General features: G+C 34.2%; 10 protein-coding genes, 1 non-coding gene and 2 pseudogenes across 11 annotated transcripts; 5 read left to right on the plus strand and 8 right to left on the minus strand.

Moving 5' to 3' along the window:
- Positions 1-468: 468 nt before the first annotated feature.
- LOC146942283 (S-adenosyl-L-methionine-dependent methyltransferases superfamily protein) lies at positions 469-6,151 on the plus strand. Its single transcript, XM_085756247.1, has 13 exons — positions 469-777; positions 859-917; positions 1,013-1,063; positions 1,279-1,414; positions 1,682-1,767; positions 1,930-2,028; positions 2,184-2,237; positions 3,790-3,934; positions 4,149-4,210; positions 4,785-4,872; positions 5,144-5,218; positions 5,423-5,584; positions 5,678-6,151. Exons 1-13 carry the CDS (start codon positions 522-524, stop codon positions 5,947-5,949), a joined length of 1,545 nt encoding a protein of 514 aa, XP_085612373.1. The 5' UTR covers positions 469-521; the 3' UTR covers positions 5,950-6,151.
- Positions 6,152-7,609: 1,458 nt separating this feature from the next.
- LOC146942284 (uncharacterized) lies at positions 7,610-10,042 on the minus strand. The gene is made up of 6 exons (XM_085756248.1): positions 9,845-10,042; positions 9,493-9,729; positions 9,182-9,376; positions 8,670-8,881; positions 8,275-8,539; positions 7,610-7,908 (listed from the first exon to the last, which is right to left on the minus strand). The coding sequence occupies exons 1-6, from the start codon at positions 9,929-9,931 to the stop codon at positions 7,615-7,617; spliced, it is 1,290 nt and encodes a 429-aa protein (XP_085612374.1). The 5' UTR covers positions 9,932-10,042; the 3' UTR covers positions 7,610-7,614.
- Positions 10,043-11,077: 1,035 nt separating this feature from the next.
- On the minus strand, positions 11,078-11,955 carry LOC146942285 (17.1 kDa class II heat shock protein). The gene has a single exon (XM_085756250.1). The coding sequence runs from the start codon at positions 11,710-11,712 to the stop codon at positions 11,236-11,238; it is 477 nt and encodes a 158-aa protein (XP_085612376.1). The 5' UTR covers positions 11,713-11,955; the 3' UTR covers positions 11,078-11,235.
- An 803-nt stretch (positions 11,956-12,758) lies between these two features.
- LOC146942286 (17.9 kDa class II heat shock protein-like) lies at positions 12,759-13,367 on the minus strand (annotated as a pseudogene).
- A 3,986-nt stretch (positions 13,368-17,353) lies between these two features.
- LOC146942287 (Mitochondrial substrate carrier family protein) lies at positions 17,354-19,358 on the minus strand. The gene has a single exon (XM_085756249.1). It carries the CDS (start codon positions 18,756-18,758, stop codon positions 17,709-17,711), a length of 1,050 nt encoding a protein of 349 aa, XP_085612375.1. The 5' UTR covers positions 18,759-19,358; the 3' UTR covers positions 17,354-17,708.
- A 2,797-nt stretch (positions 19,359-22,155) lies between these two features.
- On the plus strand, positions 22,156-26,720 carry LOC146942288 (uncharacterized). The gene is made up of 8 exons (XM_085750024.1): positions 22,156-23,590; positions 23,683-23,910; positions 24,184-24,443; positions 24,795-25,073; positions 25,162-25,404; positions 25,689-25,875; positions 25,966-26,091; positions 26,184-26,720. Exons 1-8 carry the CDS (start codon positions 22,544-22,546, stop codon positions 26,718-26,720), a joined length of 2,907 nt encoding a protein of 968 aa, XP_085606150.1. The 5' UTR covers positions 22,156-22,543.
- A 2,165-nt stretch (positions 26,721-28,885) lies between these two features.
- On the minus strand, positions 28,886-31,090 carry LOC146942289 (protein FAR-RED IMPAIRED RESPONSE 1-like). The gene is made up of 2 exons (XM_085758038.1): positions 30,841-31,090; positions 28,886-30,405 (listed from the first exon to the last, which is right to left on the minus strand). Exons 1-2 carry the CDS (start codon positions 31,073-31,075, stop codon positions 28,886-28,888), a joined length of 1,755 nt encoding a protein of 584 aa, XP_085614164.1. The 5' UTR covers positions 31,076-31,090.
- Positions 31,091-36,494: 5,404 nt separating this feature from the next.
- On the minus strand, positions 36,495-38,810 carry LOC146942290 (uncharacterized). Its single transcript, XM_085756251.1, has 4 exons — positions 38,227-38,810; positions 37,353-37,615; positions 37,067-37,228; positions 36,495-36,983 (listed from the first exon to the last, which is right to left on the minus strand). The coding sequence occupies exons 1-4, from the start codon at positions 38,603-38,605 to the stop codon at positions 36,642-36,644; spliced, it is 1,146 nt and encodes a 381-aa protein (XP_085612377.1). The 5' UTR covers positions 38,606-38,810; the 3' UTR covers positions 36,495-36,641.
- Positions 38,811-39,638: 828 nt separating this feature from the next.
- On the minus strand, positions 39,639-42,108 carry LOC146942291 (uncharacterized). Its single transcript, XM_085756252.1, has 6 exons — positions 41,177-42,108; positions 40,974-41,082; positions 40,680-40,858; positions 40,470-40,531; positions 40,202-40,357; positions 39,639-40,110 (listed from the first exon to the last, which is right to left on the minus strand). Exons 1-6 carry the CDS (start codon positions 41,970-41,972, stop codon positions 39,934-39,936), a joined length of 1,479 nt encoding a protein of 492 aa, XP_085612378.1. The 5' UTR covers positions 41,973-42,108; the 3' UTR covers positions 39,639-39,933.
- A 1,264-nt stretch (positions 42,109-43,372) lies between these two features.
- Positions 43,373-43,471, plus strand: LOC146942292 (U6 spliceosomal RNA). Its single transcript, XR_015033893.1, has one exon. It is a non-coding gene; the product is annotated as a U6 spliceosomal RNA (small nuclear RNA).
- Positions 43,472-43,819: 348 nt separating this feature from the next.
- On the minus strand, positions 43,820-45,875 carry LOC146942293 (glycosyltransferase BC10-like). Its single transcript, XM_085756258.1, has 2 exons — positions 45,212-45,875; positions 43,820-44,549 (listed from the first exon to the last, which is right to left on the minus strand). Exons 1-2 carry the CDS (start codon positions 45,812-45,814, stop codon positions 43,962-43,964), a joined length of 1,191 nt encoding a protein of 396 aa, XP_085612384.1. The 5' UTR covers positions 45,815-45,875; the 3' UTR covers positions 43,820-43,961.
- Positions 45,876-49,502: 3,627 nt separating this feature from the next.
- LOC146942294 (Nitrilase/cyanide hydratase and apolipoprotein N-acyltransferase family protein) lies at positions 49,503-54,821 on the plus strand. Its single transcript, XM_085756259.1, has 10 exons — positions 49,503-49,743; positions 49,893-50,009; positions 50,092-50,316; positions 50,662-50,755; positions 51,321-51,395; positions 51,887-51,965; positions 53,568-53,583; positions 54,142-54,222; positions 54,389-54,471; positions 54,574-54,821. Exons 1-10 carry the CDS (start codon positions 49,513-49,515, stop codon positions 54,650-54,652), a joined length of 1,080 nt encoding a protein of 359 aa, XP_085612385.1. The 5' UTR covers positions 49,503-49,512; the 3' UTR covers positions 54,653-54,821.
- An 8,400-nt stretch (positions 54,822-63,221) lies between these two features.
- On the plus strand, positions 63,222-65,799 carry LOC146942295 (uncharacterized; annotated as a pseudogene).
- The last annotated feature ends 4,097 nt before the right edge of the window (positions 65,800-69,896 follow it).

The raw sequence follows: 69,896 nt of genomic DNA on the forward strand, positions 1-69,896 counted from the left end.
GTTTGGTGAGTATGAATTCTCTATTTTAAGGAGAATAAGTGGGGCGTCTGAAGTTCGAATTTCGGTCCCTACATATATTTTTCAATGTCCTTATCAACTGAGTTAAACTCACGAAGACTAAACACTTTTTAATTAACACTCTATTGACATTTATATCAAAACTATTTTTCAAAAAAGCAAAACTAACACCATTGGTATTTGCTAAAGTACCTAGAATCTTTAAAATTGAATATTTTCAAAGAAATTTTGCAATTGAAAAAACAACCTTATAGACAATTTTGTTGTTGAAAACTGCAGGGTGTTAGCAAATACTGAGGGGGTGTTAATTAACCCTAATTTTGATCTGAAATGAAACCGAGAAGGACAAAACAAGAATTAAACGAAAGCCAAAGACACGGAAACATAACACGAATGTCACGAAACATAACAACAACATTCAACATACACAGTACAGCACCCGTGTCGTGTGAGTGTTCTTTCAGCTGAGCAAAAACAAAACCCCTAAACCCTGCTCTGCTACGATGCGAACGAAAAGTACGAGGAAGAAGAAGAAGGGTGGTGATGCTGATAAAGAAAATGAAGCAAAATCGTCGAAGATGTTGAAAGGAGCAGACAGATCAGCGTATTTCGCAAGAAGAGAAGCAGCGAAAGTATTGAAAACTGTTCTCGAAGGAGATGCTAAGCGCCGTGCACTTGCTTCTATCAAAACCCTCGTTTATCATCCTTCTGTTAGAAACAAGAAAGCTACTTTTGCTCTCATTTGTCAAACCCTCAAACGTAACTAATTACCAATCTCACTCTTTCTCTTTCTTTTCTCTATAATATTCATCATTCTTCATTTTGTTTATACTTTCTCAGATCTTCCTATTATCAATGATGTCTTGCAAGCTGCTAAAATCCTTAATACCAAGTGGAAGGTAATAAATAACTGCATTAACTTTTACTTTCTTCACATAATGTTACTGTTTTTTAACACAAAATTAACAATTTCCATCTACTGTTGTTTTTGCAGAGGCAACAAGAATTGGTTTATATCATTGTCTATGATATACTTTTCGGTCAGGTCAGTGAATTGAATTTATGTTGTAGTTTTGTAGCTGCTATAATTTTGTTATGCAATTTTGCATTTTTCAATTGTACTGCTATTTGACAAAATGTTGTACTAAATAGCATATAGAATATCGATTTGTTTAAATTTCTCTACGCTGTAAGTCTATGGCTGCTATTTAACAACATTATGGAGTGGTTATATAACTCAACTAGATTGAAATTTTGTAGGAAGTTCCGTTAGTTGGTGATGCAGAGAAGTACCTCATGCGCCACAAGGAAGCCCTACATTTACATCTGAAAAAGATTTTGTCACAGAAAAATGTGAAGACTGTTAAAGAGTTGTTTGCTCTACATGAGGTTCCTGGTCAGTCTTCACATCCCAAACCCCACCAAAAAAATGCCTCTTTTATATTTCTTTTTGTATTATACTATTGTTTTGTGGATTATGCACTCTTTACTGTTGATGCATTGCTATGTTGTGATTTCATGGCATATAATTTATAAATGACCATTTTTCAAATTTGTCAATGGATGATTTTTTCAAAGTTATTATTCTTTAACCGTGTGTGTTACTGGCCTACTGCTCTACTGTCATAATGACTTGGAAGTTGTTCAAAATTTTCTTGTGCAGATGTTTCTGTACCTCGAAATGTTCGTGTGAATACACTTAAACTGGGTGTTGATTCTGCCTTAGTTGAACTTCGGAAAAAATACTCGGTATTTTTGTCAAACTATTTCTTATTATCATTACCCTCAATTACATTTTCATTTTTCGCAATGGAAATGAATTTGTAGAAGCCTCTCAGAGTGTACATCTTTGATTCAAATAAGTGATCTATGTTTTGGTTCATGAGATTATATTTTTGGTGTGCCAAATAGGTTCAAAAGGATGATTTACTGCATGACTTACTGATACTCCCTCCAGGAACTGATTTACATGATCATCCTCTTGTCAAAGACGGAAGCATATTTCTGCAAGTAGGAATCAACCCTCCTTTTTTCTTTTGTCTATATATCGATTCAGTGGATAAAAAAGTGAATTTTGTGCTATTTAGGAAATATAATGACAGGGCAGTTCTTGCTGCTTCTTATTCATTCTAGGTAATCTTTCACTAACATTGAGACAAACTTAGGGTAAGGCGAGCTCGATGGTGGCACCGGCCCTTAGCCCTGAACCAGGATGGGAGGTGAGTTATTGCTGCATTATTACATATGATGGTATATAGAGATCTCGTTTAAGATATAAATCTATTTCATAGGCGTTCTCAACTTTAGCCCCTAGTTACCCTTGTAAACATCATCTTTTGCTGTCTCATTTCTGATTTCTTTATTCTTCCGGGTTTAGAGCCTGACATTGTGGCCTGCTCCATGTTCCTTTTCTTTTTCATTTTTTTTTTTAAAAAGATACTTAAAAAAGTTTGCCTTATTTTGCTTTGGGCAGTATATTGTTAATTGATACCTTGTGGATTCATTTCTTGATGTCTTTCTTGTTTTCTCAAAGTCGTTTGGTAAATCAAATAAGCAATATGGCAAACAAGTAGAAAGAAAACTAAGATTGGTATGGTCAGAGCACTTACCCTTTGAGACCAAAATAATGGTGAAACAAGCATATTTTATTCATTGTTGAATGTGTTGTTCTTTTATATGGATAGGTTCCTTCTGAGATTACTAATCATATGATAATGGTGAAACAAGCATGCATACTATTGGGAATTTAGGATATTATATAATTTATATTGCCTCTAAGCCATTTTTTTGTAAGGGACTAAAGGTGAAGCACTGACATAGACCCTGTATACGACACCGATACAGAGACACTCATAATAATTTGAGAAAATGAAAGTGATTGTATGTTAAGATCCAATATGAGAGGGTGTTTTAAGCAATTAGTAGGTGGTTAGTTAGGCTTAAGTAGATTATTAGTAAGTGTCCCATTAGGATTAAATAATGAGAACCCACTTGGGTTGGCTTGGTGGTGTTGGCTTGGAACCTTGGAGTATGCTCCTCTCAAGGTCTCAGGTTCGATTCTCCCCGGTGTCAACATGGGCTAGTTTGACTTCTTTAAAATAAAAAGGATTAAATAATGAGGTCCATTAGGGTTAAATAATATAATGTTCTCTTTATTTTTATATAAAGAGAAATTCTTAGGAGTTATAGAGTAGGACGGAATAAGTTTTCTGTATAGGGCCAGAGTAGGATTCCTCTATGAGTTAGGACGGAATAAATTTTCTCTATTCCATTGTCAATAAAATGTTATTATTTATCCATTGTTTTCTCTAATTCTCGTTATCGTTCCTTACTTGATTTTGAGGATCCTGTCAATGACGCGAACTCGGATGATCCTACGAGTTGGATCGCGAGTTTGTCTACCTTGCCTGTCATTGTATGTAACCACATGTGTCATGTCCGATACCTTCAATTTGAAGTGTCGATGCTACATAATATTGTTTTTAATTAATACGTTACCCTGGTATATTTTTTTTCTAGCTTTGAACGACTGCAAAAAATGATTAATAGTTACATATGTACTTTAATTGTTACTAGCCGATGCCTGATTTATTAAATTTTTTTTGTTTGTCAAAATGCCTGATTTATTTTATTTGTGAGCCGACGTGCTATGAATTCTCGATTTATAAATTAAATTATAAAATGTCATTGTTGGAAGTTGAATGGATATAATGAGATTGTGTTTTACTTCTCATTTCTTACTAATTTTTTTCACTTCGAATGTATTTCAAGGTTCTTGATGCATGCGCTGCACCCGGCAACAAAACTGTCCACCTTGCTGCCCTTATGAAGAGAAAGGGTAGGATTATCGCATGTGAGCTGAAAAAGGAAAGGATTAAGCGCTTGAATGATACTATAAAGCTATCCGGGGCTACCAGTATCCATCATCGTGTTTATAATATCAAGATGCTTTTCAACCAATTGTAAATTCAGTATTGCAATAATCGTAAACTTGGATTTTTATATAGTCATACATGCAAGTAGTTGTTCATATCTCCTTTCTGCGTACTGTACCATGGTGCCTCTGCAGCAGAGGAGCACATCGTAGATTTTGATACCATCTCTTTGGTCAAACTTAACCCCAAGTTCAGACATACAGGTTCTCAATGAGGATTTCTTGAACATAAATCCCAAAGACCCTTCTTATTCTAAGGTAAAGTATATTTCTTTATCTCTTGCTGTATATTTTAATTTTTCCTGGGGCTTTTACTGGAGGGGCTAGTTAACAGTTTGGCTGATTGTAGGCTGTAGTTATCAGACTTTAAGATTAAATACATCAATTGATTTTTTTTTTTGTTGTTGTTGCAATTACCATTTTTTAAACCACTTTCTTGCTTAAGCCTCTTAATAAACACGTATTCTTGCAATATTGGATCATATGGGGGCTGGTGGATTCGGGCGTTTTTTATTGGTTCCTGTATCTTGCAATCTGCTGAATGCTTTTGGGTGTTGAATATTTTGCAATAATGGTTATATGGTGACTTGGTTTCTCTTGAAAGTTGTTTGCACAGTTTTAGAAAGAAATATCGTTTTCCATTCACGTTTTCTCTAGTTTGAGTAATTAGCCCTTTTACTGAATGACAGAACCCCGCTGTTATAAGAACCCATGTCGATTTTTATTTCTTAAATATGGCATATCTGGTGGCTATTTGTGGCTTTGTCTTTCGGATTGTAATGTTACTTTGTTCATTTTGTGTGTGTAATTGTTAGATGATTTATCATTGCAGGTAAAAGCTATTCTTTTGGATCCTTCCTGTTCTGGTTCTGGTACTGCCGCTTCTAGACTAGACCATTTGCTCCCATCTAAAGCAGCAGGTTATATTTTAATCTGCCTTGTACATTGTATATTTATCAATCTGGCCAGCAACTTCTGCGCATAGGAACAGCGTCTAAATGAGTTGAAATTTACTGTAGTATTTAAAAAATGATTAGTGTATAGTATCTTGAAAATCACAGTGGGACATTATAGCACACAAATCGAATTCAAATAAATATCGTAACACAGATCAAACTTGGACAATCCTTTTCAATTTTAATGGAAATTAAACATGATCATATTTTTCATTGTCACCTTTTTGTTGTGTAGGTCATGATGCGGATATGGAAAGATTGAACAAGCTTGCAGCTTTTCAGAGAAAAGCTCTTCAGCATGCCTTCCTTTGTGAGTTTATTTGTTTCTCATGGTTAATTCTAGTTTACTTTGTTTCTAGATTTTCTCTTAATTTATTAAGTGGCATCTAAGAACCTTGTTTTTTTCTTTCCTCATCACTATGAAATTATGAAAATAGGTCTTGACATTTTTGTATCCGTTTTAGATGTTCCCATACAGTACTTAAATTATAAAAAGAATTGTTAATTTTTGCAGTTCCAGCTTTGGAGCGAGTTGTGTACAGTACATGTTCAATAAACCAAATCGAGAATGAAGATGTTGTGAAATCTGTTTTGCCCATAGCTGAGTCATATGGATTTCAACTTGTAAAACCCTTCCCTGGGTGGCTGTGTCGAGGTCTTCCGGTATTTGAAGGCTGTAAGTATATTATTATTATTCTCATATAGCTGGTTTATTACTACCATATTATTTTTGGCAGATTTGAATGCTTTTTCTTTTCTTACCTTACAGCTGAACACCTGGTTCGAACAGATCCGGCCAAGCACGGTGAGGGTTTCTTCATTGCATTGTTTGCGAAGAAAGATGATGTTAACCTCTCGGCGAGGTCAATAAAAAATGACAATAGGACGATCCACAGTTCTACCAGTACTAGAAACGTGCGAAGGAAGCAACCAATTCACACTAATATGTTCAAAAGGTGGTTATCTGGTCAACTGTACTGGCGTCACATACTAGACAATTCCTACGGTGGTCGAAATTTGAGGGATGAAAGAGCTGTCTAAGATAATTATTTTTTCTTGTAAGTGGAAAAACAAAGCCCAATCATAAAATAGATTAAATCAGTTTTGTTTGCAGCATTTTTACAGTTTTCCTTCCCACATTTTAGAAATGAAAGGGATAAAATCATAGTTTTCTATTTTTCTTAAACTCTGTACTAATGAAAGAAATTATGAAGACCGAGCCTCTCTTTACGATTGCACTGAATATTTCTTGTTCACAAAGACCGCCCCCCCAACCTGCTTTGAAGACACGAGCTTCTGATTCAGAACTTACTTCTTACAAGTTACACATCTGTTGGTCTAACTGCCAATGAAAAGTTTTAATTCCAAATGCAAGAGCTTCCCACATGCTCTTAGATCTCTCAACCATATAAAAAATATTCTTCTGTCATTAAACCTCTATGAAACAGACAAGAAGGTTGCATTCCATGACGCTGAAATAACTTATAAGTAGGGAAAAACTTTGACATTCTATGGCTTTAGATATTCCAAATCCAAGCGTAGGAGGATATATCCAGGCCATCCACATTATCTTTCAATACATGATAGCGGGTTAATATCCTTACTTAGGAAAGGTTCAAGCTTTGATATAGTTTCAAATAACATAACACGTACTCTTTTCCCCTGCTAAACTCACTTGTGCTAGAACATGGACCCAAAATTTATTTGCAGGTTATTGCATGTCCCAAACTAGGTTGCCAAGAAACACTATGTTTACCACTCGATTAGCTCTGTTACTAAATTATAAGACTTTTTTTTTTTCTTTCTCTCTTCCAAATATGCCTCTTAGTTGAATATCTATACACAAAAGAGTATTTTAATAACATTAATACCCAATTAGGTCTATTGGTATGTCTGCCTATAACTCTATCATAAAACCAAAGTTGGCCTTAACCTATCTGCCTTTCAAGGTACAAACAAAATCCGGAATATTCATCTATCAATTTTCTATACTGTCATCCTGTTTGCTCTAATATTTTTAATCAACAATTTTCAGCAGGAATAATAATAAATTAGTTCAACTGCAAATTTATCAAACACTACAATCCACTAGCTTATCCGATGTAAACTATTTGCTATTTTTTTTTACCAAACAGAGCCTTCCCAGGCCACATGATGTTGTCTAACGATTAAACGTAGCGAATGATAGTTTTGATTGACAGTATTACAATTTTAAGACAATTATTTTGATGTGTCTTCTACAACAGCTATCACAAGCCATAAAACTTCATACAGCCATGATACAGAGTTTCAACTCTTGAAATCCATTTGGTAATTAACTTTGTTGTCTTAGATAGTAATTAATGGCATGAAAGGCTTTAATGTTTATCACAAGGTACCACGCCATTAAGAAAAATCAAAAGGCTAGACTCAAAACCATGTGACCTGCCATCCATTTAGAACATAAAAAAGGGGCACATAGATGAAATAATTTTCCTTTGGAGTTATTTGAATCACTTAACAGATGACTGAATGCAATTTATACACATTGATATACACCTTTCCAACCAACTAATGTAATGTTTACAATTGATATTATGCTAAACAATAAGAAATGTGACTCATCACTTAGTAGATCTAAGTGAAATTTACCCAACATATGCACAAAAACTGTATTAGAGAATACTCTTTGAATAACAAAGGTGATCTATGTCTATATGCATGATTTTATGGCTCAAGTAAAAGTGCCCTCAATATTGCCTCACACATGCCCTTATACAATAAAATCAGATGGCCACTATCTGGAACTTCATGATATTGTATCCAAGGCAGCTTCCATGAAACAGATCTTTGGAGTTTAGAGGGCACAATCTTATCTTCATATCCTTGCCAAATATGAAATGAACTTCTTTTGTGAGGGAATGGATTCCTTATCTTCATTGGATCAAATTCCCATTTTCCAAAAGCCAACCTCCAATCATCACAAAGAGTGTAAAACACAGCTCGTTCCCTTAACTTGTCCTATAAGTAGGAACATATCATGGTTAGTAGAATATATTTACATCAGAAATTAATTACAATATACTAACTATGTAAAAATACAGAGATATTTAATCAGATATAATATGGTGGTATCATGTCCTAATATTGAATTTTAAGCACTTGTTTAGATATTTGTTTGAATTTTCTTTCTTGCATCACAAGGTAGTTTCAGATGTGAACTTGGTCAAGCTACAAATAGTAGCTTGCGGATGGCCGCACATCAGAAGCGATCTAACTGTGGCTCCAAATACACACTAAGTGAGATATGATTAGACATCTCTCTAATATTTTTACACTATCGGTAAATAGTAATTAAGTTTTCATATGAAACGTGTAATTTTTTACCTTTGTAAACATTGGGAACTTAGGAAGTGTCTTCAAAATATCAATATCATTTTTGCTGAAGAATGCTGGGTTCTTTTCAACGGCAATAGCAGCTGACAGGAGCCAGTTTTGAGTCACATAGCAATGCAATAGTCTAGGACAGTAATTTGCAAGCCAACGTGTCCACAGAACAGGTTTCCTCCTATAGTCATCTCTTATTAGGCTCCTAGGGAGGGAAGGCCAATTGTAATTGATAATTGGGGATATCAATGCCAACCCTGCAAGCCTGCACAAATTTAATGCATTTGTTAGTGCAATTTTTTTTATATCGTCAAAATATACATTAAGAGTGACTTATTGACGCCATAACGAAATTTAACTCAACTTAAAACTACGTATCGAGTATTGTAATTTACCTGTGAGGAAAGTAGTTTAGACAACTCCAAGTAGCACAGGAGCCCATAGAGATTCCAATTACATAAAACTGTTCTCCAATTTGAAGCTGATCAGCAAGTTCTTGAATGTCAAGTGCTTCACTTTTCATTGAACGTTTCGGGTTTGGATCACTTTCTCCGTATCCAGCTCGGTCATATTGCACAAAATATATACCTAGTTCTCCTATTAATCCCTATGTGAATGAGCCATATTCATGTTTATTCAGAATTCAGAACCAATAACTTATTTTCAAAACAGAAATTAAATAACCAAAAAGTTTCAAGCTGAAAAAGAATACTAATAGACACTCATGGTTTCTTCTAGTCCGCACAGCTCTTGATCATTTCGGACCTATTCTACTATGTTTGAGAGAATTTATATAAAAACAGCTTATGATAATGAAAATAGATTATAGTTTATATGATTAGTGCTTATATCCAAACAGAGAGCATAGCATGTCAAATTTTTTTCAGAAAGAGACAGAGGTTATTACTTGTGTTGCAGGAAAATGCATTCTTTTGGTGCTTCCAAAACCATGCACAATGATAATCTTGAATTTTGCTTTGTCCTTAGGGACGCCTCTCTCAATGTAAGCCAGGTGCCTCCCATCTCTGAGTCTGATTCTTGACAAAACCTCTTTTGAATCATCATGGTTTGGAGAAATCTGAGTTCCCTCATGAACCTTTATCTGAAAAACCAATATAACAAAAAAAGGGTAGGTTTAGATAGCATTTTTTTCAGCACAATGATAACATAAGATATATGCAAGAAAAAGAAGGCTATATAAAAGTGAATAGTCTTTACATGGCAGAAACTTTTGCAGATTTTCTGAGTCTGATGAACTTGTGGAATCAAAGGTAAAAGCTTCAGATAATGACTTATTTTTTTTGTCTTGTATTTTGCTTCGTCCTTAGAGAAGCCTCTCTCAATGTAAGCAAGGTGCCCCCCATCTCTGAGTCTGATTCTTGGTAAAACCTCTTTTGAATCATCACGGTTTGGAGAACTCTGAGTTCCCTCTTGAATCTTTGTCTGAAAAACCAACTGAAAAACCAAGATAACACAAAAAAAGGGTAGATTTAGATAGCATTTTTTCAGCACATTGATCATATGGATAAACGAATGAAAAAGAAAGCTATATGAAAGTGAATTGTCTTACATGACACAAAGTTTTGCAGATTTGTTGAGTCTGATGAACTTGTGGAATCAAAGTTAAAAGCTTCAGATAGTGAATTGTTCTTTTCATCTTCTTCTGTATTATGGATCTTACACACAAAATTTATGCACATCAATGGAACGAGGGAAGAATTTGGATACTTCAATACTTCATCTGTTGAAAATCTTGTAAAGGAAACTAATATATATAGTTAGTTAGTTGAGTTGTTATAGGGGCAGTTATGGTAGTTAGTTAGTTATGTTGGAAAATGTGTGCATAGTTTCTCTATGTGATCTCAAAATAGGCACTGAGCGAAAACATAAAATAACACAGAAGAATTTTTGTAAGATCCAATAGGCCTCTTACGCATTGGTGCACTATTTTTTTTTCCCAGAACTCTCTTTCTATGAGTGAGGATCATGCTTCACTTCTAATTGCTCCAGCTTGCTTTGCTGAGACAATGAAGTACTCAAAAGTTGAAAGAATAATTAACTGCAAGCTATATGGCTGTGCTATGGAAGAATTTGTGCACCTTAAGAAAATTGGTTGGACAATGCAAATTGTGTTTAGCTGAATACCACAAGTTAGTTATTAGTCACTACTACTCCATTCGTCCTTATTTATAAGATCCTTCGGTATTTCTTACGACAATGCACACAAGTCTTTTTCCCATGATATTGACAAATCTTCTATTGCAATTCCACATTCAAATATAAAAACTCAAATACATGATACTTGAATTCAAAAACTTGGAATCGGTTTTTTTAGTTTAAAAGCTCCCATCATGTAGCATTCTTTTTCTTTCTTTCTATTTGTTGCCAATTGCTAAATTTTTAGATTGGTTTGTTTAATTATGTTTGAGGTATTTGAGAATGATTTATAAAAAGAGACAATAATCATCAATATAATAAAAAATACTATCAACAATTTTACTACTGCCACGATGAATATGTCAGCAAAAAAGTCTGAAGTGATAGCTAGAATGCATAGGAATTGAGATAACTACAAAGCTAAGAAGGTTTGTTAAAAAATTAACTGAAATACAAACGAATAGTGAAAAAAAAAAAATGGGAAAATTCATTATCAAAATTGAACTCTATTTTCAATCCACACACAATAGATATGTTTTATATAGTCATAGGAAGTTGAAATCTAGTAACTTTCAACCAACTCAAGTTAACAAACCAAAATTTAAACCTCTTCTTAATAGAAAAATGAATTTAAAAACACTAAATATAGGCAAATCAAAATTCATTCATACTGAGATTATTACACATTACTAGTACATCGCATGATCATCGGCAATTACAAAAAGACACAAAACCATTGCCAAACACACACACAACAACAGAAAAAGCAGACATAGCCCTTAATCTCCAAACATTGTTTCTTTCTCAAGCAACCTTAACCTCAATAGTCTTAGGCTTCTTAGGTTCAGGAGGAGGCAACTTATTAACAGTAACAGTAAGAACACCATCTTGACAAACAGCAGAAACACCACCTTCAACATCAGCATTCTCAGGTAACACAAATTTCCTCATAAACTTACCAACCCTTCTTTCCATCTTCAAATATTTACCACCTTCTTTCTCTTCTTCTCTCTTCCTTTCACCGCTTATCAGAAGCACATTCTCATCTTCAACCTGAACCTTGATGTCACCTGATTTCAACCCTGGCATGTCCACCACGAACACGTATGAATTTGGATACTCTTTCACGTCTGCTGGTGTTGCAGCCATTGCTTTTGCGTCGCGAACGTAGGTTCGTGTTGGTGCGTTTAGATTCTTCTCTGTTGTGTCATCTGTGAGGTCCATTATGTGGTGGAGGGTGTTGAAGAGTGGTGAATCCAAACCCATTAGCCTGAAATCCATTGTTGTTGTTGTTGAAAGAGAAGAGATTTTTAGTTTGTTGCACGTTTCGTTTCGTTTTTCTGATTATTTTATTTATTGTTATGTGTTATGCGTGGAGAATGTGTGGTATTTATTAGGGTGGTTGGAAGATTATGGGAGGTTCTGGAGAAACAAGAGTGTATGTATGGGAAATTCTAGGAGTTTCGATCATAAAACTCAATGTTTCTAGTAGCATCCAGAAGAGGAGAGAATTATGTCGATGATCACTCTGTCCTAGATTATTGGGCCCAAATTAATCAGGGAGCCCACAATTTCAGTTCCAGCCCATTTCAAATTTAAATTTAAATAAATTGAACATTGAAAATGAAAATTAATTTTAGCTAACATAAACATATTATTAAATTGAAGTAAATATTATACTGTAAAATCCCTAGAACAAAAAAAATAAAATAATAAAATGATATACAACGCATGCATTGGTAAGACAAGGCTTCAGCATTTCATTTCATTTCACAATCCATGGAAGGACAAAAATAGTTAAATCTTGGATTTACAATTTTGTTCCACATTTTTTTTGACTAAGATAATAACCATCCTTTAAAAATGGAAAAAAAAAATGTATGTAATATTAAAACAAGCCATAATATATGCAAAGGTCTAAGGTTCAAACCCCAGCCACCACAAAAGAAAAAAAAAACAAGCCATCATTTTTAAAGTATGTAAAATCTGCCTCTAAGTCTGATTTTATATAATTTAAAGACTACTTATTATATTTATTTATTTAGTTTCTATTATATTTAAAAAGTTTAGAAAAATAAAATAATAGAGTGAAAACTTAGGACAAAAGAAGAACTAATTTGATGGCTTGTTCTATACTCTTGACAAGGATTAAAGGCTTGTTCTATAATGTTGTTGATAAGGATTAAGAAAAATTAATGATGTACTGTATTGATATTCTGTCCAAGAAAATTCGAGTTAGGAATGAGAACATGTTGCCGCTCAAAAAATGCCTGAATTAATGCATGCATGGGGGGGTGGGTGTAAAATGAACATTTCAAGCAGTTGCATTACACACGAAAAACAGAAAATTATATTTATTTAGAAGTAACACATTTCAGACATGTACATTGACACTGAAACAAGAAAAGAAAATATGCATATATAAAATATCATCACTATTAGCATTCTCAGGAAGCTGAAATTTCTTAAGAAACTTTCCTTTGCTTCCTCTCCATCCTTAGATACTTAACCCCTTCTTTCTGATCCTTATCTTTATCCTTTCTCCTCTCTCCATTCACCACAAGTGTGCTATATATCATCTTCCATTGTTACCTTTATTTGTTCAGATTTCATCAGGTTAATCAAGTATGTCTGCGTATGTGCTAGCCATTGCCTTTGAGTCTCTGACAAAGGCACGAGATGGCGCGTGGTGTGTGCTTTTGTGTCTGTTTCATCTGAAATATATATCTATGTGGTCCAGCAGGTAATCTACTAGACGATAATCAGAATCAAATTGCCTCAATTGCAAATCCATTGAACTCTATATAAATGGAAAAGGTGATGAATTGAATTTTGATATTTTTGATTAAGGGAATTACATATACTAGAATTGAAGGAGAAAAAGGTGCATGCATGTGAGGTGCCATAGTTTTGAATATAGTGCTGTCTTTTTATCTACGTGTCTAGGATATATGTCATTGTAATTTCAGTGACCGAATAATTTTTACATGGTTGGGAGCATGGATGATGATTCATCTCCACGTGCCTCTGTTTCATTTTTTATGGAAAACGAAAATAACCTATTTAATAACTAAATAGTATATAAATGTTCTTTTTTTTTTGAAGCAAATTAACTATATATATTATTAATAAATTATTTATACATGATCAACATACATTACAAATATCAACAAAGAGTGAAAATACATCCATACCAACTAAAGTTTGTTTTTGGAATAATGAGAACCTAATTGACCAAATATATGCTCGTTGTCACATTCTCTCTTTTCTGTGTATTAGGATATTACTATCAATGGTTTTTTTCATCGATATTCTTCATATTTGATAAATCAACATGTATTGTATCAATATTTTTTAATGACAAATGTTAATAGTTAGTTGTTAGATCAATATTTAATTATTTATTCAAATTTTAATTCAGGATTTCCAACTCATTAACTCTTAATTCAAGTAAGTTGAGTTACTCAGCCCTGTATTGATGAATTATTAATTCCAACATCATCAAGTTAATTTTAATTTTTGTGCTTGGGTCACAAAAGGCATCTAAGGATCATTCATATTGAGCCCGTAGCAACTATACATGTTCGTTGAACACCACATTTTAACCAAAAATCTTAAGGCATTGGTTTTATGGATCCTCTCATTTTTAAAGTGTTCAACCATCAATTTTCTAAACAACGTGAAACTTCTAACTCACACTTATTATACAATAATCAACCCGTTAAGTGTAAGTCCATCAATTTATCTATGCTCCCCCATAAACGGAAGCTCTTTCGTCGACATAAATGTGCACTTTTAAAATGAAGGTTTTGTCTCAAACTCAGAAGGATTAAAGGTAGTTATAGCCTTAAAGGACCTGAAACTGTTTGAGTGTAAACCCAAAACTAAAATGGAGAGAGGAGTTCAAGTAGTCTAACCTCCTGACCCTATTCAATTCAAATTCAAATAATAACATGTGGCCTCTTAAGACTCAAGTTTAGATAGAGCAAACATGCACATGCGATAAATAAAAATGGAGAATTGTGACCTTTGAGGCTAAGCATAAGTACAAGTTCAAGAAGAACAATGCAAGTACTAGAGTAAGAAGAGTCTCTGTTAGAAGCTTTAAACAAAAATGACAAAAAGACTAACATGCAACTAAAGAGCAAGAAAGAGTCTTCGTTAGAAATCTTGAACAAAACCAACATGGAGACTCGCATTCAACTAAGGAGCAAAAGTTATACTTGTATGAATTCTTCAACAAGACTGGCAATGAGGCTCGCTGACGCAACTAAGAAGCAAGCATTGTCCCTCATGAGAAGTCTTTTAAGACAGAGATAAATAGCAACTATAGTGGCAAGAAGCGTGAAAAAGTTACTGCCATGGTGGCGGTAATACTTATTAAAATCAATTATGATATCTAAGAATATCAATACAAGAGGAGAATATTTCACCGATCAATATTAGAATAATTACATAGTACGTTTGGAGTTTCCGAAATATGAATTAAGGAGGAGTGTTGAAATTGATGTATATTTCAAAAAATATTCTAGTAAAAATGAATAGCGACGTATTCGAGAAAACTATCTTTCAAAAAATGAATGTATTCTAGTAAAAATATTTTAATTGTACCTATAGTGCTAAGATTAACTTATAGCCTATAAACATCTTTGTCAATAGTCAATTAAGAGTTAAATTATTCTACTTCGAAAAACATCTTCAAGCTAAGTATCTATAAATAGACAATTTTTGTGATATAATGTCAATAAGTTTGAGGGTTTTACCAAAGCATATCTCTCCTTCTGCAATAAGTTAATTACTAATGTGTGGCCTCATGTTCCATTCTATTAAGTACTATTTCACTTCTGTTTTACTATATTTTCTAAACGTTTTTTATTTATTTATTAAGTGATATTTTTAAAAAATGTGTAACTACCGTTTCTGTTGGAAGATTTAACCGTTTTCTGTGTGAATTTGACTTTCCACTCAATGACAACGGATATCTTGTTATCTTATCCTATCCATGTTGATGTTCCCCAACAAGAGAGTATTTAAGGTATGAGTAGTATTTTATTGTCGGTGTTAAATTTCATGCGGCAATATGTCCCTTTCTAAGGAAAAGACTGTTTAAACTTGCCGAATCTCATGCCTTGGATAAACTGTATCTTTGCATGGGATCCACTGATTGGAGATTGGCACACTGTTTTTGCAGCACAATGTTCCACACAATAACAAATTCATTGTACTAACATGTTATTGGTATAAGTGGTAAAGGACAATTGATTACAAGTTATAATATATAATGTTTTATATAGAAAAAACACGGTTGAGAGAGGAATGATCTCTTGTGTAGTTGTGTGTTTAATCGAAATGGTTTTACAGCAAAGAAATAGGCCAATTGGCACACATTATTTGGTTAATCGAAATGGTTTTTCTCTCATCAGCACCTGGTTTTAGGAACGGCACAATATATTTAAAAATTATTTGAAGGGACGGTATTTCAGTTATGTCTCCTTCCACCGCCACCATTAATTTAGCCTCTTTCACCCATGTCTAAATACGTTACTTATATGATCAGAAAGAACTTATAGGATTCGTTTTGAATCTACATATACTAAATTAAGAAGTTTCTTTTTCAATATCATATAAATTAAGAAGTTTCTTTTTCAATATCCATAATAAGATATTTTCATATTACTGTAAAAACAAGTGTATATCAAATTTATTTACAGACAGTTGTACATCAATTAAGAGTAATAAAGGAAGTCTTCTAAAATAAAAGTGTCAAACATTGTTCAAAATTTATTTTATAAAGATTAAGTGCCCGTTTGGTTCAGCTTTGAATATAATTGATTATGAGAGAATTGATTCTGATAGAATTGATTCTGACAGAATTGATTCTGAGAGAATTGATTTATGTTTGGATACAATTATGTAGAATTGATTAAACAAAATGATTTATGTTTGGATGCAATTATGTAGAATTGCTTTTGAATGTATAATTACTAAAATAGACATAGCTAAAGGAGAATTGATAAAGAATGAGAATTGATAAAGGGCAATAAAGTAAAATAACATGTTGTAATAATAAAATATACAAACCTATACACGTTGTTCAAGGAGAATTGATTCTAGAAAAGCTAGAAGCTAGGATTTGTAGCTTCATGGAGAATTGCTTTTGGAGGATAAAAGCAATTCTGAAAAGCTGAACCAAACACGTTGTTTTTGGCTAGAATTGCTTTTGGCACTGTAGAGAATTGATTTTGGGCTAGAATTGCTTCTCAGAAGCCAAACCAAACAGGCCCTAAAATCATTTTCAACTAATGAATATGTAGTTTAAAAATATTTCAAATCGCATTTTTTACATTTTGTGGATTATCAATCTACTTTTTTGTGCAAACTTAGAAAATAAAGGAAACATGAGCCAAAATTAGAAAACCCATAATTACTTGAGTGAATGAAATAAATAACCAACATTTTTTTACTAAAGAATATAAAAATATATTTAAAAAATAAACTATCACATCGTCCAAAAGTTTCCTAGGCAACAAATTGTCAGTGACTTTCAAAAATTCTCTAATAACAATTGATCCTACCATACTTTTCAATTTTTTACCAATTGTAAACGACATCAAACGATAATTTTTAATACAAAAATACAATCACCAAATTCAGCATTTTAACTACAAAACAAGCCAACAACAAAAATAAATTAATAATGATAATTTGATTTTGTCTTAAGGTCAGATTTTGGAAGGTCTTAATGACCTTGTGAGTTGTGATTCATGTCACATTGTCTACATGACTACGTCCTTTGAAAACTGCAAAAGCCAGAGTCCTATCCATCTTACCCTCACACCCACTCAAGATATGAGTAATCTAAAGAGCAATACCAATATTTCTAAAATACGAATGAAAGACAAACTTCAAAAATAAGCAACAATTATAGGAAACACCTATGGTAACTTTATATTAGAAAAGCAAAAGAGTTGAAGAATCTACAAGCTCATCCATCATATCAACAGCAGAACATAACATACTAAAATTTAGAAAGAACATTCCAAAAGAAAGAAAAAACGATCTTAATTCTAATTCCTATAGTCCTTTGCATAGTTTGAAATTGTGTTCTGCAACTAAAATTACGACCGGAATGTATGTGATTTTGACACGGGCGTAATATAAAAGGTTTTGAGGTCTCTGCAATGACATCACAACCACAATTTCGACCGTGTACCTGCATTTGCGATCGCAATTTGAAAGCATGATCCTATGTACATATATCATAAAAGTAAATTGAATCAATCTTGCCTCTTGGTAGACATGCGTTTCAAAAACTCATAAGTAGTAATCATAGTGGTAGCAGACATAGACATTGAAACCCACCTTGGTCCCAATCCTCTGTAACAAGCAAACAAACCACCTTCATTCACCAAATTCCTAACTGTTTGCACAAAAGTTAAAGGCCTCCTTCTTCCATTCTCCTCTGTATCCAAAACCTGCAACCTAGTCTTAATTGTATCAAAAGGCATTGTCACAATTGCAGAAACCCCACTTGCCACAACAGCACTCAAACCTTGTACACCCACCACTGCCTTAGAATGAGGCCTAAAACCAACACATCCATTATCCAAATTTTGTTCCCTATTACCCAAACATGAACCAAAACTACTCCAAATAAACCTATGAACCATACTATAAGAAGTCCACCAAACAGCATTAGAAGGTGCATAAGTCAAAATTGAAATCCCAAATCCTCTATAAAACCCTCTTGGCCCATCAGCACAAAGAATTTTCCTAAACACATCAAAACCATTTCTATAATTCTCAGAGTTAAGATTAGACAAAATACTCTTCCCTCCACTATTACAACTACCTTGAACCATAAGTCTTTGACTAACAACATCAATTGGTGTCCAAACCAATTGCGCGGACATAGCAGAAGCAACACCAGCAGCAGCACTAGCAACAGCAGTAGCAGTATTATCAGAAAAACCCAATTCAACAAAAGCAGTACCAACGTTACTCTTAGTAACTTCAAGTGCTGTCATATAAAGTGCTCTAGCAGGAATAGTACCCATTAAAGAAGTACCAAAACCTTTATAAAAACCTCTAAAACCTTCATAACGCATAATAGCACATGACATGTTGATACAAGAATAGTGTGAAGAAGAAACCTGTTGGCGAGTTTTCAAAACAACCATTGGATAAAGGGCAGCTGAAACACCGGAGAATAAGGCGGCGCCAAGGAAGAAAAACTTAGATTTATCAAGCATGTGCCAATCAATTTCAGCTGGTATGTGAATTTCTGAAGATGAATCAACATCTTGTTGGGTTGTTCTTAAACTCATGTTGATGGTGAAAGATAAGAAACCAGAAACCCTTTTTGCTAGACGACAAAAAAGTTGATAAATCACAATCGATTAAGAAGATTATGATAAACTGATGGGTCCATTTTACTATGAAATGAAATGGGTAAGGTTGGGTATGTTTTGTCTTTTCCTTTGTTGTAATAAAAGGACAGTTTTTTTTTGAAAGGAACCCAGATAGAAATGGAAGAATAAAGTTTAAGGATCAAGGTAAATGGGTGAAACATTCATTACATGTTGTAACAAAAAGAAGAAGGTTGTGTTTACATGTTTGTTCCTTGGATAAAGATGAAAGGGGGAAATCTTAACCTAATGAGAGGAGAATGAGTAGGAAAAAGCAGTGAGAGGATTTTGGGTTTTCATGTAGTCAGTACTTAGTACCCGCAAAGAGAGTACCAAAAACACAAGCAGCGTGAGGAAAAGGGTAAGAGAAATGGGATGGGACAAAGGTAGGTTAGTATTTGGATTTTAGGGATCAAAGGTAATGGATGCCCACGTGTCCGTTGCTATCTCGGTGGCTTTTTCGGTATACTTACTTGTTCTTTTATTTTCTTTTTCCCTTAATAATCTCTCTTTGTTTTTCCCCTTTTCTGCTGTATTATTTACTAGTTTAGAGACCCGGCGTTGCCCGGGTTAGATATTAAATAGTAAGTTTTATAAGTTGTGTGCATGAATACAAATATAAGTATATTAGATTGAATTTATTTAAATTTACAATTATAATAATATCTTAAAAATAAATATAAATGATGAGATGAATGTCCAACGCAAGAATGAAAAGTGTAACAAAATCAATAATGAATTAGTCCAAGTGGTAAGAGTTTTAAGTCCATTTAAACATGTGGTCATGGGTTTGTTTCGTGGCCCATGCGTATGAGAGAAAAAAATATGTTGAAAGGGAATAAAATTGGTGTTTGGCAAACCTGAAAAAGGAAAAATGTTAGATGAAAAGAAGGTTTGGGGTTTCTGCTTGTGCTCAAAATATGTAAATATGCGATTAAAAAAAATTATTTATTTATAATTAACATTTGCATTAGAATATGCTACTAAAAGATAACATAATAACTAATCGAACCTTTTTTTTATCAAAAATAAAAATTAATCGAACCCTTTTTTCCTCAAACATAAAAACTAATTGAATGATATGGTGCTAAAAGATTATATAATAACTAATTGAAACTTCTTCTCCTAAAAAAAAAAAAGAAGAAAAAAGGAAGATTTAATGGATAATATTGAAAGTATTATATATAGTTTGTTGAGATATTTTGGTACATAAAATATTAGAAATTAAATATAAAATTAAATAAAATATTCAGTGGATAAGATCAAAAGTTTGTTGAGATATTTATGTCAAATAAAATATAAAAAAATAATAAAAATATTGAGAATAAACGTGAAAGTGACACGTGACATAAAAAACCTTACTTTATATATATACTATACTATTGATTGATTGATATTGATAATTATTTAGAAATACAAACGACTGTGATTGGTTTGTTATTTAGAAACGACTGTGTATTCCTATACACTATTGGGTTCACGGTGACCGCTATATTGGCATGCACCAGTTATGAATGGATGTCAATATCTATTGCTATAACGGCACGCACCAATTATGAATGTCCGCTATACTAGGTTCATGCACAAAACAACATAAAAGATCAACATATGCAAAAATACCTATTGCTAAACTACGGAACTGGTGAAATAATAATAATAAAAATAATAATAATAATAATAATAATAATAATAATAATAATAATAATAATAATAATAATAATAATAATAATAATAATAATAATAATAATAATAATAATAATACAAAATAGGAATGGATGCCACAAACTCAATTATGCATTATGAATAAGAATGGAGAGAAGAGCGGTACTGTTGAATCGGAAAAAGAAAAAAAAACAATAGTATATGTGTTAGTTCAAGGACCTGAAACAGAAACAATAGTATAGGTGTTAGTTCAAGGACCTGAAATTCGTAGGTGTTTGTAATGGATACCATAAACAATAGTTCAAGGACCTGAAAGGAAAAAAAAAAAAACAATCTAAGCATAAGTAGAAGAAACGATAGTATAGGTGTTTGTCAAATATGAAGGAAAAAAAAGCTTAGATCAAAAGAAGGTTTTAGTTTCGGTTTCTGCTCAAAATATGTGATTTTGGTGATTAACAAAATCTCATTTATTTATAGCTAAAAAAAAACAAACCGAAACCTTTTTTTCCACAATGAAAAAACTAATTGAATAATATGGTGCTAAAAGATTATATAATAACTAATTGAAACTTCTTTTCCTAAAAAAAAGAAGAAGAAGAAGGAAGATTTAATGGATAATATTGAAAGTATTATATATAGTTTGTTGAGATATTTTGGCTACATAAAATATTAGAAATTAAATATAAAATTAAAGAAAATATTCAGTGGATAAGGTCAAAAGTTTGTTGAGATATTTATGTCAAATAAAATATAAAAAAATAATAAAAATATTGAGAATAAACGTGGAAGTGCCACATGGCATAAAAAACCTTACTTTATATATATACTATTGATTGATTGATTGATGTGTAGTTTGTTGAGATAAAAAATACTGAGTGCATAAGATCAAAAGTTTGTTGAGATATTTATGTTAAATAAAATATGGGAGTGGTTATGGTGCATAAGCAAAACTTATGCACCATGCATAAGCCCAGACCGGATCCGGCCCACTAAACCAAGCCCAAGCGAAAATTGCTTTCTACATCACTCAAATTGCTTTCTTCACCTAAGAGCAAAACAAAACCAAATTCCAACGGAAACTGCATTTAATTCTCGCCTGTAACAACTTCACCGTCGCCTGAAACAACTTCCGACACCGGAGTTCACCAACTTCATCACCGTCGTCCTTTTCCACCGTCAAAATCACAGTCGTAGTCCACAATCATCATCACCGTCGTCGTTTTCTGCAGATTTCGTCATCATTGTTCGCATTTCCAACTTTCTTCACCATAACCGCCACCGTAACCGTCTTTCACGATAATCATCACCACCGCATTTCATCATCGTCAACATCACCTTCGTGCAAGCATTCTCAACTTCACGCAAGCATCTTCTTCATCATTACGGTTGTTTGAAACTGAACTTTAAAACTCAACAAAACTCAACAAAACTCATCAAAAATGAAGTTTAAACAGGTTTGAACTTATCTTGTGCTTTGAAATTATTACAATTAAGTAACTGCATTTGTGTAACCATTTCTGTTTAGTTGGAAAGTAACTGCATCTGTGTATCCCTAAATTGACATTCTAATTTCGAATTGGGGAAAATGAAGTCAAATTAATGGTTTCAGAGTGATTAAATGTGCTTATTATAGAATGTTTTGTTTAAAAATTATGCCAAAACCATTTGCCTGTGTAAATGGTTTCTGCGAGTTTCACGATGAAACCATTTTGCTGTGGAAATGGTTTCAAAGTGTTAAGTTGGTTCAATTATAGTGTTGTTGTTGTTTGTTTGTTCATGATGTAAATTGATCATGTAGATCTTGTTCATGATATAAGTTGGTTCAATTATAGTATTGTTGTTGTACTTTGTAAGCTCTTGTGCTGAGCAAATGGTTTTGGTAAACTCTGAAAAATATGCTAAAACCATTGTGCTGAGCAAATGGTTTTGGTGATTTGTACTCCAAAACCATTGGCTGTATTTAATGGTTTTATTTGATCATCCAGGTGGAAAAAACTACAGAGCAAGGTACATTGCCATCATTCAGTTTAGGACTTACACAAATGGAGGAGGAGGATGAAAAGAATATCAATGACTCATCATCTGCTGGTGATACAAATAAGGATCATAGAAAAAGAGAGGCTAAGGGCAAAAAGAAGAAGCATAAACCAAGAGAGCCTAAGGAGCATAAAAAAAGAGAGGCTAAGGGCAAAGAAAAGAAGGAGCACATAACCAGAAGTAACAAAAGGAAACAAGAGAGTGAAGAACAAATGGAGGATGAACAAAATAATGAAGAACAATTGGAGGATGAACAAGAGAGGCTAAGGGCAAAGAAAAAGGTCACTGGTTCATCATCTGGTGGTGATAAACATAAGGAGCAGAAAGAAGATGCTAGAAGTAAGGAAAAGAGGCATAAGAAAAGGAAACAACAAGATGATGGTGAAGATTCTGATGAAGGACGTTTGAATGATGAAAATGCAAAGCACAGACTGAGGCACAAGCTGAGTATACCTAAGGTATATGAAATTATGAATTCAATCTATCGAAAGAGAAACAAAACAGAGATCATTAAGGTTTTGAATAAGTATGGCTTTGGTGGAATGTTGCATATCTGCAACTGGAAAAGAATCCACACTTTCTTTGTGGATTGGGTTGTTAAAAACTTTGACAAAGATAACATGTGGATTGTATTAAGCAAGAATGAGGTACTTCCATTGAAAGAGGAAGATGTACATAGGGTGTATGAGCTTCCAGTGGCAGGGAAGAAGATTAACGTGGATCTCTGTTCTGAGGAAGCAATAAAGAAATTAAGGAAAGAATTAGGTCTGACTGGAACTTATTCTGCTTCTGTGAGGGTGACAGAATTGGAGAGAATACTGAAGACACTTGAGAAACCAAATGCATGGGTGAAAGGTGCAATATGTTATATCATTCACAATATTTTGTGCCCCACTAATAGTAGCTTTGTATCTCTCCAATATGCACACATATTTGAAGATCCAGCTGGGGTATCATCTTATAACTGGTGTTCCCATGTTCTTGAATATATGAAAGAAGGCCTGCAAAATCCAGAAGTTGCAAATCCATTAGCGGACTTCCACTTCCTAATGGTGATCATATTATATATTCTGTATATTTGTATTTTTTAAACAAATAAGTGTTAGATTTTTAAATTATGTATGTGCATGTTTTTATTGTGCAGATTAATTACATGGACAAAATGGGGAAGAGAAGTCCTTTTCTGACAGGACAATACAAGCGGCCATCACTTCGTGATTGGGATGTCATGGCGGCAAACCAAGAACTTCAGAAGGTCTATGACATTATGGGACTCGAGCATGGACTGACAGCCGGCGTAACCAGACTGCACAACAAAATTGAAGGTCCCCTTGTATTGTGTTTTGATGCAGATACTTGCCCACTCTCTAAGGTGAGATAAAACTGTCAAAAGATGTATTAGATGAGTGGCATAATATTGTGTTTTTATGGTTTTGAAAATATTGTGTTTTTATGGTTTTCAAAATACTAATAGTACATATAAAACTAAAAATAATTAAACCAAACTTATTGTTTCAGTAATAATTCCATCATTTAAAACCATTTGAAAATGATTTTGGTTTCACAATTAAAGCTAATCAGAACCATTGAAACAGACATATGTTTTTCAAAATAGTAATAGTACATGAACATAAAAATTTTGCAGGCACAAATGCATCTTAATCATTGTAGGTCTTGCATACAAATCTACACTAAAACTGCTGAAACCTTGGAAAGAAGAATAGCTGAGGGAAATGTTGAAACTTCTGGGGAAAATGATGATGTTCCAAAAGATACAACCAACGACAGTCCAATTGAAGTTCAACCTGAACACGACGAGAATAACAGTTCAAGTCATGAAAAAAGTATGGAAGCACCTGATGGTGAAGAAAATAGAGGGGATGGAAGCACTGGAAGGGAAAAAAGGTACTGCATCTAATTTTAAGTCTTAACATGATTTAATGTTTGATATCTGCATAAGATTGACACATATAAGCAAATGTATAATTCAGTAAAGAAAATCATGACAAAGATGTATCAGATGAGATTGTTGATGATGATGATGGAGAGAATGAGATTGATGCCAAAATCCTTGATGATTCAGTGAGGAAAGCATGCAATATTTCCGTTACACAGGAAACAATTTTGAGGTTTCCAGAGTTTTTTGATGGGGGAGAAGCTTCAAATGCAGGGTAAGAAATGAATATAAATGATGTGTTTCAATGGTTTTTAATTTGTGATATGTACAACTATATGAACTAACTAATGCTTTTCTATATATGATGTGTTTGTCAATAGTAAATCAGTTAAGACAAAATCTGAGACAACATCTAAAGCAAGCAATGTGAATCAAGAAAGGGTGATGGAGGAGGAAAACCAGGAGAAGGACACGGAGCAGGAGAACCTGGAGAAAAACACATCAGTTAAGACAAAATCTGAAGCAAGCAATGTGAATCAAGAAAGGGTGATGGAGGAGGATAACCCGGAGAAGGACACGAAGCAGGAGAATGCGGAGGAGGATAAGAATTTGGAATTTTGTAATGACATTATTGTAAAGTAAGTATCAACCAATGTGACATTTGCTTCATTAAATTCTGCAGAATATAAATTCTGTAAACTAACAATTACATAATTTATTTGACAGCGCAACTCCGTTAAGGTCAGTGTTAGCAGATGAGGTAATTGACTTGGACAATGACAAAAGTGTGAAGGCAAGGAAAAGAAAGACCACGCATGACATATCTGGAAAAGCCCCTGAGCGTAAAAGAAGAGCTGTAAAGAAATCGAAATACCTTGAAAGCCCTTACGATGAAGCTGTCTACGAGTCAAAATGCAATAAGATGCAAAAGGACATATCAACATTTGCATGGAGCAATTCACTTAATGAGTAAGGAAAACCATTTTAAATATTTATTGGCATATTATATGAATTAGTACTTTGTTAGCACTTTGGTAAACTCTGAAAACTATGCTAAAACCATTGTGCTGTGGAAATGGTTTTGGTTAGTTGTCCTCCAAAACCATTGGCTGTATTTAATGGTTTTATTTGATCATCCAGGTGATAATGATGATGATGAGTCAAACTGTTAATGTTTATTTGGCTATACTACAGTTTCTAATATAATATAATATAGTATTAGTACAAATGCTAAATGCTTTATAATAATGTAGGGATGAGTTTTTGTACTGCTCGGAAAACAGCACTCAAGCTTACGCTCTACAAAGAAGAGACTTGTGCACACTTAAAAAAGATGAATGGGTGTCATGCTTTGTTATAAATGCCTGGGTCAATTGCTTGAACTGGAATCAACAACCAGCTGACAAAATGACAAGACTGGTCACGCCATTCATGAATTATGTATGCATTACATTTCATGAATGTTAAAATTTTAAATACATAATGTTTAGTTCTTTTTGAAATTGATTTTGACTCGTTTTATATAAACAGGTTGACTTGGAAAGACCTGATGCCCTGAATATTACAGAAAATGTTGCATTTGAACGATTCATCCAAAAGCTGAAAAAGTTCAAATACATGGATTGGAAAGCTATTGACCCTTCATGTCTAGAATATGTGAGACTACGTTCATTTTATTTTTGAAAGATTTCTACACATTAATTGTTTGAATTATATGATGTTGATTGTTTTTTTTACTGGTGAAATAGATAATGACACCAGCAATAATTGGAAATCCGGGTAGTCATTATGTATCCTTCGTAGTGAATCTCAAGAGCCAAAAGTTACAATTCCTGAACAGCTTGGCAGGAGATCCACTGCACATGAAGAATGGAGAACCAACTGTGTACAAACGAATGTTTGATGTATGGCTGAAGGAGGTGGAAGCATTCGTGAAAGAATTGTATAAGAAAAGCAACATCACAATGCCTTTCCAGTTTAGCAAATTTACATGGGAAACACCAAAGGTGCCTATTCAAACTGATAAAGACAGTTGTGGAGTGTTTTGCATGAAGTTTCTTGCTGAATGGGAGGATGGCAATCCACAAATGGAATCTTTCAAAGGTTGGACCAAACTGAAAAAGCGTGGGGAGAATGGAAAGGTTGCAAGAATAATGGATATGAGAATTGAAATCTGTTCAACAATATTAACTGACTCAAGCAATAGCAAAAGACAACATGTGGAGAAGGCAGCAACTTCAAACTACAAAGAAATGCTTGAAAAGCTAGCATCTCCGGTTAAATAATGAATTAGTTTTAATGTTTTTTTTTTGGAATTTTAATGTTTTTTAAGGAGTTTGTACACAGATGTTGATGAATTTATATATTTCTGTCAAGTTTATGGAGTTTTAAATGATGAGACTATTACTGAAACCATATGTTTGTTTTAATGGTTTTGATAGCTTTAATTGTGAAACCAAAATCATTGTCAAATGGTTTTAAATGATGGAATTAATACTGAAACAATAAGTTTGGTTTAATTATTTTTAGTGTTATAGTGCAAACTTATAACACTGAAAAGAATTACTTAATAGGAATTAATCAATCAGTAACCACTTTTTTATTTATTAAGCTTCATCATCTCTCTTTTGTTTCTTCAGTTGTAAAACAAATTTCTGCATTTGTCTAAGTAAAATTGTGGTTTAATGGTTTATAAAATAAAAGAATAATGAAAATTATTAATAAGAAACAATTTTAAATAATGACCTTTACTGAAACCAATAGTACGGTTTAATGGTTTTGAAAGTGTTCTATGTGAAACCAATATAACTGCCTAATGGTTTTGTAACTGCCTAATTAGAGACACATAAATTTCCACGGCCCCACCAAGATAAATACGGGAAAAAGGTATAATAACGGTTAGAATGGAAGAATCAGAGTCATGGACAGTTGAAAAATGCAATTAATTTAAAAAAAAAGAGTTAACTATGGTTTTGTAAGGAAGTTGAAAATAAATGAAACTGCCTAGTATGGTTATTAAACTGCTTAGGATGGGAAGTTGAAACATAAGGATTAACATATTACTATATATAATGAGGTTGCTTTAGAGAATGTTTCATAATTAGTATCATAATAAGGTCTTGTGTCACTTACATTTCCAGAACAAAAAATGTCAGACGTCACTACTGCAAATTCGGTTCCAGTTGCTGTAAACGGAGACATCGCAAGGGCAACAGATCTTGCAAATGAAGTAAGAGAAATCATCGTAAACAACACATTTGAAGTAATCTATTCCGATGCCAATATTAGAAACCAATTATCCCAACTTTTAAGCCAAATCCGTCCACTAAGACACCTCCTCAATCCTGTTCATTCAGGATTAGTCTGTTCATGTCTTCAGTTGCAAAACATGTTTGCTGCAGGTTTACCAATCATTGAAACTGATACCCTAAATGCAAACATCGCAAGACAGGAACTTGCTGTGTTCGAAAGACAATGGAAGGTGCTCAATGATGATTTTGTCGCTGCTGAAAAAGCAATGACAGAACTATCATTGCAAAAGCATGCCTCTGATACTCGAATCGAAGTATTGGAGAAGGCACTTGCAGAAGAAAAAGAAAAAGGGAAATTGATCGGGACAGAATTTGAGGCATCAAGGGTTCATCACTCGCAGCTGGCGGGGAGGATTATGGCTGGAACTGAATTACGCACAACGTTGCAGAATGCGGTTGAGCAATGGGAGCAGAAGTACAATCAACTTGTGGTATGGAGAGAGAAAGTGTTGGATTGCTAGACAAAAATCAGGGCGTTCTATGGATGAAGAAAAAAGTAATCTTAGTATTTATTAGTAATCATATTTATGTTTTCATAATATTTCTGTATAAGTATTTTTAATTTTGTTATGTTTGGATTTATAATGTTAGTATGGTTTGTAATGTTTGGAACTATAATATTAGTATGTTTTTCCAATAATGGCTACATTGTTTAAAAATGCCTTGTTTTATTATGACTTTAATTTATATCATTTGTTTCCTCTTTGCTCTCAACATGCCACACCATGAACAAATTCAAGGAATGAGTGGTTTCAATTTCGAAAACATAGTAATATTGTCACCGCGCATTACTATTAATTTTACTATTAATTTTATCACTTGAATAGATTGAAGCAAATTGCAAAACTCAGTAATTTATCCACTTAACTACGAATTGAAAATCTTAACTAAACCATAATTATGGTTTAATGGTTTTGATAGTGTACTATATGAAACCAAATTAACAGTCTAATGGTTTTGTACCAAAATATAATAATAAATAGTTTCCAGAAGATAATATTCAAACCAATACATAACAATCAAGAATTTGATATAAAATCTAGTACAAACTTATCACATATAACATAAGTGACCGCTTTTTTAGTTAAAGCCTCATCATCTTTCCTAACTTATAACATAAAAAAAAAATCAGTGCCCGCTTAAATTGTTAAAGCCTCATCATCTTTCTTTTGCTTCTTCCGAGCTATAAGGAATTTCTGTCTTGCTCTAGCTTTTTCATAATCACTTTTAAGTCGCTTCTTTGACCTAATTGGATTTGGTCTTTCTTTGAACTTTGGTGTAGTCCCAACAGATGGTTCATAGACAGCAACTGCTTTTGAAGACTTAGAAGGCGTAATGGATGATCGATCTGTATGAATACCTTTAGAAATAAGAAACTCCTCTGCCTTTTTCCCTGCCTCAAGAACACCGTTGAGAAATATTTCAGATGCCTCCGCATCTGCGCAAACACGTGTAGAAAGCTGAACTGTAACAGCACAAATTTGTTGATATCGTTGTGCTTGAGTGGTGTCTTTAGTGCCAACATTCATGGTGGATTTCAGCTTATCGACAGACGGACGCACATCTCTAGTCCACCGCTTTAAAACATATTGTGCAGGTATAGTCTTCAAAAAATGATATTGCACATGACCACCTAAGACCTCCAAAATCTTGAAAACATGTCGACATAAGAAACCCCGGTTCTCAAACATACGACATGAACAAGTAAAACTTTTGCTCCTAATGTCGACTGTGACAACCCTTTCATCAAGTCGATTATGATCTTCAAACCTTGGGGAAAGGTTTTCTTCAAATTCTGCATCCAAAACATCAACATTCGAAACCCTCTCATTATCATTATCAACATCATCGTAATTATAATCAACCTTCTCAATTGTGAAAACTTTGAAGAACTTGTTCAATTCAGACTCTTTTGTTGTGTCCTCCTCATAATAGTATTTGAAGGAAAGGTCATACTGACTGTGAATAAATGAAAAGCAAGATGGTGTATACTTGTTTACTACGGACCGCATAAGCTGACTGTTGGGATAATTATTTTTTGTTCTAGTGTTTGCAGCCTTAAAGTCCAACTCAGCATGATTATCCCTCATTCTCTGAACCATAATGTTGAAATGACTAAAGAATCGAACAAGTGAATGGTCTGGCTGCAAAAATCCACGAAGAAAAGCATTGAAAGACTCACTTAACTGTGTCGTTTTCAAACCAGCTGTAAAATGTGACCTCACCCAAACTGAAGACCAATGCATACGATTTGAATGAGTTTGAACAAGCCACTTAAAGTCCGAAGTAGGCCTTCCATTAAAACAGTTTTTCATCATCTGATCCCAATTGTAGTCGAAATCTGATTCATCTTCGACATTTGAAACCAAATTAGTTAACTCATCGAAAAATGCACTGTTTGCACGAGAGCCGAGATTTTTCTTTGCATTCTCTCCCATGTGCCATGAGCAAAGACCATGAAAAACACCTTGAAAAACATTCGGAATTGACTTCAACAACGCACTAGCCTGGTCTGTGTATATGGCTTGAGGTTTCTTATTGGACATACACTTCAAAAAAGTTGTAAACAACCAATCAAAAGTAGCTGATGTCTCATCATACAGTAGCGCAGCACCAAATAACACACTCTTACGATGATTGTCAAAACCAAGAAAGGCAGCTGAAATGAACCAAATCAGAACAAAATACAACATATTTAAAAAATATAAAACCATTGTGCTGTGTAAATAGAAAAAGCTATTCATTTAACAACTGTAAAAAAAACACCTATGATCTTTGCATAGCTGGACATAGCACAACTTCTCAAGCGAGATGTCTAAACTCGCAAACACAGAAAGAGCTATTTATCATCGATAAAAAAACACATATGATCTTTCCATGGCTGTACAGAGCATAAATTCCAAGGCAAGATAGGATCACCCATAAACCAGAACATTAAATTCTAAACCTTCAATCAATATAAACATTCAATTCTAAACACACACAAGAGCCAAATTAACACACATATACCAGAACCTTCAATTCTAAACCAGAACATTCATTCAAATTTCAAGAATATAAGAATTAAAAACTGTGAGAAGTACAAAATACTAACCTAATGGCCGATATTTATTGTTTGTTCGGTAAGTTGTATCAAAACTGACAACATCACCAAATAGAGCATAATCTTGTTGCATAATTCCATCTGCCCAAAAAATATTGGCTATGTCTTCTGCAGCATCAACTTGGATATCATAGTAAAAACCTGGTTTCGAGAGAGCTTCATTTCTAAAGAATTCTTGAATAACAGTTGCTTCACCAGCCACCATCTCCTTTTGACGAGTTGTCATTAGATAGTTCTTTTAAGTCCGAAAATCGAAAAGGAAGATTCTCCGTGCCTCCAACTCCTTGACCCATCACTTCATAAGATGTTCTCATCGACATTCCAGCTTTAGAATTTATTAAAGCAAGTTGTCCTTGAACTTCATTTGCTTCTCGAAATGATCTCAAGTAGCACAAATGCTCTGGTTTATGTAATGGATGACAGTGATCAACTTCCCACTTATATATCTTATAGACATTCAACGCTTCATCCAACTTCAAATATATTCCAGCTTTACAACCAACCCTTTCCTCTGGTTTTTCTTTAGCTTTCTCATACTCAACAAGAACTGGACTGTCACATGTTGGCCTGTTTTTAGGATTAAGCAGACTTCCCTTCTTGAAACCTTCTTTGTTACAAGCATAACGCACATAATGTACCTTATCCGATTTCTTATTTTGTGAATTGTTCTTGGACTTCAACATACTCCTAACAGAGAATCCAGTGTTATATGCATAATTAAAATAAAAATCTTCAATCTCTTTTATAGATTTAAAGACCAAAGACTTCCATGATTCTTTATCACTAAATGAGTAACATTGAGAACTATCCGCATCAATAACTGAATTTTCAACCGTCAATTGTCCACTCTCAGATGAAGTTAATATCAAATCCATTGAAAACAGCAACAAACACTATTAAGAACAAAAAAACCATTAGATATGATAAATTGAAACTACTGAAAAACTCTAAAAAAACTATGCTAAAACCGTTGGCCTGTGGATATGGTTTTGGTGAGTTGTAATCCAAAACCATTGGCCTGTGGAAATGGTTTTGGTGAGTAATAAGCTAAATTGCTATCAAATTATCCCTAACACTCATACTCCAACAGTTATTTTAAATGATTCAATCATCAGTTTTATAGCATTGAGTTAAAAAATCACAGTTGAATATTCACATTGAGTTAAAAACATCACAGATTGAATCAAATTAACTGATGTAATCAACTGAACTAAAATATCACATATTGCAATGATTCAATCATTGCAATGATTCAATCAAGTAAAATTCTTACTACAACAATAATTTGCAATGATTCAGTTTACTTCAGTTTTATAGCATCACTTTTATATCATCAGTTTTCAATTCAATGATCCTTAACTTCAATTTTAAAGCATCAATTTTCAATTCAATGATTCAACAGTAATTTTATATAATCAACAATAATTTTCAATGATTCATATCACAGATTGCATCGAATTAACAGACTGAATCATATAAATGAATAACTCGCCGGAGAAATACGTCGGAGTGAATAACGTCGAAGGAAGGTGAGAAACACGTCGGAGAGAAATGTGAGAATCACGTCGGAGAAGAATCAAGTTGCAGCAGCGAGAAACAGTGAGAATCGAGGTGCCGGCGATGAATTTCTGAATCGCACGAATCAAGATGAATCAAGATGAATTTCTGAATCGCACGAATCAAGGGTGAATCACGTCGGAGAGAAGGCTGAAAATAACGTCGGAGAAGCGAGCAAGGCTAAGAATCACGTCGGAACGGCAAGAAACGGTGAGAATAGTGATCGTGAACCGGCGCCGGCGACGGAAACGGTGAGAAAAGCGATCTTGTTAGGGACGAAACATTGTAGCATCTGAAGCTCAAGATTAGAACACGTGTGCAATATCGGACGGTTGTGATATGTTTGAGCTGAAGCACCAGATTATAACACCTGTCCTTGATCTAACGGTTCTGATTTGCTTATGCACCATGCATAAGGAAATCCTTATGCATAATAACTTTTGCCATAAAATATTGGTTTTTAAAAATAGAAAAAATAATAAAAATATTGACAATGAATGTGGAAGTGACACGTGGCATAAAAAATCTTACTTTATATATATACTATTGATTGGTTGATTGATGTGTAGTTTGTTGAGATAAAAAATACTGAGTGCATAAGATCAAAAGTTTGTTGAGATATTTATGTTAAATAAAATATTGGTTTTTAAAAATAGAAAAAATAATAAAAATATTAAGAATGAATGTGGAAGTGACACGTGGCATAAAAAACCTTACTTTATATATATATTATTGATTGATTGATTGATGTGTAGTTTGTTGAGATAAAAAATACTGAGTGCATAAGATCAAAAGTTTGTTGAGATATTTATGTTAAATAAAATATTGGTTTTTAAAAATAGAAAAAATAATAAAAATATTAAGAATGAATGTGGAAGTGACACGTGACATAAAAAACCTTACTTTATATATACTAGACCATCGACCCGTGCTCCGCACGGGTCTTACCGACTAAAAAGACACCAATTCGTCTGTTTTTAATACTTGTCAAGAAAAACATATTATTCCAAAATAAAAGATAGTTCACATATAAGTCGTACCATTTTTTAAGTTTAAAATTCTTTAAGAACGACTAAAAGTGAGTATTTTTGAATGGGGGGTCATTTCCGCATTTGAGTAAAAATAGAGAGACAAAAACGCTCCTAACTAAGATGTTTGAACACGTCATGTCCTCTTTGATTGGAGCAAGTTGAGACCAATTCCTTCAAAAGAGAGTCCTGTTATACCACAGGTGAACAATGATTACACTTTATCTTATATGTCGTAATAGAAGCAAGTTATATCAATGCAAGTTTTGCAACCGTTTTGCTGGCTGGGTTTTTTCTGTCTGCATTTTTTCTGTTTTGACAGCATTTTTGCTGTTGTTTCTGTGTAGCAGAGTCGTGCTTTTGTTAGGATCGGCTGAGTTTGTGTTTTTGTGGGTGTGTGGATTAGTTGTTGTCACTTTGTTTTTCGGCCAACCATCAGAGCACCCAACTTGATCTGTGCAGCTTCACAAATTATGTGCACAACTATCTTCCGTTTCCACTTGCCGGCAATTTTCCTGTGATGGTACGATATAGATCCAAAAAAAAAAGAGTGCAGTTACGGCAGTTAGGGAAGAAGCGGAGGAGTAAGGAGTAATAGATTGAAAAACGTGGTTGGGAAATTCAATCAGCTTATACAACATGTGTATCAAAAGGTCTGTTACTCAAGTCATCATCAAAAATTGGTATTTGATATTGAAAGTAGCGGCAACGCAAATCGGCCGCAAACAATTGCAGAACTCTTAAAAACTTGATGTTTATTCCTATTCAACTTGGCACCAATTCTATGGTGATTCTAATCATTTTTAATAAGAATGCAAAATATGTTGAATTTCAGTTCAAAACAATCAAATTATGATACAATAAATTCAAGAACAATGATCACAAAAATACCACAAATGAATGAATCCAAGTTATCAAATTCATACCATTATTTTCAACCTTTTGCTTGGATGAACGGTGTTCTTGATCAGCATCAACAGATTCCTCAATTCTAGCTTCTTTGACCTTCCTATCCTTCTCCTTCTCTTTCATCACGTTCTCCTTTGTCCCAGAGCAATATGAAAAGGAACTTCAGTTCCACTATTAAACTCACCAACAAACTGCCACCTGCGTTACCATGAAAAAGTACATCAACCAAAAATCATGATTCAGATATAACAAAACACAAAATCTCTACCTGATAGATATCAGCATAGCTTAGAGTATGGAATTGCAGAGAAAATCAATTAAGAAAAATTGAAAATACAAAAGGAATGAGAAAGATGAGGCAAATAGAATAACGCAAAAATGATCGAGGTCGAAAGATTAATAGATAGAGATTAAAATTTGATGAAAGTCATCACATTAAGAAAAATAACGTGATTTTCTGCGTATCTGATTTGTTGGGTTTTGGGATTAGTATTAGCGGATTAGAGGAGGGAAAATAGAGAAAAATTATTACGCTTTTGGAGTGAACTTTGGTTCATTGTGTGGGGTCTCAAAATAGGTCAGGGGTAATACAGTAAAAGTTAGCTTAGGTTTTAGGTTAAAATTAGGGCTAAAATAATCACTCGGGTTAACTTTTATATATAAGAAGATACTATTGATTGATTGATTGATGTGTAGTTTGTTGAGATAAAAAATACTGAGTGCATAAGATCAAAAGTTTGTTGAGATATTTATGTTAAATAAAATATTGGTTTTTAAAAATAGAAAAAATAATAAAAATATTAAGAATGAATGTGGAAGTGACACGTGGCATAAAAACCCTTACTTTATATATATACTATTGATTGATTGATTGATGTGTAGTTTGTTTAGATAAAAAATACTGAGTGCATAAGATCAAAAGTTTGTTGAGATATTTATGTTAAATAAAATATTGGTTTTTAAAAATAGAAAAAATAATAAAAATATTGACAATGAATGTGGAAGTGATACGTGGCATAAAAAATCTTACTTTATATATATACTATTGATTGATTGATGTGTAGTTTGTTGAGATAAAAAATACTGAGTGCATAAGATCAAAAGTTTGTTGAGATATTTATGTTAAATAAAATATTGGTTTTTAAAAATAGAAAAAATAATAAAAATATTGAGAATGAATGTGGAAGTGACACATGGCATAAAAAACCTTACTTTATATATATACTATTGATTTATTTATGATTTCGATTTATATGCAGTTTTTAATCCTCATATTTTTATTGTGTAAACGGTAAACCTTTAAAAAAAAAAATCCTTATTTATTACTTTTGTTAGATCTGCAGCAATTTAACCTAACAAATTTCATCTAAAAAAATGCTTCGCACCAATTTCATTCTTATCCTCTTGCCTTTTTTTTGTACACTTATTTAATACTAAAAAAATGCATCGCACCAATTTCATTCCTTTCCTGTTGGCTATATCCTTATTTATTAATTTTGTTAGGTCTACAACAATTTAACCTAATATTTTCCCGCTCATTTGCTGTATTTGGTTAACAATAATTTAACCTAACAAATTCCATCTAAAAAAATGCATCGCACCAATTTCATTCATATCATGTTGGTTATATTCTTATTCGTATGTCAATCCCTTTGCAATAAACCTGTGCGGAGCACGGGTCAAATATCTAGTTATTCGGTTGAACTATATTAACATCACCTTACATCTTCACACTTATTAAAATCCAATATGTTTTTATTCATCAATCCAACGCTACATCGAGTCACCCTCGTCGTCACTCATAAGACCCTTACACCCAAAATAAACTTAAAAAAAGTTTTTTGCATAACTATTGATAAAGCAAGCGCTAAAAATGTTGCACTCACATCTCTAATTAGAGGGATTGGTAATTTTGAAGTATCATGTTTTGTTTAAGAGAAATAATATTTGTGTAACTATTGTATGACAATTTTTATGACAAATTTCTCTCTTATATTTATAATACGTTTTATTGTTTTGGTTATTATATCAATACCTATTGTTCTTTATAAATTCATGGTTATTCTAAAATTTGTGCTACATACACAAATGGTTGTTTAAATAATAAACATCTTGATATTATTTTTTTCTTAAAAAAGCTACAGCAAGCTCTAAATTTGACTTTACCTCTTATAATAATTAATATTAAGATACATGATATTCATTCCTAGTTTCATTTCAAGCAATTTCTTCTATATCAAGTAATATAATGGCCTACTTGTTTACTAAAACATTTCATAACTATTTGGTCTTCGCCCTTTAATCATATTGATGGCTGGAAAACGATCTTTCTGGCGGTAAAAGGCCAGCAAACCCAACAGCATGAGTAGGAGAAGGACGAGTTTGGTTTGGCCAAGCCATGACATGAAGCTGAATTGTCTCATATTGGTCTATTGCAGAAATGAGAAGGTCCTTAATTTCAGCATGGTCACAACAATGTACAAGACCGTCAGAACAAACACTCGTCGGTATAGTGTTCTTGTCATCCAACCGCGAAATCACGAGAAGGAACCCGTTTGCAGTTGCTTCTTCATGGAGCTCTCTTAATCCACCACGATCCGCTGACGTGTCCTTCATCACTGAATAGATGCACACAAAGCCCTGCATCATGTATGTGTGTTTTGTAAGTAACATTTTATAAAATTTAGTTGTTTAGAAAGTAGCTAAGGATTTTAATTATGTACCTCTTCAGTTCGTTTGATTTCCATTCCGAAGCGTGCTTCGTTGGGTTGAGGGATCAATTCTATTGGAATTTCTTCTAGTCCAGGTAGAAACCATAATCTTATACCATGAATTATTTGGTTTGTGAAATGGATTTGTTGGTTGCTAGAGAGACTACTCTTTTCCTGTGTTTGTGTAGTGGTAAGGTTGAAATTGTCTCTATTAGTTCATTCCTTTGAGATTTTTCTATTACTAGATTGAAAAAAAAAATGGATATCACAAAGAAACCTGAAGAAAAAGTATACATACCAATGTAGGTGGAATAAGTTCAGTTTGGACATTGACAAAAACAAGAGGGACGCCTGAGGAAATTGCTGCACTAAACCAGGTCATGCACCTGGCTGTGGTGGTATTGATGCAGTGCTCATGGACTAATGGCATGAATAGAATAGAGCTTACAACTGAAGAGCTTTGGTGAGGCAGATAGGTACCTACTTTCATCTTCCAGTCATATTTTATCGCATCTTCGTGGAATCCTCTTGCTTGTATGTGCATTACTCTCCTTGTCATTACTGCAAAAATGGAAAAAAGAAACATGTCTTTACAATTTTAATTGCTGGTTTGGTTATATTGCAAATAGCAAGAGATTCTTCTTGCGGACAGGAATAAAAAAGTATATTGAAACTCCTAATATGGTCCCTGCCCCTGGTATATTAATGAAATTTCAACTCTTACAATAGATGAAATTCAAAATGGAACTTTTGATCTGCATATATGATTGTATAATTTTGGTCTTACAGGTACTAATTGTGCGGGATAGGTACCCTATTCTCTAATTACAATCAAATTCCTCTATCACCCGGCTGTCTAATTATCAATGACATGTAGGTTTCTAGCGCTAAAAATGTACAACGACAACATAGTGACTAGAGGAAAATTCGGAGGACTTAATTTGTACAATCGAAACATGAAAAACGAAAATTGCACGATCCTAATATCTAGAGTGTTGTAAACCATGGTCTAGCACAAGTAGTTCGTGTGCATGTAGGCTATGTGAGTGTTGTGAAACTCAGGGTAGAATCATAAAAAAAAAAAAAAAAAAAAAAAAAATATGTAGAGAATAAAAATACAATGAAGACTAATTAAAACTTTGTGAATAATAATGATAAAGGAGAGTATGTACCCTGAAGTTCAATACACTGCTTTAATGTTAGATCTGCTAAATCTGCAATATGCCTATGATCTGTTGTGGCTTGGATAGTATACTTCCTTTTAAGAACGGAGACTTTCTGTTGCACGATACATGTCTGCAGTTTCAGCAAACCATCGCCTCTTCTAACCTGTATCCATATAGACTCCACACGTTGGTTGATCTTGCCAAGCTGAGAACTAAACTCAGAACTGGTCTTGACCGATACAAAGGATTCATCAGCATCGTCGACATCATGTTCAGAGAATCCTTCAATGATGTCTCCTGGCAATGGCATGCTCTCATCCCATTCATCAGCTACCACTTGCTTCACTTGTCTCACACAAACAAGTGTTTGATCAGAGGCAGCCATTTTCTCCTAGGATATGAAGAAATTGAAAATTGGGTCCAAACTAGTTATCCTAGTAAAATATTATAGGGGCATCTTGAAGTTAAATGTGTCTATATGCTTTTAAAATATGTTCTCTTCTTGTGGCCTATAAAATATCGTCCTACCATTGTTCTGATAAGACAAATACCAAGAGGCCAAAGCTATGGCCGGCCCCAAATTTCTCATTACCGGCTGCAATTTCTTTTACTGTTGATATTTTATTTTATATTACAAAATAACATATGATCAAACATAATCTCTTACATTTTTGTCAAATAAAAAAAACATAATCTCTTAGTTATCTTCTGTTACTTCTACACTTTTGTTTTGAATATTTGTTTGCTAGGTTGATTTTTAAGAATGAAGATCCACTTTTCACAATTTTCTCTCGGGTCAAATTTAATTCCCGGCAAAAATTAATTTCTCGATAGTCCTTGACAATTTATACATTTTATACAAAGGACACCTTCATTCATTGACAGAGACTTGCAACCAAAAAAAGAGAGACTAATTTGTCCCCAGAATAAAAATGTCAGACTAATTTTAGTTTATTTTTTAGGACAAATTGGTCTGAGAAAACATTATTAGAGTCCAATTTGGGTCTTGCTCTTTTATTTTTGCCTTTTTTTTTTAACTTTCATTTCAAATTAGTCATTTTAAAATTAATAATTTGATTTCTAAGTCATTTTCCACTAAACATGTATAATTCCTTCGATTTTTTTTTTTTTTTTTTATAATCAACTATTCAAACCGCCAAGTTGCTTGATTCTTGTATCAAATTTTAAGGATTTAATTTGTATACAATATTCATGTAAAGTTCTTTTACACATACAAAAGTACTAGTTTTTATTTATGAAACACCCGAATTCTTGTGTAAAATAACTTTCGTATAGCAATTAAACTCAAACTGTAAATGTCAAATAATCTAAAATGGAGGAATGCCTAGTTCTATTTTTGCACGCCAGAGCAACTAATTACATAGGATAAGAATTGCACAACTTCTGCACCAAGCAAGTTTTAACAGCCCAACAAACCAAAATATATACAATATGAGGTTACAAAAAATTGCAATATCCCTAGTTAACAACGACAAACTTACAATATCCACATTATCACCACCACCAATTACACTATATATCTACATTATCATCACGACCACCAATCAAGAATGTCTAAAACAATGAACAAAACAATAACAAACCAGAAAAACAACCAAGCAATCAGACACAATGTACAAGTTAAGAATCAACCAAGTTAGCCACTCCTCTTTCTCCATAACAATTGGACACGACACACTATCGCTGCTGCGGCTAAAGTGGCAAGAAGGCGGCGATGTCATACAACGCGGTTGGTATATGTCCACCACAATGTTTAATCATTTCGGTTTGAAGGCTTTTAATTTCCCCTTCAGTCCTTGCCCTTGTCTCTGTATCCTGTCCTTCCCATTGATTTGCTAGTAATTTGATCTGCTTCAAAAGGCTTTTCACCTGTCGTTAATTTTAAGACACATTATATTAGCAAAAGGAAATATTCATTTGACAGTACCAAATAAGTATAACACACAAGAAAGACTTTTACCTTTCTGTGGGGCCATCTGGGTAACCCTGCTTTACGACAAGTTTTCTTGAGAACTGTTGGACATAACTTCACTTTCTCATGATCTGCTGCTTCATCAATAGGTAGATGAAAGTAATCACATAAATCACTCAATTTCAGTTTTGCAGATTTTTTCCTCTGTTCAATACAATAGGGTATATCAATAACATAAGTTACATAACATGCATGCAACTACGATATATTCATTATTTATTGTTCAAGAAAACATAAGAGCAGTATATATTATTACTTGTTCTGAGAGGTTCCTAGGCGTTCCATTATCACCCATTTGCTCTTGCTCCACCAATTCATCTGTAAACATAAGAACCACTCAAACTTAACCCAATGTCACATGAATGAAAAGAAATAAAAATGATATTGTTGATTAAATAAATACAAATACAATTACTAAATACAAAAGTACTTTTTTTCCTTTTCCGTCGTGATTTCCAGGACAAACCTGAATTATTTTGAATAAGATTCTCCATATTAATATCATCAATCCAATCCAATCCAGTGCAAAGAGTCTCATAAAATTCAGACATTGGATCTTGCATAAGAATGTATCCTGCTAAATGACGTTCCACACAGTACTGTGCCAAAAAATTCTTTATTTCACCAAGGCTTTTCCCACAAAAACTGTTACAAAAGTTTTCAATTCTTATTCTTATTATTCAAATGTGACAATTTTAAAATCACAAAAAAAATATATTAAAGAAATTAATGTAGTACTATACTAAGACTTGGAACATACTCAATCATTTGATAAACTGATGGGGCCCCATTAACAGGTATCTGATGGTGAATTGCATGTGTAATCAACGCCAACCTTCCATGAATCTCAAGCTTTTCAAATTGCATACCTATAAATAATTCAAATAAATATATATATATATATATCAAAATAATAGAAACATGGGCATTAATTTCATATTCATTAATTAATTAAAAACTAACCATCAGTGTGTATGATTTCTCTGAGAACTTGACAACAACTGCAAAAATACGGGGTTACTGTGGGTGGCCATTGATTAAGTGCCCGCAGTTCGGTTTGGTTCAACAAAACGGGAATCTGAATTGCAGGTATACTTTGTTGTTGATTCTCATACATTCTTGATGAACTACCATCCACTTCAAGGCTATTTATTCCAAATGAAAAATTATTATTGTTTTGATCATATTGATCTTGAACCATTGGAACAGAAAATGTTTCATTTGTACTACCATGTCCATGTCCATGTTGTTGTACATCATGGTGATTTTGTTGTAACATAACATCCGAAAATGAATCAATATTACCATCCTGACCTTGTTGAATATCATGGTAAATGAACGGATCATTACTACCACCATGCAGTTGTTGAATATGATGATCATTTTCTGGTGATTCTAAATTGTAAGCAAATGGATCATTATTACCACTCTGATTCTGTTGTGGCAATACATTGGAATTAAATGGATCATTTCCATTATTATTACTACCACCAACTATTCCAAGTCCATAGTAATTTTCTTGGGATGGTGGAGTGGAAAAAAGATCATTAAAATTACTAACTATTCCAACTCCATGAAGATTTTGGTGGGGTCCATGCTGAGTTTGTTGGGACAGTGCAGTGGGACCCACATTGTTGTTATTTTTATCAATGGATAAATCTGCTAGTGTTGTTGGGTTATTCATATTGAAGAAAGTTGGGTCAACGGAATTTTCGAAGCAGTCAAACATGAGATCTTCATCTTCCATGCTTGGATTCATATTTTTTTATTTTTTTTATTTTACGTTGGTTGAAACAAAATTATGGAATGGTGATGATGGCAGTAGCGGCGCTGGAAGACGATGAAAGCGCCGCCACTGATGAAAGTTTAATAGAATTCGTTGGATTATAAAACCAAAAGGAGAAGAATGAAAACATTTTTTTCTGAATGAGATGGAGATTATATAAGGGTGAAAGAGGTGCAATTGGCGGTTAATTACCGTTTGAAAATGCATCAAGTCGTTTCAGTTGGGATTTTTGAAAAAACGTGATTATTTGATTTGGGGTTCACTCACTAACAAAAGTACAAAACCACGTTTCAAATTTTTTTTTTTGTCAAAAAAAAATATTTTTTTTTGACAGGTACCACGTTTCAAATTGTGAATTCGAAAAATTCCAGGCAAATAAACCATTGTGTGTGGAAAAAAATACTATGGAGTAACGTTAATTTAGAGATTTGGACAAAATGTTGGTATTCCTTTTTTTTTTTTTATCAAATGTTTAAATACTTTTGATAAAAAAAATCAATTTGTCTCAAGAAAAGTATTAAATTTGTGATCCACGATTTTTTTTTTTTGAGGGAGTCATCCACGAATCTTAACTCGATCGATAAAAATATCAAAATTGTTAGTGAACATCGTAATTAGGGTTTGAACTTCGACTCCTCTATTTATGTGTTTTCAATAACTATGGTCATTTCATTTATCTACAACAAAAACTGTCTTAGATTAGAAATGAAAATACATAGAAAAACATATATACCAAATTTGGGTCCAAACATAAATCACATCGGTCAAGTTAGAGTAGGACTCCACACTGTTGCATAGTATCTTAAGAAATTAGGAGTCTCGATGACCAACATTTAACCATTTCATAAAAGATCTGCTTAAAATTGAGTATCAACAATGATTGATAAATAAATTGGTAATTTATATTTTGCTTTGGGTTACCGTATTATTGGTACGAAATTTTCACGACCGTTTAACAATGTTTAATCTTTGAGTCGGGGAACCTGTGAAGCACATAAGGTGAGTTTTCTCCCATTCGTACCTCTAACCACTTGCATAAGAGGTCAAAGTCTCTTACTACTTAAACTTACATTTTTTAAAAGTCAAACTAGCCAACTGAAATTGACATTAAGACAATCGAACATGAGACGTTGAAAGCAACACACTCCAAGGTCACAAGACAACACTACTAAACCAACCTACCCTCCGTATTCAAACTAATTCATTGTTGATCAGTAATATTATACATATTTTTGTTTTTTTGTTAAGAGAATGCACTTATTTGTTTAAAAAAACGAAAAAGTAGTTGAAATATTAACTTTGATCTTCTCATATTTTTTCCCAGTTTACATAAAAGCACGTCCGAGGACCTCAATCCATCTAAATTCACAGTTGTTATCCCTTCGAAGACATCCGATAAAATTGAAATGATATAGAGAAGATTAACATGACCCCTGCACAAATTCACAGTTGTTGACTCATTCCAATAGATGCTAACAAGTATGGTTGTGCTCACTACTTCACTCTTTGACACATTTCACATTCTGATTCTTAGCTCTTCAAATTGGTTCCAAATCTAGACTAGATGTATTTTATTCTAATTCTCTGTGTTTCTAATCTTGTGTCACACCTTTTGCATTAAGATTAGGACACTTTTTCAAAAAAAATAAAAACTATATTGCATGTATTTTGATTATTGTGGGACTATTTGCAAACTAGACAAAATAGTCAATATAATTGAGAATGGATATAGTATAGTAGTGTGGAAACAAACTAGACAATTTCCAGAAAGAATAATATACTCGCTATGAAAAAGAAGAAAAGAAAAACTATAAGCAATAGGAAAAACAAATGGGCAAATTCTAGGTGTCCCTAAATGTATTACATAAATCGATCAATATTTTATCTGTGTGGGAAAATGTAGCACAAGTGAACATGATCAATGGAAGAAAACAAAACAAAATATATATCTAGAACGTAAAATCAATTGAATTGCATTAACTTTGGTGCATACCTAACCAATCTATCCAAAGCATGAGGAGTGAATTTCCTTGCAAACAAATGACAAATGGATGTCCTTCCATTGTGCTCACAAGTGCTTCCAAACCTCAACCTCTCCAAAAATTCAGTAGTCACATCTTTTCCTGTAAAACTTGAAGGATGGGGTCCACCTTTTGACCAATCAACCCAAGTTAAAGTCCTGTTAGAATTCCTCTTCCCAAATTCGTTGCTAATAAAAGTTGGCAGGTAATGTTCATCACTATAGCATGGAGTGTTGCAATACTTTTTGAACATAGAAAAATATGTCTTGTCCGAAACTATGTGAAGTGCAAGGTAACGGTCAATTTGAAACCATTGAGACCCTTTTTTCCATTGTGAATCCTTAATCTTCTTGACTTCCACAAAGGTTTCATTTGAGTTCATTAGATAAGTATAAATTGTGGAGAAATTGAACAATGGTATACATGATTCTGAAAGTAGTACAAATCGTTGGTTTGAGAAATCAAGCAATGCATTTGCTAATAGACGTCTCTCTGCCTCTATCATGCTAGTCTCACCCCACTTTACCTTCTGCATCAACAATACAAAATTATATTTCGACTTCAATAACTCTTTCGGATTTGTTTGGATAAGCAATTTAATTATTATTTATAAGTTATTTCTATAATAAAAGATAATAATATAAAGTCAAATTGTTTTCCTATAAGCTATAAATTGTTTTCATAAATTATCATAGGGAAATTGTGAAATTACCTCTCAAAAAACTTATGATAATGCAATAGTTGTTTACGTAACTCTCTCAAATAGTTTCATAGAGGTTTATACTTGTAAGTAAACTTGAATAAGTCAACCAAACAAAGTCTATGTTAAAAAAAAATTAGAAAAGTGCTAAATAGTAGTATGATGGAACTTGGAAAGTCAACAACGAAAATATATGAATACAAGTGTTAATTTATATTGGATGGTCAATTAACTATTCCACATTTTGGGGAATACATGTGAGAGGTGAGAGTGAATACAACATGATTTGTCTTTTTTCCTCGGCTTGCCTTTTGCACTAAAAAATGAATAAGTTTGTCATATTAAAGGAAAATGTTTCAATAAGTATTATAGAGACTAAAATATAGTCGAGAATCAGAAACATGACAAATACCACTGCAATTTTATGTTTTTTGTGAGACATATATAAAAATAACAAAGTCTCAGGAAAAGAGGATCCTTTGAATGCGTACCTTGCTTGGGATTCTTCGGCCATGAAACACAGATCTTTCATTATAAACCGTTTGATTGAAAGATAGACTTGGATGAATGTAGATTGAATACATCCCTTCATTTCCTTTGAAGAATTTCTCCCAAAAAGGAGCCAACAAGACGGGACCTTTTGTCAAAAACATAAAGGCAATCTTTGGTGTTTGATTGAATGGAGGTTCATGAATCATAGAAATCAACGAAGTTCTTCGAAACAATTCATCATCGTTCATATCATGTATAACCATTGGAATCTTCGAGTAATCCTCCAAACTATTTTGACTGATCAAAAATTTTGTTTGGTTATTTTGATAATGTGATGTTGTTGAGTTGTTGGATGAGATTGGAGGAGGAGAAAAATGAGAAGGTGCATTGAAGCTAAGAGGTGGATTTTGGAGTTGTTGCAATTGAGAGTTGAATGAAAATGTTTTGGCACAAAAAGTGAGTGTAATACCAACGAGTAAACAACAACAGCAAAAAGCTAGGTTAAAAGCAAAGAAGTTACGGGAATATAGTTTAACAATGAAAAACTTTAGATACGAGGCTATGCTTTGTGATTGTTGATTCTTATTGTTCTCCATGATCATGGGAGAGAAAAAATATGGAAGAGAATTTGTGTTGCAAGTATGAATTGAAATTTTGCATTGAGTTTTTAACACTACGTGTCAAACAAAAAACTTTGTGAGGAGGAGAGCGCTGATTGAAGCTTGAATTTTCCCTTAAAAAAATTACTTTGATTGACACCAATATTGATACCAAAACAATACTATTAATGATATTGTGTATTTTGTCATTATTACATAAGATATGGAACATAAATGTTTTTTTAGAGGAATATGGGACAGAAAGATAAAAGTTGTTTTATAAACAAAAAATGGTTTATTGATTAAATAAAATTATATATTAAGCAGTTTCTCCTTTTTTTCTCACCGATTTTTATGGAAAAACATATATTTTAATTAAATGCAATAATTCGTAATAACTATAATGCCTTATAGAAAAATTAATGTCATAATTAAAAAGATTACAAATTAAAATAAAAAATTGATCTCAATAGAGAAAGTACAAAACTTTACAAATCAAATTCCCCAACTAAAAGTAATATTATTGTTTGTCACACTCTCAGGAAAATCAATGTGCGGATTTCTTCGACAAACTTAAAACCTCCTCAAATAATGATTTGGTTCACCATACCTCTCCGCTCCACATGGTCTCTTACATCCTCTAAAAATGGATGCAGCTGAGACTTTCTTTTCTAGAGAGTAGTTTGTATTTGTTTTTCTTTTTTTTTCTTCTCTTCTTTTCTTTTCTTTTTTCTTTAGCATTGTAAAAAAAAATCACCAACTAAAAAATCTCAACAAATCAAAGAAACGAAAATAATGTTTCCACATTATAAATTTTTTTCCGTCGCTCTCAAAAATAAATAAATTGCATCATCATTAATTTAAAAAGACTGCAAAATAAAAATACATTAATGGATGTTTCCTTTTCCATCTAAAAACAAAATTCTTTTTTTCCTTTAGATAATTCAATCTAGTTTCTTTTCTTTGGGTACAAATTTCAAACAATGTAAAAAATTTCATCAAAAACAATGTAAAAATTGAAACTAAAAAAAATACATTCAAAGGCGTTACATAATATTTTTTTTAAGATAAAATATGCATATATATATATATATATATATATATATATATATATATATATATATTCATATTCATTACATACAAAACAGGAAGTTTATCTATCTATCTAACGCCGTAATTTTAGTTAACATTCAATATACTTTTTTAATCAACAGCACCCAGATTGCATTTGTAATGGGTTTCCAATCAGCACTTTTTTTTGGGTACAACAGCACATTGTTTTTTTAATTAAAATAAAGAATAACTAAAATAAATAAAATGATAAATCATCATTTTGGTCTTTAAATATATAAGTCGGAGTCATTATATTCATTAAGGTATCAATTAATTGATCGTTGAAAACAAAAAAATAGTGAACAAACTCACAATATGTATGTACTCTATCAACTTGAATGAAAGAATATCATTTATTTTTGTAAAAAAATAAAGTATTAAAATTGAAAGGAAAAAAACATCACTAATTATATATTTTGTTAGTAACTTTATAAATTAAACAGGGATCGAAAGACACATTCGATGATCAAATTAATTAATAAAAGATACGTTTGAAGATATAAGTCACAAATGAAAGAAACATCCGGATGTATTTGTGTAATTTTAATACATTCAAGTGTTGTAATTGAAAAGGCAATTCAACACTCAAGTTAGGGAGGTTTCGAGATGTTTTGAGGCTTATATATGAATGATAAACTTGTACATGATCTTGCTGTCGATTGCTTTATTTATATATTCCCATGTGGCACATGAGTGTTGGATTTTTTATGGTTATACCCTTGTGGCACAAGGGTCGGTCGACCACTTGATCGTTTGGAGGGCTCGTACTTGCTCTAAGTGCCTTATTTGGTGTTTCATGGCTTGCTACTAGTACAAGTGATTTGCATATCTCTTTGGGCGTCTTATTGGGCCTTTACTACTTGAGTAGACTTTGGATGCAAGGACATGGGCCTTGACCCAATCCATAATAGCGGCCCTCTAAGCAGGGCCGGCCCATAGCCCGTCGAGGCTGGGCGACGACACCGGGCCTCCAATTTTTTGGGGCCCAAAATAATTTTTTTTTTATATGTAAGACACGAAAATAATGGTTATATACCTATTAAAAGCAAATTATTTCAGTTTGTACAGCTTGCTTTAGTGGCATGGCCACTTTTTGTTGAGTGTGAGGTCGTGTGTTCAAGACCTACCAAAGTGTGTTTTATAATTTTTTTTTAAAATGGCTTATTTATTTTTTTTGGGGCCTGGAATTTAATTTTTTTTGCATCCCTTATAAAATTAAAACCGGGCCTATGAATTTGTTAAGACGGCCCTGCCTCTAAGTGTTTTGTTGTTCGAGGTAAGAACTTAAGGTTTATAGTGCTCCAAATTCGACGACAGACTCTGAGTAGTCATTTATGCTAGGATTGTGCTTTGAGTGATGGTCACGTTCATGTGTGGCTGGGTATTTGTTATGTCTTTACCTATCCGAGTGGGGTGTTGTCCGGATGAGGAGGCCCTGGTGTTTCCAAGGGATGTGTATTTTTATTTCAAAAGGAGTCCAAACTTTGGTGCATTATGATTGTGTTAGTTGTTGCCATCTCTTGGTTATCGTTATGTTTGGTACATGAGGATGAGGTTACTTCGACATTAAATGATAAGACGTTTTGAAGAGTCCAACTGCCTCCTTTTCAAATATATTTGGGTCGCTGATCACATGGTTGTAGACTATAACCATGTGTATTATGGATCGATGGATGGTGAGATGACAACTTTAGTCTCTCTATATGATCTTCATTATCTCTCCAATAGTAGATCATTGGGGGGTCGTTATTGAGGAGATTCTCGCCTTCTTGAAGATGGGGCCTTTGCTATATATGGAATTTCCTTCCAAAAATCCAACGTCATCAGAGGTGGATGCATGCCCTTCGAAAGATTAATGCGAACTTAGAGCTACAGTTGTCAGAGAGTGTCGATGATAAAGATGCCTACACCAAATCTTGTATAATATTGTTGGAAAGTTAAAGGTAGATGACGACATGGCGATTGATCAAGAGAAGTTGGATGAGCATTTGAGATCAGAGCTCGTCCAAAAAGAAGTACTGTGATGAAACTTCAAGGAGCAAAATGAATGTCTAGTAAAATCTAAGAGAAAAGTCCTCTTCTTTTATAAAATAACAACTATATAATAATATGACAAATTATATCAACAATTATTTAACTTAATTTAAAGTTTAAAATAAGTATTTTATCTTTTTTCGTATTAAATTAGCTTATCATCTTTAAAAATATTTTAAACTATGAACCATTGTTTTTCTTAGTCCCCTCAATTGAAATAGTGGTCACCGAATAATATATTATAAATAATATTTTACCATTTAACACTACAATTATACTCATTTATACTGACTTGTAATCTTAGATAAAAAAATTTTATAAATGAATATTAACATTTTTAGAGGAAAATTGTTTTAAAAAAATATTTTTAGAGGAAAATTAATATTTTTAGAAAATATTTAAAATTAATATTAATTTGATGGATTGGATTAGTGCACTGCACGGGCTCATCCGATTTCTCGACGAGATGACTGGAAGGTTGAATTCAATGAATGTAAGAAAGGGTTAATATCTATATATATCTATCCAAAACATACAAAAAGTGATTAAAAAGAATGAAAGCGTTGGCAATATCATCGTCACTATTAGCATTGAAATCTTTGAATTTCAACCACACTCGAAAACGAATCTTCAATAATCCCTTTCTTTTCTCCAACAAAACTCTCTTCTTTCGCCAAATCCACTCTTCACCTTCTCCAATCATGGCTGCTTCATCATCATCCATCAATTCAGAATTAGCACGTTCACCACCCGCAATTCCCTTGCCCACTCCACCTCTCACCAAGGCAAGTTCCCATTCTCTTTAGCACTGACACAGACACCGGACACCACACTGATACTGACATAATTGAATGTAATTACATGTGTCGGCCACCGGACACACCTTTAATGCTACACTTACTCTCTCTCCTCATGTTCTTTTCTTTCATTTCAGTTCAAGATTGGTCTCTGTCAACTCTCAGTCACCTCCGATAAGGACAAAAACATCGCACACGCACGCACTGCTATTCAAGACGCTGCTGCAAAGGGTGCTAAGCTCGTTCTTCTACCTGTGAGTTTTATTTTATTTTATTTGGAAATGCGATTTTGATTCTTCTGAAATTAATCTGTGTTTGGAATTTTGAATTTGTTAGGAAATTTGGAACAGTCCTTATTCAAATGATAGTTTTCCTGTTTATGCTGAGGATATTGATGCTGGTGGTGATGCTTCTCCTTCCACTGCTATGCTTTCTGAACTTTCTCGTTTGTTGAAAATTACCATCGTTGGTGGTTCTATTCCTGAACGTTCTGGAGATCGATTGTATAACACTTGTTGTGTCTTTGGCACCGACGGAAAACTCAAAGCCAAACACCGTAAGGTAGTGTTTGTGGGAATCTTGTCTCAGGATTTGATTATCAAATTTTTTGTTTTGATATTTTGTGCAAAGAAGAAAATTTGTTGTTATAGGATAGATTGGAGTGGAATATGCTAGTTAGTTTTAAAAAAATTGATTTTACATCATTCCATAGGATGTCACTCCTATACCAAGAATCCAAACATACCCTAAGGGATCAAAATGACTATTTGCTCGATTGTTTTAGTTTATATGCTAGCTTCTTCTTCACCACACCTGAAGAGAATTTGGATTGTGAGTCATACCTGAATCAGTATTAGGCATTTTCTGCTTTATTATGTAATTTCTGATGTGCTGGTGTCACTGCAGATACATCTTTTTGATATTGACATCCCCGGGAAGATTACCTTCATTGAATCATTGACTCTTACTGCTGGGGATACTCCAACAATTGTTGACACAGGTCTAATATGTTCTTAAACACCAATTTAGACATTTGTTTCCCAGTTTTATCTGTTTCAATATAGATGCACTCCTTTATTCTACCACTGCGTTTGTAATCAATCATGTATGAGTAATGTATATTCAAAATACAGAAAATGTTATTAATATCGAATGGCTGCAGATAAGCATGAAGAAATGAAAATGAAAGTTGTTATCCGTATGGTTGTACAATTCGATTAGTCTCTTGATATAATCCCTAGCTTCTTACACTCTTGCCTAGGTCATATTGAACTTAATTGCCGGGTGATCTTACCTTATGTGCAAATAGTGATTGACTGTCTCTGAAGGATGACTTTGTTGAAACTAGGTCTCTCCGTAAAATTTGATGAGTATGTTCACTCAAGGTGTGTTTTTATTTAGTTACGGGAAGGAATATTTATGAAAAAATGTATATGTAGAAGAAAACGACATAGTCATATGCCACAAGAGTCATCTAATTTTTAATTCTTTATGATTATTGTTTTCTTGCCATCGATTTTCCATGTTTTAGTAAACTAATTGCAATAATGGGATGATTCATACAGAGGTTGGACGCATTGGCATAGGCATATGCTATGACATTAGGTTTCCAGAACTAGCAATGATATACGCAGCAAGAGGTTTGTCTTTTCCATTAATTTGCTCAGAAACAATTTTCTTGTTCCACCTCCATTTGACTGGGAATGATTTTGTGTTTTCCAATGTTTTTCATTCATGCCTCTTAATAAGTTATTTTAGCATTGTTGGAGTAACAATTTTTTCCTATGGGGGTGGATACCATAAAAGAAATTGGTTCAGATGCTTTTGTGTAATTCTTATTTTGGGATATACTAAAAACAACAACAACCAAGCCTTATCCCACTAAGTGGGGTTGGCTTTGGGGATATACTAAAATAAACTTATTTATTCTTTGGTATGATATTGCATTCTCTTTATTATGTAATCTGTCAATTATTTATATAATCTGTATAATCTGTGAAAACTGTAAGCTTTCCTTGAGATTAATTCTCCAGTTGAGTTGATTTGTTTCCAAACTTAAACTGCATTGTTCTTATTATTTTTCTTGTTCTTTAGCTTTGGGGGACTTACAATATTCAGCTTTTGGCTTCAGGTGCTCACTTGCTCTGCTATCCTGGGGCTTTTAACATGACAACTGGTCCATTGCATTGGGAGTTATTGCAGAGGGCAAGGTAATAACAAATACAACGTAATGATTATTTGAGAACCTGAAACAAATATTATACTACAGATTCTTTGAAATTCTATATTCTTATGCGATTTCTTTAGGTTTCCAGAATGCTATTTTCTTGTGATAGGAGCAAAAAAAAAACTGTTTTGAGTTTTAAGGTTCTCATGGGGTAAACTCTCCTGTACGTAAGCAAAGTTCTTCTTAGCAACATAGAATACTCAAAAGAAGATGCCGCAACAACTAGAACATACTATCATATTGGGCCTAAGCCAATTGGTTAACTCCAAAATTCTGTTAGCCTCCCTCATTCCAGTCATCACCTCCTAATTCACTTTTTCGTTGCTATCATCATTGTAGAATTTCCCTCCCTAATTCTTGTTTCTTTTTTCATTACTCTCCTTGTTTAATTTTTCGTTACTCTCAATCTGTTACTTTTCCTCCATCACTTCCTCTTTGCACATAACAGCGTTTATCCCCTCCCTTTTTTGTGTGGCCCATCAGTATGCCAGATGCTTGCCAGAAATAACCACTATAAACCCGACTCTTTTGTAAAAAATTTCCCTAGTTAGTAGTTACATCCATCAAATTAGACTGACAGTTCACTGAACTGTATTTATAATTTGCATTAGGAATTTATGGACACTCACACAGACAGACAGACAATCCGAATATATTTTAGTGTCACCTTTCTCTTTGTTTTATCCCATTACCTTCCCCTGACTCCTCCTTATCTTCAGTGCTAGAAACATGTTAATATTTTTAAGATATTGATTGATTGAGAATAATGTGTTGGAATTTAACAGAGGATCAAAATCATAGATATGAATGTATAGCATATTATTAAAACAAATTAGCAATGTTGTAACCGTGTACCTTGGATGACTGCAGAATCCATACTCCATGGAGACTTGGGAGAATTAGGGTTGATAGAATGATTTTGCCTTTTATTGATGAGCTGTTACTTTTTTTTGTTTCAGTATATCTAACCTAATGGGATGACTTATATATGCCCATTAGTGAGGCAGGGACCTCTCAATGGGCTAACTAAAAAGAACGACCTAACCAATCACGACCCGTTCACAATAAACATCATATTGGGCGTTATTGTGAACGGACCGTGATGTGTTAAGTTGTTCATTTTAGTTAGCCCATTGAGAGGTCCCTGCCTCCACCGGTGGTCATATAATCTAGCCATCCCATTAGGTTAGATATACTGAAACACAAAAAAGTAACTGCTCATCATCACTAAGAGGCAGAAGCATTCTCTCACCCCTAATTTTCCCAAGTCTCTATGGATTCTTCAGTCATCCAAGATACACGGTCATCGCATTACTAATATGTTTTAATAATATGCTATACATTCATATCTATGATTTTACTTATCTGTTAAATTCCAACAATTGGTATTAGGGCCAACTAGATCTGTTGTATGGTTTTTATTAATTGATGTTGATATATGTAATATAGAGTTGAATTGCATGATTGTTCTTGCTATTGTTTTCGATGAACAATCTCTGTTGAATGATTATACATATATATTAATTCCAACATAATGATGATCTACAATCCATTTCTAATATGTGTTTTGCTTCTTCACTTGCAGGGCTACAGATAATCAGGTAATGACCCCTAATTTGTGCAACTCCTGTGGATTATTACTGCATTCATATTTTCTGATAAACTACATCACATCTAATGTCTTTTGCTTATTTATTTGGTGGAGTTCATGATGTATGAGCCATATAATGACCTTTAAAAACGTAACTTTGATTTGGGGAGTTATTTGCACTGTAAATAAGAAATCAAGAAAAGAAACTACCAAACCAAAAATTCCTAAGGAGTTCAGCATGAATATGTCATAAGTTCTAGAAAGCAAATGCTACTCTACATTTGTTGTGTGATTGTGCCTTTCAGATTGGTGTATTTATAGATGAGCCGTATATGTTGCAGAGGTTTTATCACTCCTTCACATCTCCAAGGGAAAAAATAGAATAGAAATTGAGAAATAGAATTTGCCATGGTATTTTAAGTTGAATTGCTGGGATTGGTGCGGTTGATTGTGTGATTAAAGCTGGGTTTTAGTGAGGAGTCTCTATATTATAACCATAGTATATTGTGAATTGCAAAGTTTTATGCTCTGAGATAAGTGGATGCTTATGGAAATTCATTTCCGACAGTTATATGTGGCAACCTGTTCACCTGCTCGGGATACTACTGGTGGTTATGTGGCTTGGGGTCACTCCACTCTTGTTGGTCCTGTAAGTATATCCTTTATGTTTAGCTTTCTTTTGGTAGTGCCATTTAAATATGCTGACTATGCAAGTTGGTATTGTATGTTTTATTTTTAATTACAAATAGAAGGAAAAATATCTTTAATTGTCAGTAAGGCACAAAAACTTATTGTGGACCATATCAATGTGGCAGTTTGGAGAAGTTTTGGCTACTACAGAACATGAGGAGACAACCATTATAGCTGAAATCGATTACTCAATACTGGAACAGAGAAGGTTTAATTTCCTTCAAACTACAATATCTTGCACATGTTTAACTTTTGGTTGCAGTGATATCAATTAATCATTATGAAAAATTATTATTATTTGATTACTCAGGACAAACCTCCCTGTGACTAAGCAACGGCGAGGTGATCTTTATCAATTGGTAGATTTGCAGAGGCTGAATTCCAACTGAATGGAGCGGGACTTCTATATTTGAGGCATCTGCATAATTACATTACCTTGTAAGAAGCATGCACATGCCATCTTTTATGGTAATTGGATGCTGTATTATTGATGATGTGGAACCCAAACCTCGAACTGAAAGAAAGAAAGAAATAAAGGAATTTGTGCTTTCTCTATCAGTTTGTTTTGTTGTTAATTGTGATCATGGTTACTAGCATTTCTCAAATAGGGATTGGACATTGTTTAGCCCGTGAGAAAATAAATGAACTTGACATAAGTACAGGAGTGGTATGTTGTGAGTTGTGAGTTTATATGATGTGAATTATGTCGTCTTCACAGGATCAGGCTATGAGGAATTGGTTATGTGTACAACATATGTCAGATTCACAGGCCGAAATGGATTAAAGGTTTTAAACTTACAATTTGCAGGTGTTACCCTCAGAGCATACTTGCACCAGTTGTGAATAAATTCATCATGTGATCTATCTGTTAAAATAAACCATCCTTTGATTTAACAGAATATGTATCAGACTGCTCAGTTAGTAGACTCATGCAGTTGAATGGAGGATAAAAATGGGTCGGCCTTGTGTGTAAAACATGACCTAATCATTATCTACCCGATTCCTATGAATTTTCTCGGAAAAGAGTTTGAGAAAAAATATTCCTAGGCATAAATGTTCTCGAAAATATAGTAACTTACTTTGTTCTTATGGATTTATTCCCCTATTCCTTATTCTCGGGAAGATAGAATGTGCGTTCCCATGTAATTCTATATAGAATTTTTTAAAAACAATTATAACTTCCAATTTTTCTAGGAATGTGAAGTTATGTGCCAACATTTTTTTGAAAAAATATCCAAGAATCAAATTTTCATATTTACATTCTAGGGTAAGTTATTCCTGAAAATAATTTGTGTCGGTGAAAAAAACGCCCCCTTAGATATATACATAGCAGGGCACTGATATAACGGCAAATTTGGATGTGGCTACCAGCAATAAACAAGAAAGAGAATGCTTACGGAAACTATATGCTGCATATTGATTGTTAACTCAATTTGATGCATCTTGGTAATCCTGTTATTGGGTTTTGTTAGTAAGCCATGTGGTGATGTATTATTATTACTGCTTAATCTTTGAACTGTTTCGAGATACTGTGTTTGGGGTTAGTTTGTATACACGGAGCATAACTTATGCTTCAACGTACTCTGTACAGTTTTAATATAGATTTACTTACTTATTCAGACACAAAAGAAGCAGGGGAGTTGAACTCACGTATGAATGCGAATATAGATTTAGAGGTATCAAATATGATTTCATCAGACTCTTATGAGTTATCATTCAGTTGTATGTTTGGTAAAGGGGCAATATAAGGAATCAAGCAAGTATCAGCAAGGGCAAAGGCAGTCGATAATATAAATGTAGTACGTACGTGTGCCATGTGCCTGCGTGCAAGTTTAAAGTTTGTACACACACACGGGAGTATCTCACTGACACAGACACTTGGGAAGCGATGTCAGGTTGCTATGTATGTAGCCATACCCTGTCACGTGTACATTGCCATTGCCTGCTCGCATGCATGTTGTGGGTTCCTTCTCATTTATTGTCTTCCAAGCCCAAATTCTATCAATTTATATTTCATTTCCAAATTATGTGACACATTTGATTATTTCACACTTATTAAAAATGGTCATGTGTCCTTAAAGGACATGTTAAGGATTTCATAAATGATATTTTCTCTGTTTCAAAATACGCGTCGCAGTCAACCACTGTACACATGCCAATACACAATTTTGACTATTAATATATTTAATTATATAATAAAAAAATTATAAAAATCTGATATTTTGAAAATATTCGTCGAGACAAATCAAACAACATCGTCGAGACAAATCAAACATCTTACATGACACTATGCACACAATTATTTATAAAAAAAATTAAACTACGTAACTTAAAAATCTTTTATATTTGTTGATTCAATTAACCTAATGTTTTATCAGTATGCATACATCATGGTTCCAATGTTATATCATTTATTTATGCATCTAAACTAATCCTTTGAATTCCTTGCTCCTGAACAAATTTAGATTATGCAACGGAAATGGCATATGCAAGAATTGAGGCATCCATCTTCTATGGTCATTCAAGCTTTTGTTACCAATAATTGAGGCATAAATTGAGGAACAAACAATAACTAAAAAACAATCAATCCTAGGCCAATTCAATCAATAATATTGCAGTTTCAAAATTTAACACTCAATTAAGCCAACCTTAGTAATGGTAGTAGCAATCAACAATAACAACAAACACCTTTCAATTCTAAGATCAACAAAAGGCAAGAAACTACCTCTCAATTTGAATTGGAAAAACAAAGACATAGAGAGGGATATACATACATGTACTTGCAAAAAAAGTACGGTAAGGAATACTAGGATTCTAGGGTTTAGACTGATGATTAGATCCCTTGAGAATGCTCTCAAGAGTAGTATTTATAGCCTGTCATGGGCTTGGGTTTCGGTTGCTTGGTTCCCAAGCAACAAGGGTATTTATGTATTTTAGGCGGTTTCTAGAGGTTTCTAGAAGCCTAGAAGGGCGGTGCCTCAAGGCGAGCGCGCCAGAGTCTCAGGAGCCCTTCTGGAGGGCGCCTGAGCCTTTCTGGAGGTCTTAGAGCCTTTCTGGAGGGCTTCTAAGCCTTTAGGAATATTATGACGGTTCACAGCCCCCCAAGCACGAGTCTTGGGACAAGGCGAAGTGATGATAACATGGGACTGGACCTTCTAGAGGTCATTTAAGTCTTTAGGAAGGTTTTGGTGGTTCACAGCCCCCCAAGCACGAGTCTTGGAACAAGACGAAGTGTTTGAATTTGCTTAATGTTTTGTTTTTAGTACGTATGTGCCTATGGGCGTCGTTTGTCTGAACTTGGAGAGTCGCCCTAGGGTGATTTTACGTTTTCTTCGGAGACCCCCAGGGAGTATATATTCGAATTGTTTTATAGGTCGACCTCTCAAAGCCCCCCAAGCACGAGTCTTGGGACAAGGCGAAGTGGTTCGTACGTCGTGACGAGTTGACTTCTTTATGGCGATTCCTCATTAAATTTGCATCAATTTTGTTTGCCGAATTCGTTTTAGAGATTTACATAAACAATTTTATTACTTTTGATGCTTCGGCGTTTTTCAACGATTTTGAATTGTCGTGCTTATTTTCTTATATGCTCCGGTGACTGTGTCACCTCAGATTCTCAACATTTGGCGTTGATGTTCCGGCGACTTTTGTCGGCTCGGTTGACCTTCTTTGTTTGGCGATTTGGAGACCATTCTCTTGTTTTTCTAATGGAGTCGATTTGCCGATTTTCCACCCCGCCAGAGCCTTTGACGTTTAGGGCGCTTGTCGATTTGTAGATTTCGTTGACGTCGTAGTAGTAGCGCTTTTTTAATCGCACTTCCCACTCTGAGGGAAGGCGTGCTTCCCACTCTGAGGGAAGACTTTTTATTTTACACTTCCAACTCTGATGGAAGGCGCTTCCCACTCTGAGGGAAGACTTTTGCTTCCCGCTCTGGGGGAAGACTTTTCACTTCCAACTCTGATGGAAGGCGCCTCCTACTCTGAAGGAGGACTTTTGGCTTCCCGCTCTGGGGGAAGATTTTTCACTTCCAACTCTGATGGAAGGCGCCTCCTACTCTGAAGGAGGACTTTTGGCTTCCCGCTCTGGGGGAAGACTTTTCACTTCCAACTCTGATGGAAGGCGCCTCCTACTCTGAAGGAGGACTTTTGGCTTCCCGCTCTGGGGGAAGACTTTTCACTTCCAACTCTGATGGAAGGCGCCTCCTACTCTGAAGGAGGACTTTTGCTTCCCGCTCTGGGGGAAGACTTTTCTCTGAGAAGGCTTTAATCATGCTTCCCACTCTGAGGGAAGGCTTCACTCTGAGAAGGCTTTTATCCTTGTTAAAAACCTGCAAAACAAATCTCAAAGTTTGATAAAGGTTAGGATAACTTAGAGTTTCATATTCCTGTTCTTAATGGTGGGACGATTGCTTCCTTGCATTTTTAATCATGGCGCCTTGTTTGGTGAGTTCTTCTTGTTTTGTTTAACCTCGCCCTTGGTGGGCTTGTCTTCCTTCCAAACTTTATTCATCTGAAATATAACGTTATTTCCGAACTTCCAAAGTAAATAAATAAATAAAAGAGTTTTAATCATTTGCAATTATATTTAATGGGAACTAACTGTTCTTTGTCTTCTTTTATTTAGCTCTTATTTAGCTCGCCTACGCTTTGTACTCTTCTTCCTTTTCCTCTCCACTCTTCTAATTGAATACCTCGCCTATTAACTTATTATTCTCCCATTAAATCCGAACTAACTCGCTCACTCCATTATTTTCTATGTCTTTTCTTCAACAAAAAGTCTCTTCCTAAACCTTTTAGTAGAAATACCGAATTTAATACAACTAAGCTTCCTTTATCATATAGCAGAAGTAGAACCGTGCCTCCAAAATTAGTAACAGTGGGAACATGGTTAATTTGAAACTAATTGAATAAGTGCTATCTTGGCCTTAAATCACCGATGAAGATAGAGAAAGAGAGGAAGTACCTTGGCAAAGGTAGTGCTCAACGAAATTTAATGGAACAATAGTACCTAATACGAGATGGCTTCAAGGGAGCTGTTTTTGTAGAACTCGCCATGTTATCGCACCGCTGGAGCTAGTTCACCAACCAATTTTATTGCAATTTATAAACTGATGTTGATGTGGATGAGTGCTACTTCACCAAGCCAACCGTTCATCCAACCTGCCGCTTTCGTTGACGTCCTCGCCCGACCTTGTTATGTTGAATTCCTTTTACAAAGATGTTACACACATACTTGAACAAGTCATGTTAGCCAATTTCAAATCAATTGTCAAACTCTTTAACATCACAAATACGACTTATATACAAAAATTTATGATGATAACAGGCTATGCGTATTGGCGATTACATCATCGTTAATCTTAAATATAAAGTTAATTTCGAACTTCTAAAATAAAGGCGTCTCCATCATCCTATTTAATGAGAACTAATTACTCCTTGTCTTCTCTGAATAATTCGCCCAAATTTTCTACTCCCCTTCCGACATTTTTCATTCCACTGCTAATCTTCTTATTTGATTATTTTGTGCTCTTAAACCTTTTCTCTCTTTTATTATATTGGAAACTAAGTTTTCCCGCTACTTCCTTACTAGCTCGCCTATTTCGTTCTTTTATTTTATACTCCTTTTCTTCTTCCTATTAATCTGGAACTATCTCGCCCTATTTTTGGTCCACTATTTCTATGTCTTTATTTCCTCCTATGAAGTTGGAACTAAGTTTTCTACTCATCTTCATTCTTCTATGTGGGTCTAGTGCTACTAGTCTTTATCTATATTTTTTACTAAACAGTTTAGTTTAGTTTGCAAAGTAAATGGTACATGGAAGGGGTTCCCAGGAAAGAGAGGTGGGTCACTCGGACCCATCAGAATAAATACAAAAACATGGTTGCTCAAACAATAGGTTATTGAAGAATAACAGCAAGTCAACATATTATGTGTATGCGCCCTAAAAATAATCTCAAAATAAATGAAGCAGTCACCTCACAGAACTACATACATGCGGCATCAGCTTGTTGACAGGATAGATAATTAATTTCAAAATGTTTCGGATATACAATCATTCTACGTGTAAAGATCAGAAAGATAAACCTGTTTGTTAATTTTCTTCCAATGGCGTCGTTCTGTCAGCTCTACCCCTTTGTTTTTAGACGAGAATGGGGGGTTCATACTGTCGGCAATTAACATCAGTGCACCAATTCTCCGTTTCCAATTTGTTCAATTCTTTATAGATTTTGTTTATCTGATTTCAAATATGTATGGCCCGAACTTTGACGGCGGATAGATCACTTGATCGGTAAAATCTCGTGTCTTCAAAACGGCGTAATTGTTCCAGCTTTAATCTTGGTGAAGAGTGCCACTTTCGTTGAAATCCTCGTCCAACCTTGTTTTGTAGAATTTTCCTTATAAAGATATCACACACATAGTGTGAACAAATCATGTTAGCTGCGTTCATATTAATTGTAAAAACTCCTATAATATCATATACATAGTTTGTATACGAAAATTTAGAGACACAGAGCGTATGATTTCTTTTCCGAAAAGTGGAAGATCACGCAAAATAGTATTGATTCTTGTCAAAATTAATTAGTCCTTTTCGGTATATGCTCGCTCTGATGATCGAACATAGACAACATATATTAAAAAACAAACAAAGTTTAACAGAGAGAGATGAATATGCAACCTTTTAACACAATTATTTTCATAATAATAATGCTAGAATAACAGTATAGTAGTATATTATATGACAGAGAGAGATGTTTCAACGATTTTAATTCGTCTTCCATCAAACTATGAAAGTAGCAATCCTATAAATTTATTTAGGGTCCTTAAAGGCATGAAGATAACACAAGTAACAAAGCTTCGTGAAACAATGGAATAATGGGAGTACAAGGAATAAGCCTCGAACAAATAATTACTAGGAATAAGAAACATGAATTTATAGGAAAGAGAAAATGATACCATGAATAATAATTACTAGGATTAAAATTAATAAGAACCAAAAACGCTTACGTATGAGGTATATTAGATAGCCAATTGGAATCTAAAGCACGCATTGATTGGATTACCATTCATGAGAATCAAACGATCACGTAGCAGATTGAAAAATAAAAAATCGAAGAGAAAACCTGGCGAAACATTCATGCGGGAAACACGATGAAAAAATTGAAAGGAGGCGTGGTGAAACCACGACGGCGGCGATCTGGTGATTTGGAAGGATTTTAGGGTTTCCAAATCGTGATTTTCCATTCAGAAACGTGGTCAAGGTTAGTTTTACCTTTTCCCACAGACGGCGCCAACTGTACTTGCAAAAAAAGTACGGTAAGGAATACTAGGATTCTAGGGTTTAGACTGATGATTAGATCCCTTGAGAATGCTCTCAAGAGTAGTATTTATCGCCTGTCATGGGCTTGGGTTTCGGTTGCTTGGTTCCCAAGCAACAGGGGTATTTATGTATTTTAGGCGGTTTCTAGAGGTTTCTAGAAGCCTAGAAGGGCGGTGCCTCAAGGCGAGCGCGCCAGAGTCTCAGGAGCCCTTCTGGAGGGCGCCTGAGCCTTTCTGGAGGTCTTAGAGCCTTTCTGGAGGGCTTCTAAGCCTTTAGGAATATTATGACGGTTCAATACATATATACAAAGAAAGACACACACATAGAGTGAGTGAGTGAGTGAGTGAGTGAGTGAGAAATAGGGAATGGTGCAAGTGGAGTTGAGAACGAAACCATGTAGCCACTCAATATTTGCATCAACAAAGACAGAGAGAGAAAGTTAAATAGTATGTGGGTTGAGATAATAAGAGTGAAAAGAGGATTGTGTTTGGTTAACAGAGGAAGGAAGGTGAAGGGGCTGGATTGCTGGGTGGGCCATTTGGGAAAATTCTAAGATTTGGGTATTTTTGTAATTTTCTTAGTAGAGAAAAAAAATAATTTTTTTTTGGGGTGGGTCATGGCCCACCTCAGCCCAAACCATGCTCCGCCACTGGACACAAGATAAGAAAATAAATAAAGAAATTTAACTTTGAAAATTGTGCATTCAAAACCTTAAAAAGCTTACCTTTTCAATACAATACTTATTGTTTAATTCTATTTTAAGATTATTATCTTGTGCCATAAGGGCACAAGTTAACATTTTCCTATAATATAGATTAAAAGTATAAGTATAGATTAACATATATTGACCATATTTTGTAGTTAATTCCGTCAACTAAAATCATTTAGATCAAATCTGGAAGAAAATTGCTTTTTTGACAAAGAATACTTCCAATTGACACATGGAAATGACCATATTGCCCCTGGCGGTAGTTAACTACCGCTGGGAAACACGCTGGCAGTTAACTGCCGCTGGTACCCAGCAGTTGTTAACTACCGCTGAAGCCTTTCCCCCCAAAACCAGCAACCCCTGCCTCACCTATTCATTCATCACCTTTCTCATTCCAAAACCATACCCAAAAAAAATCCTCATTTCAAATTTTTTGTGTCAAAATCATGCCTCCAAATCATTGATGATCGATTGCTAAGACGTTTCTACACACAAAATGCATCAAAGAACAGGTATTACAACGTTAAAATCCATTGCATTTGATTGATTTTTCTGGTTTTTTTTTTTGCACTGTCACGCGTTGTAGCGGCAGTTAACTACCGCTGGGAGTGAGCGGCTGTTAACTGCCGCTAGACACTTAGAAAAATTTTCAAAATTTTCTAAGTGCAGTAGCTACTGCCCAAATAGTGTTTTTTCCATTTTTTTCTTTTGTTTTTTTTTGTTTGTTTATGTTAATATATGATATTACATAGAAGTTTATTAATTAGTTTAGTAATTGTATATTGTTTATTTATAGATAATGTTGAGAATGCGGGTGATGATTCGGGTGATCGAAAACCTAGAGTTGTCGATTCCATTAAGGTTGAAGCTCCCGCTAAGGTCAAAGTCTCCGTTAAAGTTGAGGCTTCAAGCGTCAATTCCGATGTGTGAAAACTTCGTGACAACGAAGTGGACACGACTCATTTCTTTTCAACCGAAGACACATGGAAAGATAAAAACGAATTGCTCGGTTGGGTCCGTCGACAAGGAAATAGGGCTGGATTTACGGTTATCATTAGGAGATCTTGTGAAGGAAGAAATGCTATGTTGGAGTTGGTTTGTGAACGGAGTGGCGAGCACAAAGTACCGAAGACAAAAGTGAAGAATGAAACAATTGGATCAAGAAAGTGTGGGTGTTTGTTCAAGGTGCGTGGATATGTCGTTAGGGAAGACAATGCTTGGAAATTGGCCATTCTTAATGGCGTTCACAACCATGAGATGGTTCCGTATGCAGCAGGCCACCTTCTTGCTGGAAGATTAATGGAGGACGACAAGAAGATTGTATATGACTTGACCGATTCTTCGGTGAAACCAAAAAATATTTTGACAAATTTGAGGAATAAAAGGAAAGAGTCCATGACAAATATCAAGCAAGTCTACAATGAACGTCACAAATTCAAAAAGGCAAAAAGGGGTGACTTGACGGAGATGCAATATCTAATCTCAAAGTTGGAAGAGAATGGATATGTTTATTACATAAGAGAAAAAAAGGAAAGTCAAACCGTTCAAGACATATTTTGGACTCATCCAAAATCGGTAGAGTTGTTTAACAATTTTCCGACTGTTTTGATAATGGATTCCACGTACAAAACCAACTTGTATAGGATGCCATTGTTTGAAATAGTTGGAGTCACCTCAACCTATTTGACATATTCGGTTGGTTTTGCATTTATGACTAGGGAGAAGGAGGATAACTTTACTTGGGCTTTGCAAATGTTGCTTAAACTTCTTGGACCAAATAGCGATATGCCTAAGGTGGTAGTGACCGACAGGGACACGGGTATGATGAATGCCGTAAAAAATGTTCTCCCCAGTAGTAGTGCAATACTTTGTTATTTCCATGTTGGCAAAAATGTTAGATCAAGAATCATCACCGATTGCAAAGTTAAACAAAATGTTGTTGTGGTGGATGGCCAAAAGAAGATTGTCGACAAGGAGAAGCATAGTAAGTTGGTTGATACCATATTTGATGCATGGGAAAAATTGGTTGAATCTCCTACTCAAGAGTTATATGCGGGTAATCTAGTGGAATTCCAAGATGCTTGTAAGGATCATCCAAAGTTTCTTCACTATGCTCAAGAAACCATTTTGAAGCCTTTCAAGGACAAACTAGTGAGGGCATGGACGGACCTTGTGTTACATCTTGGGTGTAGGACCACGAATAGAGTTGAAGGAGCTCATGGTGTGGTGAAGGAATATTTGTCCACCTCCAAGGGTGATTTGGGTACTTTTTGGCATAAAATAGATGAGATGTTGGCAAACCAATTTGGGGAGATAGAATCATCGTTTGGTAGGAGCGTTACAGTCTTGGAACATCGATACAAAGATGTCACTTTGTACTCCGGGTTGGGTGGTCACTTGTCTAGACAAGCCATGCATTTTATTTTTGTGGAAGAAGAGCGTGCTAGGAGAACCTTGCGCATCGAGAAGAAAACTTGTGGTTGTGTTCAAAGGACGTCGTATGGGCTACCTTGTGCATGCTTCATTGCTACGAAAATCCGTCACAACATGCCCATTCGATTGGATGAGATACACCCGCATTGGCATAAGTTGCACATGGGTGAAGAACAAAGTAATGAAGATTTGTTTTCGGTCGCGGAGGAGTGGTGTGGTATCCAAGAACGTCTCCAAAGAGTTCCGTTCCAAATGAAACTAGAAATCAAGGAGGCTTTGCGGTTGTTAGCGTTTCCGGAGACCACATTGTTGTCACCACCTCCAAGAAAGGTGGCAACTAAAGGAGCTCCCAAAAAAATCAAAACCACACGTGGTAGGATCCCATCTATGTGGGAGACTATTGATTCTCAACATCCGGAAAGTCAATCTTCTCCACGGAAGAAGATTGACTTTCCGGAAAGTCAATCTTCGCATTGGCATTTCTCCGGTTCCGGTTCCTAAGCCTAGCTTGGTTTCAACAAGTTATGATCCATCCAATCCTATGTATTACATGCCAAAATTCATGAGACCATACATTGAGAGAGTTGTGGATCTTATTGGTGACAGGCATTGTGGGTTTAGGGCTATAACGGAAGCTTTGGGTTTGACGCAAGAAAGTCATGTTATGGTGCGGAAAGCACTTATTCAAGAGTTGAAAGAGCATAGGAGCAAATACATCGAGATATATGCGAGCGAGGACCGTTACAACTACATCTTGGATGAATTGTATCCTCCCAAAAATCCTAGTAGCTTTGCACCTCCCGACAAATGGTTGACATTGCCGGATAAGGGACACATCGTTGCATCATGTTACAATAGGCCGGTGTTAGAGATGACTACATGGAAAGACTACATCTCTGAGACTTTTTTCCCACTTAGAGGACGGCCTCCGGTTAACCCGAAAAGTTGCATGATTTGCCTTGGTCTAATCCCAAATCATTTTGTCCTTCTTTCACTAAAAGATGGGTGCCCACTACCTCCAACATCCCCGGAGTGGAGAAATCACAGGAGCGAAGAGGCGGCTGTTATACCCTAATTTTGGACCTAAAAATACTAACTCAAATCTTCTTTTCTTGCATTTCAAGTCATTTGATATGTCTCTGAGCAATTGCATCTTTCTCTGCTTCCTTTTTCAATATTACTTGGAAAATTCACATAAAAGGGCATTTTAGTCATTTCCTATGTTAAAATTTCTTTCAATCTTTTAAAAAAAAAAATTGTTTGAGTCCTTTCAAATAGTTTGAATAAGTCTTCATTTCAATTCTATGTCAGAATCCATTTCAAAAATTGTATTTGAAGTCATTTTGAGTCAGTTTAGCCCCTAGGGGCATTTTAGTCTTTTCATGTGTCAAAACTCTGTTCAAATTTTGAAAATTGTCTCTGAGTCTATCAAATTGGTTTAAATAAACTCTTGCTTCAATTCTCTGTTAAAAATCATCTTAAAATTGCATCTGAGTCATTTTTAGTCGTTTTAGTCCCTAGGGGCATTTTGGTCATTTCACACAAAATTTTGGCAGAGAGAGGTTGATTTAAAGTACCTCATTTAGGTAATTGGTTCGTTTTAGTCCGTTTTGTCATTTTTAATCGTTTCACTTTACGTTCATTTCGAATTACATTTTTTAAATTCAATTTTATTATTTTTTGCATTTTAGTCCTTTTGTGTCATTTTGCATTTTGGTCCTTGTCTTTTATTATTTTGCAGATTAGTCCTTTTGGTCCAAATTTGCAGTCCAGTCCACATGTCAATTTTTCATTTGTCCAAAGGGAGTTAGTTACAGTCCAGTCCACGTGGCAGTGTCCTATTGGTCCAGATATTCCAGTCATCAGCTATAAAAGCCACTTCATCAGTCAAAGTTAAATAGAATTCACACTTTCCAAAAAAAAACAACACAAACAGAATTTTCCATTTCTCTCTCTGCATTTTCGGATCAAAGCACAAAGTTCTTGATGAACTTGATGAATATTCATCAAGAACACCAAGAACATCAACAACAAACATTTTCAGAAATTCGAATCTAACCACCTCTAACAAACTCAAACAGCCACAAACTCATCGCAAACCACCACAAACTCATCGCAAACAGCCACAAACTCATCGCAAACCACCACAAACTCATCGCAAACCACCACAAACAACACCAAAACCGAATCACAGTGACGAAATCTGCGAAACGGTTTCAGCAACAAGTTCAAGCTCAATATCACAACTCACGAATTCAGCAAATGGAAGCCAGATCCGAACTCATCACATGAACAACAACACAAGCATTTTGTACGAACGTCAAGAAAGTCCAGAACAACACATGCAAAGCTAAGATCGTGAAAGAGCAGCAAGAAAAGCTAGAAGTGCTTCAAAGATTCAAAAGCTTCGATACAAGCTTTGAGGTAAACACTCTACAAATCTCTCGTTATAATCTCGTTCCTAAGTGTTTTCACAAAAAGTGCCGAACCTAAAAACTTAGATCTAGGTCATATCTGCGATTTTCGTTAAAAAAAGTGTGAAGATTCGAGTGGAGGAGAAGAAAAGGAGTGGTTTCCATAAAAAAAAAATTTGGAAAAAAATAGGTTAGGCTCTTCCGACGCGGTGGCTTCGCCGCCGGAAACCGGCCGGCCGCCGCGTCGGAACTCTTTTCTTCTCCTTCCCCGTTCAGCCTATCCTAGAGAGAGAGGGAGAGAGTTTGAAGGTTAGAGAGAGAAAGTATGGGAGAAATGAACCAAGAAACCGGTTCATGGCCTTATATAGGCCACCGAACCGGTTCAGCCCATGGTTCGACCCGTTGCTTGCTCCAACCCGATCCAGTGGCCACCTTAGGCCCAACCTCCACGAGTTGCTATGCGCCCCCCCCCCCCCCCCCCCTCGCATGTTCCTGCTGATTCCTTGCTAGTTACACCCTCCTTGAAATTACTCATAAAAATTCTTAAAAGCTTTTTCATATGTTCTTGATATTTTGCTTGACCTTATTGTGATGTTTCTATATGTCAAAACCTGAGGAAAACATATGTGAATTTTTTTTTGTTAATTTGTTTACTATTTTTTTGTTAAAATTTGCGAATTTTTGTATATTTTTGAGCCTAAAAATCCTTTAAAAATTCCTAAAAAAATTCCTATGTGTTCTTGATCATTTTCTGGATATTTTTGTGATGTTATCATGTGTTAAATCTTGGTTAAAAAATGTGTGGTATTTTCTTGTTGATTGTTTACTATTTTTGTTAGAAAATTGTGAAGTTTTATATGTTTTTTGTGCCTAAAAATTCTTTAAAAATTCTAAAAATTTTCATACACGTTTCTTGATAGCTTTGCGGTATTTTTGTGATGATCTTTGCATATTAAAACTTGGAGAGAATAATGTGATGACTTTCTTGCTATTTTGTGATGTTTTATTTTAAAATTTTGTGAAAATTGTTTGATTCTAATTCTAATTTCTTGATAAAGGTTTGTGACCTATATCACATGATTTTGTGAAGTTTTAGCTACTGTTTGTGTGTGTCTTTGCTACATGTGTATGAATTGTGTCCAATTGCTTGGTTTGCAAGTTATGTTTGTGAATAAATGATGCAAATATGCCTAGATACATCATAATTCTTGACTTGAATGTGTCCTCATAATTCTCACCTTATTGATTACAATAAAGCCTTTGAAACCTTGTCATGATGTGAGGATTATAGGTCATATACTTGTCTTGATATTATGGTAAATGTTAGGTGATTTTAGTTACTTTTAGGTTAAAATTTTATTAACTTTTGCCAAGTTTTTTTAGCATTTCTTTTGCTTATAACTTTCAATTCCTATTATTCCTTATGCCACTAACTATTTCATTTCATGTTTCATTCATTCATAAGCATTCCATACTTCATCTTATTTCTTGCACTTTAAGTTTCACCAAAAATTAGAATGTAAAACTTAGGAATTTTGTAATATTTTTCCTATGCTTTTAATTTCTTGCAAGACCATAGAATGTATCTAGGCCAATGATGTAAAGGACAATGGACTCTAATGATGTACACCGACACAAGCACCGACACATGCACACACATCACTTTAGGTATATGGCTAGGATATGCATGTTTAGATGTATGTTTAGGATTGTATGTTTAGATGAATGCTTAGGCTTTACACTTAGAAAAATCTCTTTTCAAAAAATATGAACAACATCACTCAAATTCTTTTTTCATAATAAACCTTGGGATCAAAATCCCATTGTATTTTCCTTTTATTTTCTTAATCAAATTTCAATGAATTTTAATCATACTTTGACCTTCATTTTGTAAAATAACTAATTCCACCTCATTTTTTCCAATCTTATGCCCTTGAGGCCTCTTTTCCCATTCTTCAAAATTCCAATTTTCAAACTTAAAATCAACCAACAAAAAACAAAAAACATTTTTTGGAAGAGAACTACGGTGGATTTGATCCCTTAAACGGGTACGTAGGCAAGGAATCAAAATTCCTTCAATTCAAATAAAATAAAAATTCAAACACATTCTTCTCCCTCCAATTCTTCATTTAGAAAACCTTTACGCTTAATATCACTTTCAAAATAGCATTTAAAAATAAAGCGCACGTGTAGAAAATAAAGACGGTTCCTATAGGATACTATAGTCGTTATGGGTGCCTAACACCTTCCCATAGCGAAATCAACTCCCGGACCTCGATTCTCAAGGGTTTTGCTTACTTTTTCCCTTCCCAAGAAAAAATAAGATATCACCGGTTAAAAGGTTCAAACGTAATCAATGTTTGACACCCGAAAACCAAGATAAAACAGCGGCAACATGGGAGGATGAATTTTTGGATCAACACGATCGTTTCCAAACACTCATGGACATTGAGCTCAAAGAGAGACCGGTTCCACCAAAAAAGCCAACAAATGAAGACAATCCAATTATGTTTGATGACACTCCGGTTAAAGAAAACACCGAATTTGAAGATGTTCTGGAACATTTAGATGATTTGCTTTTATTAGATGAAATGTGACACTTTTTGGTCGGTGTTAATCCGTTTTTTGGTTGATACGCGCCGACATATTTTTTTGGATATATAATGTAATGACCAATTTTTTGGGTGATATAATGTAACTAACCTTCAACTATTTATATGTATATCAATATATTTGAGTTTCGCATTTATTAGTAATT

Source organism: Medicago sativa, chromosome 3 (genome assembly GCF_051527215.1).
Source record: "Medicago sativa cultivar Bolivia chromosome 3, Bolivia_mono, whole genome shotgun sequence".
NCBI lineage: Eukaryota > Viridiplantae > Streptophyta > Magnoliopsida > Fabales > Fabaceae > Medicago > Medicago sativa.

Excerpts from the sequence above, each read along its gene's own strand:
- LOC146942283 (XM_085756247.1), top strand. The coding sequence starts at position 522 with ATGCGAACGAAAAGTACGAGGAAGAAGAAGAAGGGTGGTGATGCTGAT. Across the intron at positions 2,238-3,789 it reads GCCCTGAACCAGGATGGGAG|GTTCTTGATGCATGCGCTGC; the intron begins GTGAGTTATTGC and ends ATGTATTTCAAG. Across the intron at positions 4,211-4,784 it reads AAGACCCTTCTTATTCTAAG|GTAAAAGCTATTCTTTTGGA; the intron begins GTAAAGTATATT and ends TTATCATTGCAG.
- LOC146942284 (XM_085756248.1), bottom strand. The coding sequence starts at position 9,931 with ATGAAAAGAACAATTCACTATCTGAAGCTTTTAACTTTGATTCCACAA. Across the intron at positions 9,730-9,844 it reads TCTGCAAAACTTTGTGTCAT|TTGGTTTTTCAGACAAAGAT; the intron begins GTAAGACAATTC and ends TTGGTTTTTCAG. Across the intron at positions 8,540-8,669 it reads CTAAACTACTTTCCTCACAG|GCTTGCAGGGTTGGCATTGA; the intron begins GTAAATTACAAT and ends AAATTTGTGCAG.
- LOC146942285 (XM_085756250.1), bottom strand. The coding sequence starts at position 11,712 with ATGGATTTCAGGCTAATGGGTTTGGATTCACCACTCTTCAACACCCTC.
- LOC146942287 (XM_085756249.1), bottom strand. The coding sequence starts at position 18,758 with ATGAGTTTAAGAACAACCCAACAAGATGTTGATTCATCTTCAGAAATT.
- LOC146942288 (XM_085750024.1), top strand. The coding sequence starts at position 22,544 with ATGGAGGAGGAGGATGAAAAGAATATCAATGACTCATCATCTGCTGGT. Across the intron at positions 24,444-24,794 it reads AGCACTGGAAGGGAAAAAAG|ATATGATGTGTTTGTCAATA; the intron begins GTACTGCATCTA and ends ATGCTTTTCTAT. Across the intron at positions 26,092-26,183 it reads ACCCTTCATGTCTAGAATAT|ATAATGACACCAGCAATAAT; the intron begins GTGAGACTACGT and ends CTGGTGAAATAG.
- LOC146942289 (XM_085758038.1), bottom strand. The coding sequence starts at position 31,075 with ATGACAACTCGTCAAAAGGAGATGGTGGCTGGTGAAGCAACTGTTATT. Across the intron at positions 30,406-30,840 it reads CAATAAATATCGGCCATTAG|CTGCCTTTCTTGGTTTTGAC; the intron begins GTTAGTATTTTG and ends GGTTCATTTCAG.
- LOC146942290 (XM_085756251.1), bottom strand. The coding sequence starts at position 38,605 with ATGGCTGCCTCTGATCAAACACTTGTTTGTGTGAGACAAGTGAAGCAA. Across the intron at positions 37,616-38,226 it reads GCAGTGTATTGAACTTCAGG|TAATGACAAGGAGAGTAATG; the intron begins GTACATACTCTC and ends CCATTTTTGCAG. Across the intron at positions 36,984-37,066 it reads AAATCAAACGAACTGAAGAG|GGCTTTGTGTGCATCTATTC; the intron begins GTACATAATTAA and ends TACATGATGCAG.
- LOC146942291 (XM_085756252.1), bottom strand. The coding sequence starts at position 41,972 with ATGAATCCAAGCATGGAAGATGAAGATCTCATGTTTGACTGCTTCGAA. Across the intron at positions 41,083-41,176 it reads AGAAATCATACACACTGATG|GTATGCAATTTGAAAAGCTT; the intron begins GTTAGTTTTTAA and ends AATTATTTATAG. Across the intron at positions 40,532-40,679 it reads TCTTATTCAAAATAATTCAG|ATGAATTGGTGGAGCAAGAG; the intron begins GTTTGTCCTGGA and ends TTATGTTTACAG.
- LOC146942293 (XM_085756258.1), bottom strand. The coding sequence starts at position 45,814 with ATGATCATGGAGAACAATAAGAATCAACAATCACAAAGCATAGCCTCG. Across the intron at positions 44,550-45,211 it reads GCCGAAGAATCCCAAGCAAG|AAGGTAAAGTGGGGTGAGAC; the intron begins GTACGCATTCAA and ends TTGTTGATGCAG.
- LOC146942294 (XM_085756259.1), top strand. The coding sequence starts at position 49,513 with ATGAAAGCGTTGGCAATATCATCGTCACTATTAGCATTGAAATCTTTG. Across the intron at positions 51,396-51,886 it reads AATGATATACGCAGCAAGAG|GTGCTCACTTGCTCTGCTAT; the intron begins GTTTGTCTTTTC and ends TTTTGGCTTCAG. Across the intron at positions 54,472-54,573 it reads TCAATACTGGAACAGAGAAG|GACAAACCTCCCTGTGACTA; the intron begins GTTTAATTTCCT and ends TTGATTACTCAG.